The following is a 72,089-nucleotide window of genomic DNA, read 5'->3' on the forward strand; positions in this document are numbered from 1 at the left end:
TGGGGTGCTTTGACAAAAATATATCTATTCTAAAGGTTTCTAGAGAAATAAGTTAGTACCATTGTCAACGTGAACGGCCTGCACTGTAACATATTTGGATTTCAGCTAATTATAAAGTGGTCCAAAACTCCAACAGCCACCCTGCTGTGACCCACGAGTTTTAAGTCTTTTAAGATTCTCCCGTCTTGTTAAAATAACTTATAAAAATTTAATAAAATCTTATTTAAAATACCACCATAGGCTGCAATGGCATTCTAGGGGCTCTTAGACATTTATTCACCTGAATTTTTAAAAAAGCCTTTTCACTGACTCGTTGGTTTGTAAGTTTTGTTGTTCTTCTGTTGTTCCCTTCTTTCAACACATGCATCCTCGATGTTGCTGTTTCAGTGACACTTCCCCAGCTATGTGCCTTTTGTCAGACCTTTAATCCTTTCTTAAAACTCTTGTGGTACATTGTATATTGTTTCCTGACACTGAACCAGAGACTTTCACTTAACTACAACAATGAAAGGCTAAACCTAGCAAGCATTAATAGCTACTGTCCATATGGCTATTACATCAAATTAGTTACAAAATAACCTCAAAACACATTATCAATTCAGTCAAGTATAAATAAGAATGCCTGATAGAATGATGTAAACTCGCATCATTTAAAGACTTAATTCAAAGAACTTCAAACTCAATCTAATACTATCAAAAGTTCAGCCAGTATGACGAAGACTAATAGAAAATTATTGCTGGAGTCCAATTTGGTAAATCATTGTGCTACAATGCAAAAAGTAGGGAAACATCTTGTGCTATAGAAGAAGTACCCTGTTGAATTTGTAGCTTTAGATCAATCACTAGTGATCATTTTGCATCTATTGGTAAGAATCAATGCTTGGTTATACAATAGTGTAAGCCAGAATAGTGAAGGTTACAAGCCAAGTGATACACTTGGCCTACTTTTGGGATGTATTTACGATAGCAAAACACAAAAATTCAACACAAGCAGAGATAGAAACTGGCAGATGGATCCGTTTGGTAGCCTGAATTCAGTCAAACGCTACTCTTCAGCTGTAGTTTAACTGTATACAGCTTCCCGCTTTACCAACACAAACTGTAATTGGCCCTTTATGCAAACTCTGAAGCTGATTTGGACTGTGCATAGTAACTACAACAACGCCAGTATCTGTAAAATGTAAAAGGTATGTGTATTGGTGTACACCATATCGAAAAGTCATGGTTTTACGTTATTCAAAACTGTGAAATAATACTAAGGTCACTTTTGAAAAATGCATTTGCAGTACTTTTTGTTTGCAGGAAAGTTTCACCAAGTCACTCAGATATCTATGCAAAAATAAAGGAACCCTCCAAGGCATGAAAGACAAGTCAATTATCTGCAGTATTTTCTTTTTCATACACCACTCCTTTTTCTAATGCACATCATCCTGGTTATTCAAAGCTAAATTAAAAAGAAACAAACCCAAACGTAGCCTGTCAGAACTTTTCCCAGTAAACTCTACCACTCTGGTGGCAAATATAAAAGTGCAGAACATCTGGACCACGTGGCTGCCCAAACACCGCTAACAATGGTACATCTGTCCAGGCTGCCTTGAGTTCTCTGGAACAGGTTTTAAATTCATTCTACAATATAAACGTAGGCATAACCTATTAATATAAACCATCTTAGAACTTAAATCTTCATGTACAAAAATGACTAAGAATATCTAATAGTAACTAGTGCAGTGCGTCAGTGTTTTTGTTTTTTTTTTTTTTCTTTTTCTTTTTCATTTAGAATAACTAGGTATTATATGAAATTAGTTGTCGTACTCTCTGGTTGGTAAAAGAGATGCTGTGTGAGCTAACAGTAAAGGCAGCCTTTTTCACACCAACCATCTGTTTACTGTTTAAAAGCCTTCAACAGAAAGCAAGCTCTGGGATCATTCCACTCCATTTCAGTTCATTAATAGACAATATCACCCTCCTACATACTGGGTTCCAATTTGAGGACCTGGCCCAAGTTGCTAATGTCTGGCTTCCAGTGAATTCTGGGCCACTCAGAGCAGTAAGCACTTTATTGCAGTCTCTAGTTCCATCATATGGACTGACTAGCTTCCCTTGGAAAAGACAAGGCTAGGATATTAGGTAAAGCACAATGTTTTACAATAAAGTGGAGCTTCACTGGTCAGCGCAGGAAATAAGCACTGGAGCCTGAGACATTTCATTTGGCTGTCCATCATGTGGGAGAGGTGTGGCCCTCTGACTTCTGCAAAAGAAGAAAAAAAAAGCCACCCATCAATACTCGGAGCAGAGGAGGTGCCGTTATCAGATCAAAAAGGACGGGAAGCAGCAGTTGTATGGTTTAGTGCCCTAACTTCCTCAGTGATGCAACAGTAACACAATATCCTGAGGACAACCTACATCACAAGGCAAAGGCAGGAAAAAACAAGACGTGATGGTATTTGACTACACAAAGCAAAATCCACAGCATGAGAGTAAGTTAAGAGTGCACAAATGCTGTGACTCAATTTACAAAGGAGCTGCTGCAGCCCTCTGAAGCAGAGCATAGAGCAGACGTGTGGCAAAAGAAGGAAAATGCAGAGGCACAGATCATGGTAGTGCAAGTCAGCAGACATCTTTTAAACAATATGGAAATATACTCATCAGCAGAGTTGCACTGGGATTCCTCCACATTACTACAGCCTAGCACATCTCTTTCATTACTACAGCAGTGTTAATTTACAAATGATCCCTTGGCACAGGGTATCATAAAAATATACAGGGCCAGAATTATGTGCTGGAAATCAACATCAGTCATGGTACGAAATGGATTTGAGAGAACTCCTTCGTAGCTTGCGTTTTGAAATACATACACCAAGCAGTATCACTGCATGTTATTTATTCTCACAGGTAAGGTCCTATTTTTGTTACAGTATTTGTCATTGGTAGCAATCAAAAACTGGGGCCTGCTTCTTATTTGCACCAGGGCCACTTTACCTCACTCTGGCCCAGCTAAGATCCCCAGCTAAGATCCCCAGCAGAGGTACCTATGTGCTTCACACAACCAGAGTGCAATGAAGTGGCCTTGGCACAAAATGCAGCTCAGACTCACAGTGCTTAACTAGGGCATGCACAAGGCAAATAAAGCTAAGCACAAGACTTCAAATGAAAACCACGCTGCCAGGCTATACCAAGGCTATATGAAACTATTTAATAAATTAAATTCAGACACTGAAGAAACACATCAAGCAAACCTCCAATTATTTTCTTCACATTTCTGGCTATTTGAAAATAAAGTGAGTTACAAAAGGTAACAACAGTTGACAGAGCTGAAAACAGAGAAGTATCTTGCCAGTAAGATTTAGGTTTCAGTTTTGACTTCCATTTGCCAAGTCTGTGAGAGACATGGCTAACTTTCTACAGGAAGAGTCCGCCCCTGTTGTCATTTCACCTCCCTCAGGGTGATTACAAACTGGCATTTCCAACAGTTGCAGGATATTTGCCCATTTGGTGTTTTCAATCCTTATGAAAGGTGCTGCATCACTGGAGCTCAACAGATGGGATTCAAAGAGAAAGACCCAAGCACAAAGCTCTGCAAATTAGCTCAGATTAGCCCACATTAGCTCGCTTTAACAAGGACAAGAGGAGGACAAGAACTCTGAAGAGGCACAAGGAAGAAAAACCACAGCAGAGTAAATCCTGTTGCTTTTGTGCATTTCTGGTCAGTTTTAATGGTAGTCAATGAAACCACAATGGTATGAATGAGAGCAGAACTTAGCACAGCACTTCCAAAAGTCCCAAGTCCCATTTTATAGCTTATGATGACAGACAGACTGACTGCAGTGTGAAATCACTTCTCACCCAAAACAAGGCTGCTTAAGCAAGACAACAGCTTCTGCAGAGAGGAACTGCCAGATCTGTTTCTTGTAGGATTCCTGAGCTTCTAAAGAAGCCTTTGAACATTTGATGTGCAGCCTGAACACAAGGGACTGGGTTCATCAGTGGGGCCCATGAGAGGAACAGTTAACTGAGGCTGTGAATGGTTTCATGAACTGCTGCCTTAAGAAGTTACTTAGGCAGCCAGCAATCTGTCAAATGGCATCTGCAGAGGCTGTGATGGTTTCAAACTGGCCCAGTGCTTCCTCAATGAGTTTCCCCTGCAGGGGAAGATGCGGTTTCATACCCAGTAAGATCCATGAAAGAACAACACTGGACAATTAAGAGCCAAGGAGGACCTACTGTATTTGGTTTACTTCCATCACAGGTCTGACCATGCTGAACTCATAACCCCTAAGTAACCTGCACATTCTCCACCTTACCTGTATGGATGGCCTACTCATTAACTGAAAGGACCAACCCAAACACCTCTGGCTCTCCATCACCCAGAGTTGTTCTACCCCATGCTATTCTGCAGATGCTTTGCCTTTACACAGCACAGCACAAGAGTAACAAGTCAGCCTCCCTTGGCCATGTTCAGCATAAAAAAATTAATCTCAAAATGTATGAAATTCTCTCCACCATCTCAGGTTTTAGGCCACTGCAAAATGCAAATCAGCATACAGTAGCTATTTAAATCTGCCATTATCTGACAAATAGCATCTGATAATTCCCAAACATTAGGATCTCAAGGAGCATATGAAGCAGTTTCTATACAAGAATTGGTAGGTAAGCTTACTGGGAAGGATCATTTTACTAACTGCTAAACAGATTATACTGTCATTTATGTGAAGACTTAACACTACTAAGCAAGTGGGGTGAAGCAGACATTCATAGACGGCTGTGAAAGAGGAAATGCAGGCCAAATTAAAGTCTGCTATTCACATGCTTTCTGAACAAGCTGTCAGCCACATACTGTTTTCTTAAGGCAAGAAGAAGAAAACCATACCTGTGTACATTTTCCATGGCTGCTACTTCTGCCAGAGCAGCTAAGCTAAAAAATGCAGACACCGCTGGCATATCTGACGTAATACTATGATTTTCTTCTGTCTCTGTGTTTCTGGAGCATTCGTTGTTGCAATCTGCATTTGATGATTTCTGAAGAGTACTTTGTGGCAGCTCTTTTGGCTTGTCCTCTGCAAAGAAAGAAAGGAAGTTAAGCATGCAAACGCAGCCCACAAATTCACTGCAGTCTATGGATATGCTGACCAGCTGGTGTTTACTAGCCTCTGTTAAAAGGTTCTGTTAACAGAACCTTTACCTTTAGGACTTCAATTCTGCCACTGCCATCTAATTCATGCTGTAACTTCTTCTGATCCAAGCTACTGGGTCAGGAGCACAGTACTAGGATTTATGAAGCAGTTTACAGATTTTGCATTCAACTGAATTTGATCTTTTAGGTCAGGCAAGTCAGCTTTTTTTATGTTTCAGATACAGGAGTCCTGAAAGACTGTCTTACTAGAGAACTCCAACAAGGACTCTGGCATTAACTGTCATACTTTGAAATTCAGTTTTACAAACTATAACCAGGCACAGTATAATTTCTTTGCTGGACTAGAAACAAACTGTGAAAGGTTACCTTTCACGATTTTCCATTTCTCTCTGTATCAGTTCACAACTCTTAAGAGTGAAATATCCAGGGAGAAAAGACAAATTCAGTCATTCAAACAAAAGAAGTTGGTCATTATAGACTCAAGTGGTTTCCCAACTGGTTGATGCCTGTATTTTAAATAATGACCATTCTAAGCAGGTATGAAAACAAGTGTTTTAAAAACACTGCCCTGATAGGTTGCTTGTATCTCAAACCTTCTCCAACCATTCAGTTGTAATAAAATTTTAAGTCAGATTTCCTTACCCAGTGTCCCTGCTGCTGGTGACACTCGTCCATCTGCTGTTCGGACAAGATGTGTGATCTTAGTTTTTCTTGCTTTCCTTTTCTGGCTGCCAACTAAAGGCTCATGCATCATTGCTGGCTCTGGAGTGTTTAGGGCAGATACAGAAATTTTATTCTTCCAGGCAGACTCACTGGAATTTCTGTCTTCTAATAGTATGGCTGGAAGAGAATAAAAATGCAACTTTAGATGGAGAGTAATTCAGCCACTAGCTATGCTCATTTGCCATTTTGCATCTATCTGCATTAAACCATTCCTCACAGGTACTCAGAGCATAACCCATGGCAATATATGATCTGAACGCCACAGATATTTGCAGGGAAGTAACAGAATCCACCTTAAAGAGATATACTGAAGGTTCAAGTTTCTAATATTTGCAAAGAACACTGTTAGATCAGCAACAGCACTTGAGTGGGAGCAGGGTATTGCTCTGTATAAAACATTCTGCAACAGAAGATGTCAGCAAGTGGCTAAGAGACAAAATGTATTTAAGGAACAACAAAGGTCCTCATGTATGCTTATCTTAGCTCACAGATGGACTGACAACCAGAATTCAGCAATTCCTGACTAAAACCCAGTCTTACCTCTTTAGTCACTCTACGTCAACTCCTTTAAGAAAAGGAAATACTGCCTTTTACAAAATAACAAACCTTGAAAAACACCCCAAAGGCTGCAAATATAAAAGCAGATCTGGATCAGAGATGAAGATAAGCATACTAAAAAAAGGAATTAAGCATGGGATAGAATACCATGACAGAAATACTGCCCACATAAAGTCAGAGAAAGGAATAGTTTAAATCTTTCTCAGCAGCTCCAGTGTTGGTGTTCTGAAGTAGCTTTTTACCCCCAACTGGAACATGATCCAAAATTTTCACTTGACTAAAGAGTTTACTTTACTCTTGTTCACAAAGAAATTGGTCAGACAGCAATTACAAAACATATTTATGAAGCTTGTTATGAAGCTTGCCCCATCTGTGATCACTGTCAGCTAGGGTTAGAAAGAGGCTACAGGCAGCAAATGGAATGACCAAGTAATTTTTTACAGATTCCTATTTAACCTGTTTTGAAATTGGGAACACTTGTGATACTTGCACCCAGTTCCTGTGGTGCATTTTTCCCAGTACACTGGCCATCCTGAACGATTACACATTTTTTTCCTAATGCCTGCACATCATCTTCCCCATTGCATTTTCAACTCATTACTTCTTTACCACCTATAAGGTTATACTCCATCTCTTTGCAACAGTCCTTGATACATTTTCCACAGCTGCTGCTGCATCTACAGTTAGCTTAATCTTCCCTCCAGTTTCTTTTAATCTTTCTCCCCATTTTAAAGACTTAAGACACACTTGTTACTTTTTGGGTGGTTTGACCAGCAAAAATTACACACACATAACTGAGACAGGAGTGCAAACAACTGCTCTTTCAGAAAGGCTAAGAGCTGAACAATTTCAATCACCTGCACTGAGACTGGTGGTGTCACCCAGGAGCACCCAGTCCCACAAACTGTGCCCAACAGCCAAACAGTCTGCATGGCCTTTGCCTTCTTTCATGTTAGTGTGCATTTCTGTTTATTGTTAGTTTCACAGATTGAATGAACTTTCTATTCAAAGATACAGCTAATAAAACCTCTATCTTTTGCTGGTTTCTTTAACTCTTCATTCTGTGAGGATGTGGACTAGATGAAGAGATTAGCACCAACACATTTCATCTTGTTAGCAGTTACCCTTTGCTCTTCTGTTTGAATGGGAAGGCGCTTTTAACGTTTTATTGTCTAAGAATACAATCAGATCAAATATGTATGTGCAAAAACATATGAAACATTCCAGATTTTATTTGTCTATGATCTTAATTCACCTATGTTCTCTTGTACAACGTTTTTGAACTTGTGCATGTTCTTTATTTGGAAAAAAAAGCACACAGCTTCAATTAGCATTTTGAAGTGCTTAGCTCTAGCTGCCAACCTTTCCAGAGCAGAACTTTGCTGTAGAACTGATTTTTTTGTAAAGAGCACTCCAGAGAAAGCACAGGAAAAGATCCACCCTGTAACAGTCCAATTAAGTAGAAGTCCCAATGACTGCAAATGTGACTTTCAAATAACTCAACTGGGCCAACAGTGAGATGTTCAGATAAGCTTCGTGCATCGAGACCAGGATCTTAATTGGAATGTATAATTAAATAGCCAGCTTTCTCTCCAGATTTCTTATTTGGGAATTCATAAGCATTGATTGTATTTTAATGTAATGGTCTGGTTGTAGTCCAACACTATCTGTTAATTCTGATTTGCTCTAATTAGAACTTTGACACTGCTGTCTACTTCTATCTTGATTGAGTTTATAATGCTTTTAATCTTAGTACTACAACTCATTTTGGTTTTTTATTACATTTAATAAAAAAATTAAGACATGATTTCAAACAACGAACAACATATGATTAAAAGAGACTTGATTTGGTATGTGTTTAATTAGATGTGTTGTATGCCAGGTCACTAGAAATTAACTTGATTGATCACTACAGCTGGGGGTTCCCTTTTATGTTTTTCTTTTTCATATTGCATGTGTCAAAAAAATAAAGAGAAAAAAAACCCTTGAAAAGTAAAATAGGCAATAGTGAAAGACATAAGGAGTATATGATGATGGTATGTTTGACTAAGAAACAACAGAAGGTGGCTGTAAAAACTCAGATGTAGTAAGTATATCTCCCCTCCATGTTTTTATATCGTTTTGTATTCCCTCTCCAGGTTCTTTTTTTAATCCCTGAACTGAGACTTGAAAGTTGTCTACTTTCCTTTTCTCCTCTAGCTCTAAAAGAAGCTCTTTATCACTTCAACATAACATTGTTGCCATACAATCCTGAAGAAGGATTGAAGGTGAACAATGAGTATTTTGTGTGGGTGAATGCAGGGTGAATGCTGAAGGGAAGAACATCTTTTTCTCTTCTATAGCAGTCTTAGTGGACATGAGGTCTAGAAACTTCTTTACTGACTTCTTTACAGAGTATTATTAAAGTAGACATTGACCTTGGAAATCACAGACTTCACTCACAAGACCCTCTACACTGACTGCTAGAGGAGAAAGGAGTCCATGTTCCAACAACTCTACAGGTAAACTGTGTTCCTGCACTTCCTTCAAAAGGAAGGGCATCCCACTGCTTCAAGTGACAAAGGTACATCCATAAAGATGCTCCAAATCAGGACCTGATTTTGTTCTGCAGGAAGGATAGAGCTAGCCAGGTTTAATTCTTTGTAGTTTTCTTTAATCAATTTGATGTCCATTCTGCTTCCACACCGTCCTGCATTCAAGAGCTGTCCCACGAGCAGCTCAGCTAATTTTCAGGGGAACATTGTCTAGACATGAAATTATGTTCTGGAGTTACTGTGCAGTCCTGCCAACAGGTAGGTGCATGCTCAGCTCTCCATTACAGTGACATGGGCAGAACTACTGGGCTATTTTTGCAAGCAAAGTTGAGAATATGGCATGAAGGTGTGGGCCTTTAGGCATGCTTACACCATGGTAGCAGAAATGACTCTTGAGAAAAACATCCACAGGTCTGTGCCAGATGGTTTCCTCAGCTAGGTTTGTTGAAGGTTTGCAGTTTATTCTGCAGGCATGCAGAGTACACAGTCTTATGTCCCCCCTATCCTTATGAACAAGAAAAATTAAGTCAACTGAACTGATTGAGCACACCACAGCTTTTCAGACAAGCTTTTCAGACCAAACTCCAACAAAACACAGACTTAAAAGAGCTTCTTTAGTGATGCCTGTTATGAGAGGCAGCTGCAGTTTAACCACACTTAGTGGAGAAAAAATGCTCTGTGGGTCTAAGCATTCTGGTATCAAGGAAGAATGTGGGCTGTAATGATTTAATTGTCTTCATAAAGTTAAACAGTGAAAATCTAGCCAGATAGAGCATGGTTTCAAGTCACCAGTGTCTACAGAACCACTTCACCAAGAAAGTGATGTCAAACAGACTGACCTGGCAGAAATTCCAGCTCTCCTGACAACAGGACACTGCCACAGTATAGCTTTGGGGCCAGGTAGCACATGGATGCAGCAAGGACTGAGGACTAACAAAGCAGTCCTTTGCTTTGAGGAGATACAAAGCAGCAGATGGCCAAACCAGGTGTAGGAGACAGCCGCCTAGGGTGGAAACTCTGCTGCAGGAGCCTGTGCTGATCCAGCCCTCCTCCAGCCAGAATGGTTGCCAAAGGCACAGAGCTACTGTCTCCCTCTAAGCTGCAAACCCCACAAAACAGGGCTCTGATGCGTGTGGGAGAACATGAGCTGGTGCTGAGACCAGCGTATGTGTTCATCCTCTCTTCTCCGCTCCCCATTCGAAGGCCAGTATTACAGATGGCTGCTACACACACTGTGCAAGAGCCTCAGCACAGCTCTCTAAGTGTACCTGCAAAGAGGCAATCACTGGCACTTGTTATTTTAAGTACTGCTTCCCATTGGAAAGCCTTGTTGGTGTGGCAGAAAAGTAAAACTCCCAGAGGGTTGTTAACTTTCCCAAACATGCATGCGTCCAGCTGTGCTTCTGCCAGCCTTCCTAAGGAAGAGATGTCAACAGATCTCTTAACATATTCAGCTGCATTACTGTGTGCTCCCTGTAGCATTTCACTGGTGTTTAACTGGGCTGTACCCTGCTCTATGAACAGCTGCAAACTCTTAACATTGTGACGTGCACTGGTGCTGCCATGTACAATGTGGTCAAAATTCACTCACATTTTCATACCAGAGACACACAGACAACACAATACAGTCACACTACATCTACCTTTACTGCACTTACTTTCCTTCACTCCTAACAGATGCACACAGGCATACACATTTTTCAAGATTTAAAAACATGAAGCCAGCATGACCTCTGCTGACAGCAATCCTTCCAAGTGTTTCCTCTGCAGCTATACAAACTTTCAAGCTCCTTCTTTCGGCAAAATTAACCTCATAAAATCCAAAACCACACATTATGCAGACTTGCGACTCCCCACAAGTATACACTAACCTCAAAAAGGAGTCGAAATTTTCATTTAGTTTGACTCACAAAATGCTGAAATAAATATTATCTGAATTGAAATGAAGATTCTGGGATTCCTATCTTGAATGCTGCTCAGTATGGGACAGCTCAGCCACATGGTTTAGGGACTCCTAGATGGAGGATAAAGATCTGTAGGCAGCACATGAGGGAGAGGCTGTCCAGCACCTGCTGAGGCCATGCCCACACTGCACTTTGCTGATCAACATTTTGCTTTCAGTCACTAAGAGTACACTTTAGAGTAGGAAAGACTCCAAATTTCCTCCCCTCTGTAATTCAGGGGAAAATGCAGTTCCCCATCAATATACAGACATCCACTGCCTTTCCTCTGATGATTCTATGTGGGCTGCGTAAGGTTCCTAAGTTCCTCGTGTCTTTCCTTTAGTCTTGGGAGGAACTCAGCAAGCTGGCTCTGCCCCAGCAAATGCATAGAGACAACTTTAATATTTAGACACTATGACACTATTCACATGCTTAACTTCTAAGGACATGCCTCTGTGCTGTGCTGGAATGAGGCCAGGTTACTCAACACTTGCCAGGGTTGAATCTTTGATCATAGTGCACACTTCACTTTATATCAAAACAGGCTGACTTCTTCTAAACAAATGCAGGGTTTGACATTTTGTTTACCCACATTTTTATTTGAAGATTTTAAAGCAGTTATATTTTTTACTCTTTACTTAATCATCTATTAAACACTTTCTGTTTCTTTTCCCCCAGGAGAATTTGAACACCCATTTGTCTTAATAATTTGTCTACATGGTCTATTAATAATTTAGGAACAAAATCTGAATGATGCTAAATAAAAACTCTGCTAATGTATGATGCCTTTTTACACTAACATAGGAGCAAGATAGTTACTTCTCATAAGCAACTCCCACAACATATTCGTTGTACAAATACAATAAGACAGAGCAAGTAATTTCAAATTATTTGCGCCGCTGAATGCAGAAGAGCAGGCAAAGCCTATGTGGGAAAATAGTGCATGTGCAACACAGGTGACAGAAAAGACAACATCAAGAAAGGAGAGGAAATTACATAGCCAAGTCCTAGGAAAAGATATGAACCATAAAGGTAGCTGGAGAAACTGGAGATGAGAACGACAATTTTATTATCTTAGAGATGAACATGGGTGGGGAAGAAATCAGGCAAAATTAATGGAGTTAAGTAAGCAGAACCAGAAAGGCTTTTCTATACTACAGGAACAATGCAGGAGATAACACCAGTGTGGAACAGCTAAGGAACAGCCTGGGCATGACTTGAATAGTGTGGGCTACATGATGACAAAAGAAAAAGGGCCCAGGGAAGCAGGCTAAGCTATAATCCTATACATACTGTACACTTGAAAATGACCCTCAAGAGTTGTGAGTTCTGAGGGGTGCAGCACTATGATACTGTAATAAGAAAAAGACTTCGGTGAGCTAACAGTAGACAGTGGGCAGACAAGGTCCAGAACATAACTTAAACTGCAGAAGATATTTTCAATATGAAGCAAACAGAAAGCTGGTTTAAGATTTCTATAGAGGCAGGGCTGGAGGTTGGTATTTCTGAGATTTGGTGCAGAAACAAGTTCTTACACCTGACCAGGCTCTTACACCTTGACCAGCTACAGTGTGCACAGTTCCAGACAGCAAGAAATCACAGGAATATGGGATAGGAATATGCACAAATGCTCCGGCAAAATAATACCATCACTGATACAGAAGGATGCAGACAAGAGCAACCTAAGGACCACAGAGCTGTGAGCTGTAGAAGATAAAAGTTTTCAGGGCCAACTTCAGAACTGCCTTTGCTTTGTCAGCTCTGCTGAACAACATCTGGAGCAGGGAAACTGTAATTAAAGAGAGATGCCAAGTAAAAAAAAAGAAAACCAGCATCATACTGGAGTAAGGTAATACCAGCTGGAGCCAGGAGGCAATGGAATCATAGCAGGCAGGAAAAATAAGGAACCAAAGCAATCAAAGACTAGAGAGCTGAGGGGTCTCTACCTAGAAGCATTTTCTCGAGAGTGAATTGAGAAGAAAGGCAGCTGAAAGCCTTAATTAAGCAATGCACCAGTACCTGTGTCCGGAACATTAAGCTTCTTTCTGTGCTTAAATTTGCTGACAATTTTGTGGAATAAATTCTTTTTCTGAGACTCGAATGAACCTACAGACAACATCAATAATACATACTTTTAATTAGAAGCTTGAAAAAGAGTACAACAGTCACAGTATGTACTGTACAACCTCCCCTTCCTATAATACAAGTTGCCATCTGATGGGGAACCACAAAACCTGACCTTCTGCTCAAAGGGACTCTGGAGGCTTTCAGCAAACTGTAGTCCAACCCATCACCTCCCAACAAATGAAGCCCTTAGGAAAGCTTAGCCACAAAATAAAACGGGGTTTTCTTGCTTGTTTAAAGATATGCCCTCTTTTGCAAGTATACTGGGCTTGGCTGGCAAGGTAATAAATAATAAACTTAACAGTGCTGGAAACACACCATCCAGATCTCTCTCACTCTGGCACCCCAGCAAGTAGGCTGAGGGTGTTCGAGAGGTTGGGAGGGGACATAGTTAGGACAGCTGACCCACACGGGCCAAGGGGCATTTCACACCATACTCAGCACAAAACTCTGTGGAAAGTTTTTTTTAAAGTTGTCCATTGCTCAGGTACTGGCTGGGCATCAGTTTGTTAGTAGTGAGTGCTGCCTTTTGCACTATTTGTTTCCTCCCCTCCAACTTATGAAACTATCTTCTTCTTGACCCAGGAAGTATTTTTCCTTGTTTTTGCCCTTCTTATTCTCTTCCACATCCCGCTGTGGGAGTGAGCAGCAGGGTGGGAGCCTACTTAGCAGCCAGGGCAAATCCACCACAGGATGCAAAAGCTATCATTGCCTTTCTGGTGATCACAAATGAGATACACTAAATGAAAAAGTAAAAGCTCCCAGGGGAGAAAGGTGAGGTTATGTCCAGCTCATGGTATTCTTACTTTACCAGCAGAGTCTTTACCAGGAGCAGTCAGAGGACATCTTGTGTGATACTGGACCACAAAGGATGCCACTATCAGAGGTCATCAAGAAGTTAGCCTTTGACTCATTAGGGGAGCAATCAGTGATACAACAGCAACATAGACATAAGAGATGCATAACCTCCACAATGCAAAGCCATTTTTAGGGAGTTTACAGAAAATCAACTCCAAAATCTTATCTCCAATGACACAGTGGACAAGTAAGTCTATAGGCTAGTTCAGAACAGACCAGCCCAAACAGAAATGAGATGCTGTGCATGTGACAAGATGATTTATAGCCTAACAAGTGGGTCTCCTTCCCATCTCTAACTCACCTGGAACAGGATTCTACCCACCACAAATACCTTTTCCTGTAAAGTGGCCTTTTCCACTTCTCATCATCCTTAAAAGGAACCAGACACACACACTGGCTACTGGGACACAAATGCAACCATACAGGAATGTGCAATCAGAGTAAGTCTACATTATATACCTGCAGTTTGCCATCTCATACGCCATATGCAAGGAAAGAAAGAGTGAAAAGTGTGCAGTAATGGAGGAAGTATTTAGTCTTATGAAGTGAAAGCCACTCACAGACACTAGGCTGTCTGATAAACACTAAAAATTACTGAGAGAAAGCTAAAATCCAGCCAGAGGCAGGCATAGAAACTTTTAACATCTTGCACATGTTGGGTTTGTGGCTCATTGCTAATTTTTTAATACAGAAGAAATCAAAACTTTGGAGAAAGATAAATAAATTTCCAAAAATCTACAAATCAAACAACAAATCAAATAAAGCAAGAGATCATCTTAGGCAACATCAGCTTCATTTGAACAGCTTCACTAGAACCTGTATAGAAAATACCAGGAAGTACAACAGAAGAGGCCATATTCACTCAAACTTACTGAAGTGTTGTTTTGCAAATTTTACAACAGCTTCATGAATATCACAGAGGATTAGTCTAGTGCCAGTGCAACAAAAATGTACAACAAGGAATGAAAAAGCTCAGAAAGCTTGAGCAAAAGCCTAAGTGAAAGAACTAAGCTTTTCTTGATACCAAGCTCAAATACTTCATCCACATCAACAGAAACAAGTCTTCCCACCAATTCCACCAGAAGACAGAGGTACAAAACTACATGATTCTTGTGATGTTTTTATTATTACTTTTAAGTTAGCTGATTAATGATTTTTGCAGGTACTTGGAAGAAGCAACATGTTACATATCACCTCTGTCTCAATTTCTACAGCTCAATCTGCACCATACAAACCATTTCAATCATTTTCACTGACAGTCAGCCAGCGTCAGCAACTCTAAGCAAAATATCTGAGATGAAAAACTCAGAAAAAGATGACAAGCACTGCACAAAGGGGGAAACCTGTGTCTCTCATCTCCTCTTCCCCAATGAAGGCACCTTTGTTATCAGCCTGTATCTGCAAAATGCCACTTTCTCATGTGAAAAATGCAAGGATTTTAGTAAGGCCGAAAGAAAAGCTGCCTTTCAGTAAGGCAATTCTCCTATTTCCTTCCCTTTTAGCTGTTACTCCTGTGAGACAGTCCCCAGTAACACTTAAAATACCCTTTGGCCATAAATGCATTGAAAGAGAAGATGGGCTAATAACTAAGTAAGTCAACAGTTCATACTTGGACCTGACACTGTAACTTCTGACTCCATGAGAAACTTCATCCACACTCTCTGCTATAACAGTGTAGGCACAATCACCATGTAGGAGCTGACAGGATGCCTGTCTGGGCTGCACCTGCTTCATGGGGACAACAGGCAAGTATTCCAAGACTTTGAACAAGTAACACTTTTGAACATTCAATCCAGAGAAAATCCATGACTGAAAAAAACTAACCTAAAAGTCTTGCTGTTAGGCAATGGACCCTAGATGTGATTCTTCTATAGAAAGCTGAAAAAAACCTTTTAATGTTAGTTTACTTGACATTCTTATACAGCCACCTACTCATCTTGCTCTGCTGGAAATATTCTACACAGCTATTCCTCTCCCTAGCACTTCAGCAATTGCCACAGGATTTAATCCCTGGCTTGTCCATTGTGCTCACTGAGGACAGCAGGGATTCCACCTGGGAATACTTGCTACAGCCAGTGGCAGCTGCGTGGGGAAGCAGCAGGCAAGAGAATGAACCATAACTGCACTTCCTCCAAATTTCTGGACACAGGTCTCCTTTGCTCTCAAAAAGTTCCCTGTTTTAAAGGATCCAATCAAATAGAGGATGTTTCAACAAGATCCTAACAAAACCAGGACAGTCTGTGCATTTCTGCATCTCTTGGAGGAAGGCGCTGTATTTTTAGGTCATGATCCTTGGAACGTTACAGCATGAAATCTCCAAGCATCTGAATGCTTTGAACAGAGCTAAAAAAACCCCAGAGCTAAGACCAAGAGGAATGCCACAAAGCAGCATCCATTTTAAGCTGATGCTTTATTATTTCTATTCCTAGAGGCCACAGATGAAAAAAAAATGTGGACAATCACTTCCCCAAATATAAGCACTGTGTGCATTCCCCTCTTTGCCTTCCCAAAATGAAAGCTTTAGTGCAGTGCTTGGTGTGTAAGTGAGCATTTCTTCACAGTATAAAGGAGAAATAATGACTCTGCCTGTTGCTCACTTTTGCATACAAGCAGATTAGTGACTCACTGCAGACAGCTGACTTCTGCGTGGTGGGATGTTTTGGCACATATGCCATTGGAAAGAAGGAAAAAAAAAAAAGGAAACAGTCACAGCTCCAGTAAATGTCAGAGCAGGCCATCTGCACAGATTCAGCATAACTGTATTCTTCAGCCATTTTGTGACATTATTACTGAATATGCACATTCTCAGCCCAAAACAGTTGATGTGGATTTTGATAAAGCTTTATGGCTTATTCAGTCCTGCTCCTACTGAAGAAAGACCCTCAATCATTTCCGTGGGAACAGAATTTAGACAGTTTGGAAACTCTTGGGAAAAACTGCCTCTCATTTAAGAAAAGGCTCAAATTTTCCTTCATACACATGGATGTGAAACAGCTTTCATGTTACAGGGTTCTTCAGGTGTTTTTATATGAAAGAAATGGCTGAAGTGTGGACTGGACACGACAAGAACAATAGAATGTCAGTGGGCAGTGCCTACTGATTTTCCACTTTAGAGCAGGAAAACATCCTGACAAACCTGGCTGTGTGGTCAGGTAGCAGATCAAGCCTGTTGTAGGTATAGGATAATGACGTTTGACAGAAAATCAATCCAGCACTGTTTACTCCAAAATAAGTTATTAAAGCATGCAGTTATAGTTGGGGTGGGGTGCAGAGAAACACCCCAAAGGCAACAAACAAAAATATTTCTCTATTTTTATTCACCCAACATCCTGGGGAAGGCTTAGAGTGCAGCACTCCAATACATTTTCTGAATTTTAAATGTTTAGTGGACACTGCAGACTTCAAAAGTTAAGTAGTTATCTGTGCTGAGTAAAAATTAATAGATAGTTTATGATCCTGCACACACTCATTCAAAAAAAAGCAGCACATCATTTCAAGGAGTGTTTACTTAAATATATCCCTACTGATATTTATCTGTTATTTGGAAACACCCAGAGGCCCCAAACACTTGTAGACACTATTTGTGCTGGGCAACTCTTCCAGTTATGTGACAGAGAGACATCCAAGCAAAAGCCACACAGCAGAAACAACTCCACACAACACAGTAATGCAAAGCAGGGTAAGGTCTCCCACATCCCAACACAATCACACTCATTATATTGATCCTTCATGGTTCATGCCCATTGCATAAAAATAAGATGCTACTTTTGTTCAATTGTAATGGTGTAAAAAACTAGGACAATTCAAAAAAACCCATAACCACACCAAACCAAGCTCTATTATTTTGCATGATATGCTGGTTTCATTTACTGCAGTACTTGCAGTATCCTAGCATACAGATCTGCTTGTGCTTCACTTTTGGAGGTCAGGGTTCTCCAAGAGTCTTTTCATTCATCACACTACACCAGACAACAGCACGATGAGGTTCAACAGCCTGTCAGTACATCACAAATTGAACTGAGGATTCAGCTTAATAAATGTTTGACTCAACTGGAACAAACCTCAATAAGCTAGTAAGCTTGCTTGTATACACTTCCAAGTCAGATCATTTCAAATCCACAACTCACATTCTAGTTTTACACATCCTAAGAAAATAAAACACATTTAAAATTGACCTACTGCCATGAAATATTTACTTTTTATCAATCCTTCTTTTTCAGAAGAAAAATGGTTTGTTGGAAAGTTTTTCAACTACTTCTTGAGAGCTGACTGAACCTTGCTCTTCAGGGAGTTGGAATGACTGCTACAAACCCGTCAGCTTGCCCATCCAAAATGTGTGAGTTCAACACTCGCTGGAATTAGGAGCAGGTATCAATCACTGGCTCTGTCTGGATTAGTTTGGGGCTGTGGTTAGATGTTCACGACAGAACAGTGTTACTATCTGATATTCCTGCCCTGGGGCTGCTTGTTGCAACCCCACAGCTCAGTTGGTGGAAAAGTTCATGTGACTGTTTACCATCTGCTCAGTGCAAAGTCAGCTGGCTTAATTTAAAGAGCCCTTATTGTCAGCCAGAGGCAAATGCTCCATGACTGTCTCTGCAGGACTGTGCCAAAGCTACTCATATCAGGCTTGTAACCAGCCTGCAGTTATGTTTTTGACCTTCCCTTGAGATAAGGCCAAATATATTCCAAAGCTCTTTAAGTGATGCTAACAAACATAAAAACTAAACTCTCCTGTATGAGCCCACCCAAAAGCAGAATGCAGTTCTGGGCTACCTGGCAGAATTCTAGCCCACCATTCCCAAACACCACAGGGCCTGCAGAATTTTTAAACATACAGGCACTTGAATAGATAAATACTGTAGCAAGAAATCCAATGAGCTGCCACTACAACTTCAATTGCTAGATCAGTGTAGTTGAGGAGATTTTCTTCTCAACAGATGTTGCTTAATTACCAGTGTGTTATCATACTGTAAAGCAATTGATTCATGCTCATTTAAGAAGTTCTATCAAATACATACCATAAAAAAAAAAGGCAGCTGAAGTCAGAACTAGCTTGGTATTAGCATAGGTCTAATTTTGCAAAGTGGCTGTTCCACATATAATGATAAGAATCAATACAAAATTGCCATGCACTAGAAAAGAACAGCTTACTGTAATATAATTATTGGTGAAGCCTTCAAAAGGCATAGATCTAATCCAGGGTCACCTGGCTAAAAAAGCCAGTATTAGATCTTAAAACCTGTCAGTCAGTGAAACTACCATTGTTGCAGGAAAGGAAATCAACTTCACATTGCAAAATGTGCCTGATGAGGATCCTTTTGAGCATCCTTTTGTCTTGTGGAATTACTGGTATAAAATTCCTTCATTTTGTGATGCCTCTACGCTGTATAGATGCATCAGTATTCCTCCCACAGTATAAAAGTAGTTTTACCCTACCACATTCTCTACCACCTCTGTGTCACAGGTTGTCTGTACAAAAAAAGAAGCAAGTGTGTCTTGAGTTTCTCCCTCCATGAGCCTCAGCAATGGAGCTGGGTATGGAGTTGGTTTTCATGTCCTCTGACTTTTTTTTAATTACATCAGGACATTTTTGCTCAAAACTTATGATGGAATTATAATCTTGATACAAGATTTCCTGATGTTTCATTCAGACACCTCTAGTATCTTATGTTTTAATTTACACACCCTAAAATTACAGTGAAATTAGAACTGGCACAAAACTAAGCTTAGAAAAATGTCAAAATGCAACCTTTCATCATATGGCCTATTTTCTCCTGGGAAAACTTGTCAAATTTACTTACCTCACAAATACTCACGCTTTTGAAAAGCTTTCTTGCTATGAGAAGAACATTTCATACATAAACTCTACCCAGTTGTACTTATCATGAAAATCAGGATCAAGAGTGAAAACAATCAGCCTGACAACTAACCAAATGAGAATCAATTAACAACTTCAGTGCTAGGAAATTCCTCCTTCGACTTCAGACTTTTCACAGGTAACAGTAAAGTAAGGATATAAGAATTCCTGAGCTTGTCACAGCACCGCTGTTATTTAAAAACATCCCACATTTGGAAATTTACCTTTGTTGGATTTTGGTAGTTCACATGAGCCGCTTCCAATCTTTCGCTTTTTCCTCGAAACAGCTGAATTTTTCCTGTCAAAGGTAATAGGACTGTATTGAGGGAGGCTGTTGAATTTCTTTGCAAATTCTTCTTCCAATTTTGCTAAGCTAAATGGGAAACAAAACCATTCAAATTAAATGTAACTCTTTCTGGAGAAAAAAATATATTGTTTAAGAGCATGTGTGTGTATACACATACCCTTCTACATAGAGAGAGGAGAAAAAAAGGTCAGTGCACACACTGTAAACAGCAAAGCAGAATATATTAATACAACTTTGGAATGAGAATGTATATTTCTGCTTCTGCATTAGTAACAGTGCAAACCGATTACCTTAGTAGCATATGTTAAAATTAGAAAAAAAATAATCAGTGTCATACTGGTGACATTTAGCTCCGTTTGCTGTGCAGATTTGTACATGAGATTTGTCTTTTCTCTGAGGGGAATGAACAAAGACAGTAAAACCAATAAATAAAGCAATAAAACTACTTCAAATAGAAGTTCTTACACCAGAACAAAAACAGCATTGCAACCCAGAAGAAGAATGCCAAACTTATCAATCTTCTGTGGATATTCTGAAACATGGGTGGGAATTAATTTGGTATTTATTCTGGGTGATTAGATTTTCTCCTCTTGTATTCTATACTGTGAGATGAAAAGTGCAACTAGCTTATGCTTTCATGAAACCAAACAGGCCTCATACTGCAGTCCAACCGGAATGACTGTCAGCAGATTAACTACAGACTCAAGAAATCCACAGACAAGGTATGATTGCTCCTAATAGCCAGAAGAAAACAAAGCACTCAAAAGAGGATGGCACAGCATTTCCAGCTGTAGACTACACTGGCTTGCATAAGAACTCTGTTCCTGCAAATTTTTGTAGCCAGGCAGAAGCAGAAATTGTGTTTTAGTAAAAGGCAGTGCACACAGGCAGGTTATAAATAGCACTGTCAATGACAGGGGAACAGTGACATTTTCCACTTGTTATTAATTCTCCTTGCTACGAAAAACCTCAACTTGACAGAAGTTGGTATGACTATTGGAAGGGTAGCCCTTACACACTTGGAAATATCAAAAGAAACATGGTACTTCTCTCTGCTTTCTGAAGCAGCACTTCAAATGAATTATGTTCTGAAAGCTTTGGTACGCAGAATGATACCTCATTTTTTCTCTCTAATTATTATGTCTCTCAGTAAGCAATTTTCCATCTTAAAATACAGCCTTGGCTGTTTGCAGACCAGGTGCATGGTGGGGTTTATTTGTTTGTGTATACATGTTTTATTTTGGTTTTAAATCACAAAGGTATCTGACCTCAGTAGTGCTTGGCACTGCTACTTTTTTCTCTTCCATATGGATTTTCCCTGACAACCACAAAACCACCCATTTTCTGCTCTGACAGCTGTCATGCAATGTCATCCTCCAAATCAGCTCCTCTCCCACTGTCTGTTCCCACCACCTGCAGCTCCTGCCCCACAGGCATGTGAGGGGCTGCAGCTCTAATTGGGAAGGCCAAACCTCATTTGACAGGGGATGAGCTGCCATCCTGGCTAGCAAACTGTAACTTGTGTGACATGCAGGCAGTGTGGAAGGCTGCTATCTCTATGTCAGCGATTAATTATTTAAAGACATAAAAATCATCCACACTGTCATGAATTTTAAGAGCCTCTCAGAAGCCTGGTTCGACACGTGTAGCTGAGCTGAGGTGTTCATGCTGCACGCCCTAGTCCTGCCAGGAGATAAAAGCCAGTAGAGTCCTGCTTGGCAAAGGAATGGGCTGTCTGTGGGGAATGCACATCTGACCCAGACCATCAGGAAAATGAGGGAAGCTACTGATGGGGAAGGCAAGAGGACATGGAAAATGATGCAATTCTGAAGGGGTGAGGACCCTTTCACCACCACACATACAAAATGAGGCTGAAATGTGATGTTGAAGGAAGCAGAGGGAGTTAAGTGGAGCAGGTAGAGGTAGAACCAGCCCTTCAAGTAGCCAGAATATCAGGTAATGAAATGAAAAGGGATTCAGGATACCTTCTCCAGCACTTATGTTTCACAAATTCTTAATTCTGTCTTTACAGAGTTCACTAAATACTACTCATTAATGAAGCAACTGAATGAAGATGAGAGAATGGAAAATATGTATTTCCTCCTCCAGCCAGCTACTGAGGGTAAAACAGCATTGAATGAATGATTTACACAATTTTCCTAGCTACTTTGAATAAATAATTTACAACTCCTTTTTATAATGCTATAAGATGTGATCAGTTTTCCCACCATTATGTGTGAAAAGTTTTCAATCTTTCAACTTAAAAATATTTCCAAAACTTACATAAAGTTCTAAAAATACAAAGTGTTCCATTTGTTCTTGACTAATTTTTCTTGCCTATTCCAATAAACAAGACTTGGGGATTCCCATTGATTTAGTATCTTTGCTGAAAGTGAGCTGCAACTAGATGTCACATACACTAGGTGGTAAAAAGGGTACTGCAAACTTGCAAAACCAAACATATTATAATTTTAAGCATAACATACGGAAAATCTCCCCCTTTTAAATTCATTTTCCCATCTTCAAGAACTTGCAAATATGAGTGGCTACCCAGATTTAACTATGGCACCTGCAGCTACGTAAATCTGTAATACTCCTAAAAAAATCATTACTTGTATACTAGAAAAGTAATTCTGTGCACCCTTGCTAAATTTTAATGCATCTATACTCATTAATTGTTTTTAAGATATATTTAATTTCATCATGGTGGACATAAACAGCTTAAATATCTTTTCTCTGAACACGTTTATCATAATTATTTGCCAATATAAGAACATTGTTTATTATTCCTCTGCAACAATCTCTCCAAGTGGGCAAAGAGATCTATTCTTTCTAGTCTAATCTGGTTTATGATTGAACACATACACAGAACTTTAAGTAGTGCTTGCAAAGTGCTCTGAAAACGTAAGTAGCCCTCCTCACCACTTTTTGAGCAGGTGAATACTGTGTGATTTGTTTAGAATTGAGCAAATAACATCATTCAAATTCACTTACGGTGGTGTACACCAGGAAAGATCTCAAAGGAATTACTTTGCTATAAAAATGACAGGTATTTAGAGCATGACAGTCCAACAGGGTTTTTAATTTTAGGAACTGTGATTATTTGTGTGTTAGATGCGGTTCACTTAGCTGCAGTGAGGAGGACTCACTCTTAAATTATTAGGCTGACCTAACTAAAACATCAAACAGTGTTAAGCCACAACTTACCCAAAAACAAACTCTTCCTTTGGCTTAGTCTTTTTCAGTTTTTTGTTCCCACTTGTCCCACTTGGGGAAAAGGCCCAGATTTCTTCATTCCAGCATCCTTCATGATCTGAGGAATTACCTTTTCCTGAGCTTCTTTTTCCTGTGATGAAGGCAGAAAATTGTTTCTCATCTTTAGAAAAATGTTCCAAAATCAAGTAGAGTCAGAAGAAACTTGTACTGCAACTTACGAAGCCTGACCTTGAAGGTAGTTACAAACCATTTTTCATTTTAAACTGGGCAATGATGATACTGGCAACTATTCTGCATCCCTTGTCCAGTCTTTTCCTGGACTACCTCAAAACTCAGGATCTCTTAAGGTATAAAGAAGAAAGATATGAAGAGATACACAGTAATAAGCTTTGAGAAATAACAAATATCTTTTTTTCTTTTCTGACTGTTCTAATTACACATATTAATCTATCAGATGGAAAAATACATTTCCAGACATCATCCCAAATTTGTCCTTCCACATGATAAAGGGTTCTCACTTACTGCCTAAAGCAAAACAACCAAAGCAAAACCAGAACACATCTGCTTCTTGCAGGATTGAGAATTATGCTCATAACCACAAGAGTTGTTTATACAGAAACAAGGTAATTGTTTGGGGTTACATACATCACAAGTCCTGCACGCATCTATCAGCAGGCTGACAAATTAAACAACAAAGCCTTCAGTCAAGGAGTTAAAAATCAGATCATGAGAGACAAAAATAGAGCAGTTAGGAGTTTGTGAAGTACGCAGGAACACAGACTGCAAGACTTGAAAAGACCTGCCCTGGAACATGGAGTCCAGCCACTCCACCTGTCCCTAGCATCTCAGGTGGCGAGACACAACATTCCCACTGCACACTGCTCTAACTCCAGCTTAAAGATGGACTTTTGCTTTTCCTCCCACTCCAGGCAGGCTTTTGCAGTGCATGTAAACAAAACAGTCAAAGCCACCCACCTCTGTCCACATTAGCACGCAGAGATGTGAGCATGCCCTCTGACACCAGAGTTTTATAAAGAGCACCTTTGCAAGATCTCTCAGACTTCCTGGAGCCACAGGTTTCTATCTTTTTAACACAGTCACTGTCCTCAGTTTTGACCTGTTCTGGTAAGCTTTGGGGTACCACCTCCTCTGTTGGGATCAGTGGTTCCACTTTAATATTATCAGAAGCCTCACACGGTACTTCCTTGCTGGTTTCAATACTAAGGAAATCGGGAGGCTTTGATTCTTTGGTGGTCTCCATCAGTTTCTCCTTTGATGTTTTCTTCTCTTTCGATTTCACTTTTTTCTTTGGTGATTTTGTATCCAACATGCCTCCCTTCACATTTGAGCCAGGGCGGTTTTTTTTGCGGGGAGTATCCGCAAGTCTCTCAGCACCCCAGTCCCCCTTGGCCACAGCTTCAATTGTGTACATTACACTTTCAATGTCCGACTCAGAGGACTGCCTCTTTTTACAAGATTTCTTGGGGGTGGATTTTTCATTTGTGTGCCGGTCCAGCTTATTTTTTTTCTTTTTCTTCTTTATCTTTTCCGGCTTTAGCCCAAGGATAGTCATGTCACTCATGAAAAGCTCTGGAGAACGGCACATGTGATCCTTTGTGTTATCCTTTCTCTCAAAAGGACTGTTTTCCATTGCAAGACTTGTAAAATCTCTGCACTTTGCAGTTTCTGATTCCTCAGCTTTTGTTTCATTTGGGTTTTGCATTTTCTCTATCTCCAATTGCTCTACTTTTCCTTTACTGGAGTCTTTTACTGTTGTTTTCTCCAGTTCTACTTCCATGTCCTCCGAAATGTCCCCTTCCTCATCTTCCAGTGCTTCCACTTTTGTTTTCCCAGGTTCTTTCACTTTTACCCCTTCTGAAGCAAGGCACATCTAAAATAAATTTAAAAACAGTGCCATGAAACAAACATCACCTGTTAACATTACTTACTTATACTAACAGGAGCATTAAACAGGGAATCCTTCTTGCATTTTAGTTTAGGAAAGCAAACTGTATTTTTTATTAAATTTACTAATTGTTTTTTTATTTACTTTATATTTTCAGTACTACAGCATAGTACTGAAAAACAGGCTGAAGCCCTGCTGAAATTGATGCAATGGGATGAGGGCTAAGTGCTAGAATAAGGCTGGTGGGTTTTATTGCCCTAATAGAAAAATCCTCCAACTGATCTCAGTGGTGTTTCCTTTAAGGTTCTTTATATAATCTGGAAACCCAGTGGTAGATAGATTTTCAGAATATCTGAAATGCAACAGGACAGAGTTATCTCTGACTACTGCCACAGACAAGCTATTTGAAATCTCACATCCATTCCCCCTTCAACTTTCAAATGTCCCTCATACAATTCCTTTCTCCATTTTCCAAACGGCCTTGAAGGAGGGAGGGAAACAATGTTCACTGAATCTCACTAATTGGGATTATTTTCTTTTACTTGAATGTAAGAAATAATTTGGAAGGTAGTACAAAAGCCTTCCAAATCTTTCTTCTCATGTCACAGACTTATTTTGCAAAAAACTGCAAAGCAGCAGTGGTTGCCATGGTTATCTCCTCCTGGAGATAACACTGATGGAAACCAAAATCCTTACACTACCTGAGGAACACTGATATTCAAAAAAAGATCTGTCAGAAGGTCCTCAAACTGCCATGTTGCTGCAGCACTGACTTGGGAGATCCTCTCTGTTTTGGATCACCTGTAAGTTATGTGGAACACCTCTACAGAAGGTAGTCCTTCACAGCACCAGCCAACTGCCCTAGAGAAGACATGCTTTGTTCTTACTGTCCCCTCTCAAAGCCCCAAGCTGAATTCCTAGTGCAGTTTTGTTTTTAGAACAAATGTCAACCAGTCACCTGGAGCAAAACCGCATGGAAGAGGCTTGCTTTGAATCAGACATCAGAAAGTTCCTGCAGCTCAGCCCACAGGCCATGTGGTCAGTATGGATGTACCTCCCCCAGAACACTGGGTTCTCTTTAAGTCCGTTTTAGAGTTGTCAGATTGGCAAGGCTTTTTTTTTTTTCCTTTGCAAACTAAGTAAGACTCTCATACCAATTTATAACATAACACCAATGACTCGGATGGTTTTGTAACAAGTTTTGAAAATTCTTGCTGCGCAGGGTAGAAACTACTGATCTGGTTCAGGACAAGCCAGGCTGAGCACTGTAAAGCACCAGAGCTTGGGCAACACACAGTATCTATTGGGAAGCAGGTCAGACTAGGCAAACAAGAACTCCACAACTATGTTGACATGGGTTCTTGGTACAAAGGTACTCCCATGACTCTTTTACTACACTGGCAATGTTAAGCCCAGCCTGTGATTTTCAAAAGCTAAAGATCAGTCTTTAATATGGAGCTCACTGGACTAAGAATAGTTTGCCAATTCAGCATACATCCCCATGTCAATTGATTCTTTCCTTTTATATGTTTTCTTCTTCTGCAGTATCCAGTAGTACAGAGTTATAGATGTGGCTACCAAAAAAGTGACTTCTGTCTTGGCAGCATTAAACTTGCAATTAAACAATATTCAAGACTGTGAAAGCTTAAGAAAGTATTTAGAAACAAAATAAAGGCAAAATTTCAATAAAGTGCCATTTGTTTTAACTGCTCCCAAGAAGGAAGATCTGCTGAGAGTATCACAGCAGACCTTCTATAGGAAGTTACTGACCTGTTAGCTCACCTAAAAAAAATGGACATAAAAAACAAAAATTAATAAAAGCAGTGCATGACCATTAACATGAATTTGTAATGGCAATGCCTGAATTTGATAGGAGAGTCATTCAGTCCTCTCTCTCAACTATTTGTGTCCCTCAGCCAAACCCTAAAATCTGAAAGACTAAACCAAGAAATTGAATCAAATTCAATTGTAAAGTCCCTTTGCCACCAGGAACTGGTGGTAGTTCTCAGCTGCGCCATCTCATAGAAACCCCTAAGCTGATGGCTGATCTGGGGAAATCTTGACTTGTGGCATCTGAGCCATGTTAATTTATGGTTTCCACAAGCAGCAGTGCAATTATAACTGTATCACTGTTCTGCCTTGCAGACTTCAGCAATAAATAGCTTTAACTTCTCCACCCCATTGCACCTGGGGCAATTAGACACCAGTGTTTTAGTATTACCTCTGCCAGCTGAAATAAAGCTGATGTTCCACACTGTTTCGTTAAATCAGAAGACCCTGAACGAGATGTACTTGAAGAAATCTATGGAGAGAAAATTCAACACAAAAAAAACATTATTTTATCACTACTAATTCCTTTATATTTATGACACAGTTTTTGAATGGATTGTTTTGCCTCCTTCCCAAAATTAATTCATAAGATTATATACTGAAATAGAAGAGCAGACCTGTGCATGCTGGTCTGAATAAAAGCCCACTCCAACATTGCTCTGGTGGATAATGGCACTGTGCGCCAAATGATACTTGCAGATTTGGGTATTTCTTGTAAGGACTCCCTTTGAGGAACAGGATGAACTGAAACACATGCTCTCTCACACAGGAACAGGCTCCAGCAGTTAAGCAACAATCTGTACCAGCATGCAACCCAACTAACTGGTGATATTTTTAAACACTTAGCAGGACATTGAATTCCTAAGTTTTTAATTATTTAATTTCATTATCACAGGTTAAGGAGTCTATTCCTTTCAGGCTATGGTACTGCTTTTTTGGTATCCTCATATAAAAGGACTCATATAAAAGAGATGCTCTGAACCCAAAGTTAAGTAGGAGCCCTCAAACCTTTGGTAATCTTTAGTACTCCTCAGAGTAAAAGGAGGCTGTCATGCAAGCATGTAGCTGATTATCCTCCAGAATATTTTTCCTGTATCAGGCCTCTTCAGTACTTTAGAGCATTTTGCATCAGTTTTGAGCCAGGTGCAAAGAAATTATCTCTTTCTAAACTAATCTGAAGTATCAGGATTGGCCACTAGCATGAAGAAAATGTTGTATTTTTAAGGACATATCCCATCATCTCTGACCAGGCTCCTTCTTTAGGCTGCATAAGAAAGTGAAGTTATAAGGGACTAGGAAACTGAAGTATTTACACCCTTTTGGCTCTCCCTATGCCCACAGACTCAGTTGTCGTTGCTCTCAATGAGTAAGGGCCGACAAAGTCAATCACAGAACTTGGCTTGTCACTGCCATAAAGGAAATAAACAAAAAATAACACTGTCTCTACATCTGGAAGGTGCAGCTCTTCACAGCACCTCCCAAGCTCTGACCATTAGAGCTCAAACCTCCACATGCTGCTCACAGCCAAGTGCTGTTAGTGCTGTGAAGTGGCCTCCTTGCCTTTATGAGGTGATGCTCCATTCCCATACTGCCTCCCTTCACTCCACACTGAAGGCTAAAAACAGAGCAAAGGACTCAGCAGAGCTGAACAGCAAAAGCCTCCCAGGCTTCAGAATGCAGAGTGGCTGCTCCAACCATTCCTAGAAACTTAGAAATTCTCAGAATTTTTAGGAAATAATTTAAATCCCTCCTACATTTTATTTTAATCACCATCTGTGAAATATTGTGAAATATTAAAAAGGAAGGGATGGGAGAGAGGGAGGAAAAAAGAAGATAAAATTGTTTAATCTACAGAGCAAAGAGATGGAGGAGGAGCAGAGCAGTGTGGTATGCTGAAGAAGACAGGCTCCCATGAACCAGAAACTTGCCATGCCAACAGCATTGAAACAGTAGTCCAGTCCCCTCCAGTGCACAGCATCTGCAGTTTGGAGTTAAAACAGCTTAGCACAGCTGTCTGCCAAATCCACTTGCAAACCTAAAACACTCTGGAAGTGATTATGGTTTATCTGGGACGCTCCAAACCAGATCCTGAACTGCTATCTGAAAACTTAAGCTGAATCTCTCACATATCATTTATCCAACTATGATCCAACATTAGAGATCTCCAAAACTGGGGAAAAAAAATAAGAAAAAAAATCAGTAGCACTGACATCCTACAAGACCTAGAGACATGGAGGATGTGCCTAGCACATCTGCTGTGTTTTTCCCTGTTTGAATCACAGCCTTTAACATCTACTTTGTGTATTAAATTAGGCTTGCAAGAATCCACCTGAGCAATCAGTGAGAGATCACGGAAACCTGTCCAACAAACAACGTCATGCTGCCAGACTTAGCTTCACTTTTTCTGCCACCTGCAGTACAAACTGTGCACTCCTGTGGACAAGCATCTGTCCTTCTACTAAATTAGGGCTTCACAAGCTTCACAGTCACATCACAACTTCTAATGCTGACTTTTAAAAATCAGGCTGTACTTGGCAATAAGCCTTACTCCAGAACAGCACTAGTCAGCTTGCTGCTGTCCTGTTAGAGGCCATATTAAAAACTCCTGATGTTCCTGAGTAAATACTACCAGCCCTTCTGCCGTCCCAGAGCTGCAACAGCCAAATACCCTTATGGATCACTGATCACATTAAGGTGTAATCACCCTTGCACAGGCAGTGCTGGCAATAGAGCACATAGCCACAAATTCTGCTACTGCCAGACACTGCCTGTACAGTAAGGCATATTTTCTTCCACTCATGTAAGTTCCTATAAAGCCACAGTCTTGCAAGACTATCCATAGAACAAGACATTAAATATTTTGATTTCAATGCTTCCAACCTCTGCCTTTTTCCTGAGAGGGACTGACCTCACCAGCAAGAACATAAGGCTGGCTGCAAGTAGATAGGATCCAGAGGACTATTTTCCTTGCAGAAATAGGATGTGAATTTGAAATAAAAAACTAAAGCACCACAAAAAAACCCCAAAAACAAAAAACAAAAACCAACAAACAAACAAAATAAAACAAAACAAATAAAAGCGTACAAGTAATGCGCTAGCATACGCCCTTCCTTGTCTGGAATACAGCACGAATCTTCATCTTTCAGTCATCACAAAGAATAGCATTTGAACATCAAACCTCAGAGATTTTTGAGTAAATCATCCATATCAAAGAGGAGACCTCTTCAAGGTTGTATTTAAAGCTCAGAGAGAATTTCTAGGACTTTGAGAAAACCTGATCCAGTATTCTTGATTGCTGCTGACAGCTGTCAATTTCAGAACTTAATACACTGCATCAACTTCTAACTCTTCATACAGATTCCTGATGACCTCAAAGTCTACTTTTCTTTTCCTGTTCTCAGTCCCCAATTCAGAAATGCACCTTCCAATCATTATAACTTAAGCTTTATTGTTTTAATCCTGATATCCAGCTCCTCATTAAGAAGAATACTGTTATCTTCAGTCTTTGCTCTTCTCCTGAGCATTACTTTTATTACAATTATACAGTTAATTTTCCTAAAAAGAAGCGCAACTCTGTGTTGTCTGTAAGAAAATATACACATTCACAAGCATCTAAAAGACTAGGTCCCTGGGACCACAGCCACTGCCTACTTCTCTTGATGTCATTATTTACTGATCTATGTTTCTGGAAATACCAAATTTCATACTAGAGCAAATGTTAAACAATTCATACTTTTTTTGTGGAGAAGTTATACACGTCCTCCCCTACTGACACTACTGGGTATAACTTTACCTCTGCCAACTGGAAGAGTGCCGACTTCCCACAGTGCTTTACTGGCTCGGGACTTGGCAACTGGGAAGTATTTGATGAGATCTAGGTTACAAATGAACAGAGGAGAAAATATTTCAGTGGCACGCAAGAAAGACAGAAAGGAAGGAAGAAGAAGAAGGGTGGAAAATAAGAGATTAGTTAAATCAGTTACTTTCAGCTCTTTCTGGCAAAAGGCCCTACTTCAGATAGGCAACCCCACCCAAAAAAATACTTCACAGACATGTAGAAAACAGGAGAATACAAGCAAATAGAACTTTCCTTCCTCAGATTATACTCATGGATACTATGTTTGTACTGTTCACAGGTAGTATTTTGTAATGCTGTGTGTTTTACATCTGTTTTACATGTCCAAGTGAACAAATCATATCAGTTGCTTAAAAATATGCACTATTAGTTGCAAAAGTTAAATAAAATTCTCACAGAAGGTCTGGGCAGTATTGCCCATTATTTGGACATAGAAGAGGACCATCTGTCCTCATGGGCAGTTCTTCCTTCACTTTAGTTATGAAAAACTAAATAAGACCTATGTCTGGAGATCAAATCTAGCCTTCCAAAGAGCTGTTGGTGTGCCAGTACTTGTGGTGAGTAAATAACTTATCATTACCACTTTAGGGAATTGCTTTTACATCCAAGTTTTTCAGACCTGCTTTCCAGTGCAGCATTATGAATTCGGAAATACAACAATTATTATTTCTGATATGTGACTTTTTTGGCATAGCATTGCATGGTAGTATTTAACCTGGAAGCCTTTAAAAGCCTTGGGACAAAATCAACAGTATTTCTGTGGTATCTCCCTCACCACAAAAATCACACTTGGGACCATGATTAGGCAGGTAGTGACAGGATGATGATTTTAAGCTGAAAGAGGGCAGGTTTACAGCAGATTTTACCAAAAAATTTTGAACTCAGAGGCTGGTGAGACACTGGAACAGGTGGCCCAGAGAGGCTGGAGTTCGGGGCCAGGACGGATGGGGTTTTGAGAAACCTCATTGAGTAGAAGGTGTACCTTCATGTGGCAGGGGCATTGGAATGAGATGACCTTTAAGGTTCCTTCCAAGTCAAGCAATTCTATGGTTCTATGATATTCCAGATGCAAAAAATGATTGTGATTCTCCTTGAAATTAATTCTTTATTTTCAACTAGATTATTTGAAGAATGTATCTTTCAATTACCTATCAAAGAATTTATTATTACACTCCCCACAGCATCCTCCTCCGCCAATCCAGGACATCCATTTCACTTAAAGCTATTAAAAAATGTAATGACTAATACTCAAATGTGGACTCATAGAAATTTTTAATATTAAACTGAAATATCTCAACATCCTAGTTTTGCTTTGAGACAGTTCGGTGAACCTGGTCAGGGCCCCACTTAAATAAGTGATCTTGTACACTGCACTTAGAGGAAGATGGTCTCATAGAAAGATGGTATCTTCCTATTATAACAAATATTCATTTTAATGATTTTTTTCAGCACAATATGAATGGCAGAAAAAGGACAGAAGAACACCCACACACATTGAATTATAACTTGGGAACATACAGGCGTATCTTGCCTCCTGAAGCAGAAATTGAGGAAAAAGTAAACAAATTCTGACAAGACAATAGCCATTACTAACAAAATGTGAGATCTCTATAGTACTAAGAGAGGAAGCAAACGGTCCATACCAGAAAAATAAATGATCTTACAAGACTTAAGAAAACGAACAGCAAGTGACTCAAGTGTATAATTAGTTCTGATGAAGTTACTGGGCAAACATCAGAAGGAAAAGAATAGCTGATCAATCAGGTCTCAGTGAGATTACAGACCCCATTCCTTTAAAACAGCCCTTTACTTAGGCAGAGGGTTAACTGGAGTATCATTAGGATCAAGTTACTGTCTTTTATTACAGTACAGGTGGGATTTTAGCTACTATATTACATTTGAGTTTTCAAAAGAAGCATGGTACTAATTTTGCATGTTCCTCCTAAAATAGGCATTTCATTTCAACACAAACATTTAATAATTTCAGTATATGGGCAAACAGCAAATACATTTGTTTTTACCTGGGAAGATTACAGCTTTACATATGGGAAAGCTGGAAGAGAAAACACTCACTAGATTTTACACTCCCAATTTCAAAGCATTTTGACCAGAAGTTTTGGATTCAAACTTCCTGTTCCGCACAGAAATAAATCAAGAGCAAATAATCTCAAAGTGACAAAAAGCTGGGACAAAATCATCCTCAGGTATGCTTTTCTTCTTAGATGATAATAATATACTGAACTGAAAAAAAAAAAAACCACCTTGCTACGTGCAACTTTTATTTTTGTTTTAATTAAATCACTTGGGGGGAAAAAAAAATTAGGAAAGCTGCTGAAAGCAAAGAGTTTGTTGGTTGTGGATTCGTTTTCTTTTAAGATGGCTGAACTAGCAATGTTTTTGCTTCCAAACCCCAGAAGCCTTTTCTTTAATAATGAATAAGAGTTTAGGAAAGTAAATCCAAGAGGTACTCATCCTTCCTTTCAAGGAAGCAATCACCACCATCTGTTCACATTTGCCAAACTCAGATTCACTAAGACCAAGAGAGCAAGGGGTCCTATCTGTTCTGCTTCCCTCTCATGGCAAGGAAGGGGACAGTGACCAGCCCCCCGTGAGCAGACAGCCTGCAAACAGCCACGGCCCTCAGGAACACAGCCCACTGCTCAGAAATCACATCCTTGCCATAAAGGATCAAATGAGAAGGACTAAAGTAGGGCCAACTACTTGCAAGGTCAAAGCAGCATGAGAAATCCAAAAGTGTAACTTGACAACAGTTCAAACTTCACAAAGCTCTTATGAAGATGTCACATCATCTTTGAAGACCTCCAAGGCACTTTCCTGGGCACCCACAGGACCAAATGAAGTCTTGCTCCCAGGATTTTCATCACCTGCTGTGGCAAGTCACTGGGCAGGCCTCATTAGCCATATCCTGAGCAGCTTTAATTGACAACTATAGCACTTGGGCTAGACAACCATATGAAAGACCAACTGAGGCTGCAAAGAAAAAAGAATCCCATGCTACTCTACACATAATGAGCCGTTTCTGAGCGACAGGGCACTTGTACTCCTGGGGTAAAGGTGTCTGTTTTAAATGACAAACCTACTCAATGGGATCACTGTCTTCACAAAGAGGCACTCTTACTCACCCTGCTGCAAAGGCGGTGAAGAGAAAGGCAACATATGAGGAACACCCAGCCAGAACCAAAACTGAGCTGGGATGGCTGCCAGAAGTCTCCAGGCACATCAGACCAAAGCACACTTCACATTTCTTCACAGGTCTACTTGGCTACTGGTTAAATAACTACTTTCTCTCCCTCTCTTTCTTCTTTTTTAGCACTGTACATTGCTGACAGCAGCCCACTGCAAATTACTTGCCATAATTTAGCTCACTAAATGCAGTAATGTGTTCATATAGACAAGATGCAATAAGAAGTGGCACAGTAAGGAATAGGACTTTTGCCAAATTTGACAAAGACAGCCTGTGCAAATGAAAGCTCTTATAGCTGAAAGAGCACAAGCAGCTTTAGTAGCAGGGGAGAAAGCTTAAAGAGGTTCTGTAACATGCTCAATACTTTCCCCAGTAGCACCCTAAATTAAATCATCAGGCTACAAGCTTAGAAAAATGCCATTTCTCTACTGCTATAGATAAAAAATTATGTTCATCACTGTTAAAAGTTTTACAGGAAGAATAACCATGGCTAACAGGGTGGGTTTTTAAAATTTTGGGGTTTTTTTGTTTCTCTTTTCCAGATTTCTGTCTCCTATTTCCAGCCACAGGACAAAACCAATCCCTCCAGACTGCACACACATTTAAATATTTTTACAAGAAAAGTGGATTAACCCTGACTCTAAAACTGCCCTCAGTAAATCCTATTTAACTTTCTAAGCACCTCTTTCTAAGCACCTACCTAACATTTGATAATTCATATGTGCACTCCAATGCCTCGAAGGAGCTCACTCAGCACAGTGGAATGCTACTCAATGCACTCACATCTGTATGACAATTTCCAGGTTTGTCATTTCGTTTGCCCAATTAGGAGAGGAAATAATTTTAGGTTCAGTGAAGTTCTGAGTATGGATAAGCCAGGTTTTATGTGACAATTTAAGAACGTTGTACTAAATGCAACACATTCAACTCTGCAGATATCCAGAATTACTGAGATTTCTGCAACTAAGTTAGCAGACTCACAGTATTATTCCAGTATTTTGCAATAAAATTAACAAGAAATGTTCTCCAGTTTGTATCTTTTAACTTGGTTTAAAAGTCTGGCTTCAGCACACAGTTTCATCCTGCTCAATTCTACTAATTTCCTCAAAAGAGCTTTGCAAATTGACTTCTACCTTTCAAAAATGTGGTACATATAAAAACGCCTTCATGATTAGAGATATTAACTTTATTGTATCTTTCACAGGGGTGTTTGTACCAGATATTTTCTGGCACCTGAATCAGTAAATTGATTCATCTTCCTTGGGCCTCCTAAGAAAAACACCAAGGTCCATTCTAGCCAAGCTAAGAACACCTAGTAGACAATTAGCTCAACATTTCACAGAAGGAAGTGTGTATGTAGCCAAACCTCTGTAAACACAAAGAATAACAAACAGATTATCTTTTAATCCCTTTATGCTCCTCTGCAATACACCAGCTCCAATCCCAGCCTTTTCAGGCACACACCACATGAACCCGTGGCTTAACTGATTCTGCAAGCAGTATCAGACTCCCTCAAATGGGCAATAACAGTATGCGTGGAAAGTCGATTCACAGAGTCAAGTTCAACACATGGAAAAAGAAATTTTAGCTAAAAGCAGCATTTCACAAACTTCAAATCTTCAATACTTGGAGGAAGGCAGAAACGCTGCATACTTATGGGAAACTGATAGGTTTGATAAGTCATCACCTAAGGATGCTGTCAAATATCCCTGTAGCCATTGTGAGAAGCTTCCCTTGCAAGGATTCTTCAAATGATTCCTGCCTCTAGGGCAGTCACCATTCTGCCCTGCAGCAGCCTCTTCCATAGGCAGTGCACAGTGTCATTTCAGAGTGTCTTTTAATTGCTGCTGTCCTAGATGTAAATTAAAAGGTCATTTGGATAGCAAGGCTGCAGTGATCCTTTGGTTATGGAAGGCTAGGTAATGTTCACAAGCCTAACATCTCTCAGCTGGTAGAACTGGCTAACACCTCATCCCATCACTGGCTATTCACCCCATGGTTTTATTAACACAATGCTGTCAGGACACATCTCCTGATGGGAATCCCTGATAAGACAGGGTGCTTAGCCATTCAATGACAACTCTTACAGTTCCCTGCCTCCTTCCATCCTCCCCCACCACATTCAGCCATTATACCTCAGCAAACTGGAACAATGCAGACTCCTCCGTTTGTTTTACTGCCCCCAGGACTCCAGGCTGTGATGTGTTGGAAGAGATCTGTCAGGAAAACAATTATGCTTGTATTACCTAACTCTTCAGTTTCAGTATCACACTTCAATATGCAATATTTATACTCTGTCATAAACAGACTCCTGGTACTCCAGAGCATGCACACCCTTAGAACAAACAGTATCTGCTTTCCAGGAAACACATAAACAGGTGATCTGTGAAACAGTAATCCTGAATTATTTTTCAGAAATAAAATCTTTCCTAGATCAACAAAACAGGCTTCATTTGAAGGGCTTTTATTTGCCTGCTGATACGTCAAAGAAGGGTTAGCAACAAATACTTAACACTGTATTGTATTTCACAGTTCAGTGGAAGACCTGACGCTGCAGAATGGTGGTGATGACAGAGCACAGATTGCTACTTAGCACAGAAGGTAAGTGTGGACAGGAACACAATGTGTGCAGGTATTTTGAGATACCAGATCTATCCCACACACTAAGGTAAACTGCATTTCATACTGTTTAACTTGTGTCAATTAATTTTGTTGCAAATGACACCTCTGATTAATTAGACTGTTAAACAGTCTAATTAGACTGTCTAAACAGACTGAAGTCTGTTAGACTTCAGTACAAGTATCAATTGTTTTGCCACTGACACACAGACCTACCACGCACTGGTTAGGTGCAACCTCTCTAAAGGCTGTTTAACATCCTGGAAAAATAAGACGAGCTAATTTGCATTTCTAATTACTGATCATCAGTAAGCTACTTCTAAACCACATGTTTTAGCAGTGCACATGAGCTTGTTTCCTGGCACCCACAAAAATTTTTCTTCAACAGGTGAGGAAAAGCCAGAGAAGCAACAGAGTATGTGGCAGCACACAATTCCTGCCTACTACCACACGGGTCTGGCACTTCCCTCCTTCAGCACTGTAAAATGAACTGAAACAATCAGGTGAGTTAGTATTTGTCTTACTCTTTAAAAGATTCAGCAGTGAAATTCGATATAAGATATTACTCTACCGGAAGAATAAACCCACAGAAGCATCTCAGAAATATGGGAAGATGGATGTTGAATCATTACCACAGAAGTGTCATAAGTGATACTGGAATTAACCAAGTCAAAGAAGGCTCTAAGTATTGCTTTTCTTTGCTGGCACACCAGGCATTTCCTCTTCCTAACAAGAAAAGCCAGCAGGCTGTTTAAGAACCTAATTACAGGTTATCTACTTCACTCTGGCCATTACCTTTAATCAGAAATAAAGGATCAGTGCTCCAATTTATTTCTAATATATTTGAACGATTCAGATCTTAAGTTGGAACTCAAGGGCTTGTGCGCTAATATTAAAATACCCAACTGAAAAGAAGTCCCATTTCCTGTGTGCTATTGCAATGTATCTGCTCCAGAAGTTTTTTGAAGATGATGTTTTAGGAAGGAGTATGAAGGTGCAAAGGCAATGGATAATAAAGACAAACAAGTCAGATTCACAGCTGGTGTGAATACAGGTAATAAAAGGTCCCTACTAGACAGAATTTCTTTCCATATACACTTACTTAAAAACTACCCAGTGCCCTGTAAAATCAGTATCTCTACAACTAAATATTTCTGTGTCATGTATTATAGCTATTTTAAAAGCTGGAAAAATACCAAGAAACAAGTAATACTTGCAGAGGGTTAGAGTTCTTTGCAATCTCTTATGTCAAGTTATTTCTATCAATGAAACCCATTAAGACTTGGATGAAACTGTTTTCTTTCTTTGAATTAAAAAACAACACATACATCATAGAAGCACTTCTAGCAGTAACTCGAGAATGTTGACAAAAATATTGTACACTGCAAAATTAAAGCACACTTGCATAGAGTTGTTTGGTGGTTCCAGAAGAAAATTTTGGCAATTTAAAAACTACAATCATTTTTGATGGAGCTGATGACTAAAGCAGCCACACTAGATGCAACATCCAAATACACATTAAAACCTTAATTAATAAGGCCCTAGTTTAAAGCCAAGTGCAGGAATTACATATTTCCAAATTACATCTTAAACCACAGTTCCATTACTGCACTTAGGTTTTCACCATGGTCCTAAACACACTGTCTTGCACTTCAAATCTGACCAACCTGATAAATGATTCAACAGCATAAACCCAAGAATGAAGGAACAAATAAAAGCATCAATTTTAGTTAAAGACATTTGATTTTTCCTTCAGCTAGACATTGGATGCTTCTTAAAAGGAAGCACTTAGAAAAAAAACCCCTTTTTTAAAGAAATTCACCTCTGCAAACTGAAACAATGATGACTTCTGACAGGCTTCTGCAGAATTAGATGCATCAGACTGGCAAGTACTGGAGGAAACCTGAAACAAGGAGAACGCAGAATAAGACCTCAAAAGTGTTTCTCTCAAGCTAAAAACAACAGTGAGCAAAACAAACCATTTAAGAGAAGGAGGATAAGCTAATGTTTCACAGTGTTGGAAAGATTAAATCGTATTTATAGATTAAAAGATAATTTAGCACCTATTTTAATACATTTGAAAACTGTCTTAGAAGAAAGACTACAAAAATACCAGGGTTTTCTTCTCCTTTTATAATTCTGAACTCATCAGAATAGTTTTATTCAATAAAATACTCAGTGGATTATACTGGACTACACACGTAACTATCTTGTATTGGTGATACTATCAGCACTGCTACATCTGTAATTAGTGCTATAATTTGAGTAAGATTACAGAGAAGGTAAAAAAATATTTTGGAGACACAGTTGATGACAGGAATACCAATTAGAAAAATAATCTCCAATTATAACAGCATGAAAATAAGTAGATAAAGGTAGCACAAGCCTAAAATTTCTCAAATCATGTACCTAAACATATATTTTAGGGGTGCTTTTGGGAAGCAGTGCAAGAAAGTCATTATATTGAAAACAAAATACAAAGAAATGACTGTTCAAAACCAAAAGCCTTATTTGAATTAACACAATCTTAGCCATGGTATTCTTATTAGCTAGAAATATGTTAATCACGCATTATTTTGTAAAGGAATTCTATCAAATATGATATATTCATTAAGTGTCACATTGGAGTGTAAAAGATTTACATGTGTAACTCAGGAAAATGAGGTACTGTTAGTAAAAAATAAGGTATGCAACACGGCTTGTAAGAAACAGAAAAAAAGTAAGAAGGCTTTTTAAGATTTTAGAAGATGTAACAGGACAGAAATTTTTTCCCTACCAACTGTCTTCCCTGTGAAAATTCCAGTTTATTTAGAAGATTCAAAAAATGTGGGGCTTTTTCTTATTCATTACCAAACAAGTAAATCAATAGCTTTTTTTGGTGAAAGCACACGAGATTTAGCTACTGACGGCACCTGTTCTTAGTAAGCACGAAGCCCCATGGCACACGCAGGCCTACAGCACATACAGCTTGCCCTGCTGCTGCTTGTCTGAGATCCTGAAGCACTGTAATAGCAACAGCAGCATTAGCTTTGAGGAATCTGCTACCCACACTCCCCTGGAAACACTAAATCCAAATGTAGCAATCCACAGGTCGAGGGGAAATACACCAACATGAACATTTGCTTACATATACAAACTTGTTTCTTCCCTGCCATAAAACCCAGCAACACTGACTCCCGTGATCTATAATTCCACTGTATTTAATAAACACTGAGCAAGATGTTTTATCAGTGTACAATAGAAGTACAGCAACCCAAAGGCCCACAAAGAATGTATATTTAATGTCTATCTTCTGCCTTTTTAGTAGGTTGTGCTACCTTTTTCACTGATGTAATGCTTATTACTGATTTTTATCACGTTTCTGTACAGTCTGTTTAAGATGTCTGTGCCTCAGCAGTAGTCTGGACTACACCAGGAAAGCACTTTGCTGCTTTTTGAGTGACCCATCTCTGAAGGTCTGAGACTCTACAGAGGTGTGTATATGTAAGGTTGCTGCTGGCACGTCTGAGCACTCATCTGGCTATTTTAGGCCACTGCACTGGTGGGATTCTTAAAGGAATAACCAAATTTTGGACTTGTTTCCCGTATTTTCTGCAGTTCAACCAGCTGCCTTATTCTGCTTAGCTCTGAGTTTGGAGCCATTGAGCCATGGGTCCCAGGAGCACCATGGTGGAGTGGCAGTGCTCTTCCAAGAGGGGCTATTCTGGCTCAGCCCCAACAACACAGGCACTGTCAGACACTCAGGATGAGCTTTCTCCCTGCCTTGGAGGCCATGTACTGGGGGCCGGGCACAGTTTATACAGCTGGTAGTACAAGAATCACTTGCTGTGGGAGGCGTGAAGCCCAGTTTTCTATAGTTTTACGTGTAGAGGACAGATTGCTGGTGCTCAGTAACTCAGTGGAGATTGCGTGGTTGGAACCACTATGCTTTTCCTATCAGTTCCTGGTACTCTTTAAAAACTTAATGCTGTTGCCTTTACTTGGCAGGGCACTAGTTTCAGCTTGTTTCTTCTACTCCGCTGCTCCTCAAGCATTCTTGACCTGTGGGAAGCTTATTATCTCCAGGACTTTTAACCTATGCCAGGTTGAACTTGATCAAAACATAGACATGAGACACAGGAAAATATAATGATTTCATTATATTTGTTTAAATCACTCTGCTGTAAATTGTCAGCTTTTTTTTTTTAATGTATTTTTATTATTTTGCCACTATAATTATAAATGGTATCCTCTTTTTATATATAAAGGAAACGTGGGCTTGTATGAACAGGAACAAACTTGTTAGTGCTGTTACCTGCTTGCTGAAAACACGTTTGAGCCTTGTCCAGACCCCAGGTGAGAGCTTGTAGCCACTGCTGCTAGAGTGCTAGCCAACATGTTTGGGCTTGCTTGGACTTGTACCCCAGCACAGTAGGCATGACATGGCCCCACCAGAAACTGCCTATAAAAAGGGCAGTGACCATGGGTGGGACGGACGTATTGGTGGAGCGCGGACTCCCCGCATCCCCAGTGCTGCTTGCCCATTCCTTGTCAATGAATTAACAAATTGCCTTAATTGACTGACCTACCCGATTGTGGTAAGTAAATTTGTAACAAGAGGGAAAAGATACACAGATAATGCCACTTTGTACAATTCATTTCCTGCTCTAATAAAATGTCCTCAACATCTCACTTCTTCTCATTTTTCTTCCTCCCAGCCTTCCCTCAAGCTGCACTGAGAGATGTTCCACTTCTGTTTCACACTGCACAGATGCTGCATCACATGCAAGACAACGTTTTGTTCTCAAAACGAAGGAAACCACAGACCTTCCTTTCCCTGCAGGTTACCATAATCTGCTCTAAAACGATCTCTAAAGCGAATAAGGGAGGAGGAAATCCCCCAGCACAGCCGCGCTCTGACCGGTGCGAGGCGCTAGCGCTGGTAGACAGGCGGGCTTTGGAGGACGCTCCGGATTTTCGGGATTTCTGGGCAGTAACCTACAGAGAGTCCACTAGGTGCTGCTGTAAGGCAAGGAAAGGGTCTGACGGACGAGTAAGGGAGATGAGCAGGGAGGCGAACGCGCAAGCAAGGAGCGCTGCTCGCCCGGCTTTCAGCCGTGAGGACCAGGCTTTGCCTGGCACAACCCCAGCAGCTGGAGCAGGACCGTCCGGCATCTCTGCTCAGGTATTCAATAAAACATGCTCACACGCCGCTGTTTTGTGTAACTGACGAAAAATGCAAATGAAAAAACTGATCCAAAATGCAGGAGGAAACTCAGTGCATATCCATGTCCTTTGCCGACTACCTGTAAGGTCTTGTAGCTTCTCTTGCCCTATCTGCTTAGTAACTCCAGCTGCTGCCTAGGAATCAATCACCTACCAACACTGAAATTCTCTTAGCAGAAGAGAAATGCTCTAGTCTATTACAAAACTTTGCAAAATGGGGACATACTGACAACATACAGAGATGGCAACTGAAGCCTCAAAACAAATTTGTAAATATCACTGTTGTGCCTCTTCCCATCCTCCTGCTGGGGAGGTCACTTGGTTACTTGACATCTGGGCTTCTGACAACTTGAAGATTAAACAGCTCACTTGAAAAACCCCTATCCATTCATTCAGCATACACTTGACACAGAACATCAGCAGGTGTTGAATACTTTTCACTGGATTAGCAGACCTCTAAGTACAATGTCCTTCATCCTCTCTCAAGCACTGAGCAAAACTGTGCCAGTGCTGCCCTCCCCTACAATAATTGTAAGATTGTAAGAGTATGTAAGACCTATGCTTACAAGGCCACACAAGGCTGCATAATCATACATATGCACAGCAGTCAATATGCATGTTGACAGGTAATCCTGCATCTGGCAGATCCTCAGTTTAAGCACCATATATGTGTACATGTATCTTAAGTGTATACATGCACTTTAATGAAGATTTAGACTATATGTTATAATTTGGAGCATTCTTTAAAATAGGACACTGTTTTTAAAATAGGACACTCCCTTTTTAAAAAACAGAAATGCCAAGGATTTAGATGTACAATGTGTATTTATATATCCATGTGCATATAAAAACAATACATGTATTCTCCATAATAAATCAACTTCTGAATCTCTTTCGCTAACCATACCTCTATAGTCACCTTAGTACACCATATTCTCTCCCATGTGGATACCAACGCTAATACAACACAACTGACTCCTCTCCAGCAAAGAGCAAAGCAGCTTCCCAACTCTACAGTGAATTCTTCAAGCTGCTTTCTGAGTCTATCCATACCGGCTCTGCTAACCTCCCAGATGCTGGTTCAAGTGTGAGACCATAAGCATGGAAATCCAACCATAGATTATCCTGAAGGCATGCAAAAATGACCATCTTACATCTCTTCTGTCTGCACACCTGAGGGTGGGAAGACAGAAGAGTTTTTCAGTTATTCAAGTAGGACAGATTTAGGATCATTACTGCATTTGAGAAACACATGCCTAAGAAATATTTACTCTGTATCTATTCAACACTGAAACAAAAGAAAATAAAAGAAAAATGCAGGGCACACCAAGGCTGCCACCCAAAAGAAACTGAGAAAGTCTCTCAGCACCTGGACACACGCCTGGAGACTTAACTCCTGCTAACAAACAATGAGGAGGATTGAACTTCATTCATTTGGGTCCCTTTAAGAATAGCAATTATTCAAATTGATCTGGAGGGGATATTTTACAAAGGGAACCCTCAAAAAGAATCAGAGATGCGTAGTTTCCTGGAAAAGTGTTCTGTCCCTTAACCATTTGTCAGATAGGGTAGGACAATTACAATATGGTAACTCATTAGTAAGTATGGGCTAAATTATGGCCCATCACAATTCTAACAATTCCCCAACTAGCTTTGTCTGGGCTGTATTTATGACAATTATTTTGCTCTACACCTTTGGGGAAAGCAGATCACACAGCTTGCTTCTTTGATGTGGAGGGCCAGGTTTCAAAAGAAGACTATAGGCCCAGAAGAAAAGAGCCTGGTTTATACATAAAGTGAGTATTTCATCACAAGTTGTACTGCACCCTTCTACCAGGAAGAACAGGATTTATTAAGGCACATGGGAACTGTGTCTTCTGCTCAAAATAAGCAAGTTCTGATTAAGAGAATTTCTATGCACTAAAACAATCACACAACGTGCTTTTTGATTTGACTCTAAATCTACATGTAGATTTTATTCCTACGCTGCAATCTGAAATCGTATTGCTGAGGCTCTTGAAAAATCAAGACACCTCAGCTCCCAAGCTCATAGCTAAGACCTTTTTTAAATAAATGCAGTGTCTGTGACTACAATACACCTTCCCTCATATTTAAATGTACCAGCCTAGTAAAAGCAGCTTCTATGCTCCAAGCTGAGAGATTACAAGTTTTAAAAGTACAGGACAGTATAATTTTAGCAAAAAATAATGTATTTCTTTTCACTTCTCAGTCAACTTGGCTTGAGTGTTTATTCTTCACGTTGGAGCACAGAAGGTCAGTACCCACACAGCACAAAACTTCCATGGCTAAAATTGGTGTGCAAAGGGCATTGAGGAGTCCTGGCAGTACACAAGCAGTACCTCTCAAATGCACTACACATATAGATTAAATTAATTATTACTTTTCCTCAACAAAAGATATCTCTTTCCTAGATCTAGAAATTTATGGCAGTGACTACTTATTATACCCAACAAAGAAGCCACCTTTTGAACAACTTTCAAAGTTAGCTTAAAAAACAAATTATATTAATAACCAATCTAAAGAAAGACCAGAGATCTCTGCACTACTGGAGAGATGCACAAACAATTACTATACTCCTTTGTAAAAACATAAAACACATTTGTGATGGCAACTGAGCCACAAACTTTACGAAATTCTTTTTAGACATAAGGATTTAGTGAATAGGAGCAGACTGTAACCCTTCAATTACCTGCTAGCACTTGCGTGGTTTCAGAATGCATATGGAATGATGCTGACTTTGTAGAATAGTATTAATTTATTTATCTGTTAGTGCCAAGGCCATAGTTGTGTGACACATTGCACAAGCATGTAAATTCCTTGCCAGAAAAGCTTGCAAACCACCTGTTTGTTAACCAGTCACTGTATTTCAACCCTTTTACCTCTGACAGTGTTCTTCATGGGACAGGCTTGACTGGTGTGCTCAAGTAGCAGCAGAGTTAATACTGAACTGTGCTCAAGCTCTGCATTTACAGCTGGAATACAAGACACGCACTTCATTCCCAGCTGAGGTTACCTGACATGTGTCCTCCTTTTCATTCCCCACTGGTCAAATATTCCTCTTACAAGCTCTTTAAACTGAGAGCTTGTGGTAAGGGAGAGAAGAGAGTTCCTTACCTCTTGTGCAGTAAGGGCATGTTCCCCTGCTAGGAGCAGCATACTCAGGCCTCCCATTTGTGTAGGATCTGTTAAAAAAAGTAAAACGAAGTCTTAAGTTGATTCATTTGCTTATTTAAAAAACCTACCACTTGCACCATTAAAGCCCCAGAAGACTACTTGTCACAAACACTCTCAGAAAGCTGCCATAAATGGCAGTTCAAGAGAATCACAAATAACCATTTCTGTACCCTCTGGGAAGGCTTTCAAAGCTGTTTGAAGGATTTAATTGGATTTGTGTGCTTAACACCCCATTGCATGGATTTACAATTCTACTGCCAAAGGTTTTATGTACTATAGAGATGAATATCTTTAAAACAGTAACTGTAATGATCTCATACATAAATATACACAAAGACGCTCTAATCATCACAGGTTTGTAAGTCGTTGGATGCTACTACCAAGGGAGGGTTCCTTCCTTGGCGACTGAACAAATAAAAGGATGGAACAGAACAACACGATCAAGCTCTGAAGCAAAATTTCTATTTTCATTTGTCTTTTAAATTAAAGCTGTATTTAGTGGTGAAAAGTGCCAGCCTGACAGCTCCGAAGCACGAAGCCAGAACAGCACAAGCACTGGCCAGGCAAGCTGCCTGCCTACTTGTTGCCCTGCCAATACAATATATAATTGAGGAATGTAAAATGGAGATATAAATGTTCTTTCTCCAAGTATTTGATACTGACAGCTTTCCCCTCCAGCCTCCCTGCAACTCAGGAGCTCAGAAAATGACAAGAAGTGAAAGCAATAAACTCTGACACTGCATTACTCATGGAGTAGCTTTTCCACTCAGAAGAGTGGTTGCTCTTCATCACTATGAAGACTAATTGTCTGATTTTGGGAGAATGCCTTGGGAGCAATACAGGTGCCTGATTTAACAGCGTCATGTAGAGACAGGGAGACAGACAGTGGGCAAATGTCTCATACAACAGCCACAATGTGACTGGAATTTTTTCATCTTTTCAGCTGACATGGGCCAAATCTGTACCTGCAAACCTCTGAGCAGTTTAGTGCTATAGATGATCATGGCCCAATCCATGGGAATACTCACTGATGATGTTTAATTCAATACCACAGATACTGCCCTGCACACAGAATCTCTCACTGACATTCTCAAGTTAAGTTTTTCCAATAGTCTTTCAGAAGGGCATTAAATAGAAACAGAGGAAAACAATGTAAATAAACCAAGCTCTTCCACTACCTCATGGATAGAACAGTGGCTTATTAATAAACAGCATTAAACTGGCATACTAAATAGCACCTAGCTTCAAACCCAATATTCAACTGGAAATAACTTTTTCCTTCACCACAATAAGCATACAGAATGCACAAGGGGGGGTTTTGGTTTGGTTTTTTAAGTTTGCCTTTTTAAATAAAAAGGGGGGAAAAAAAAAAAATCACACTTCTGCGAAGAGACAGGGCACTACCAGAAGTGTAGGATCTAGTAACAAGAAGAGACGCAGAAAATGTCAAGGGCCAGTAAGTATCTAAGCACAATTCTAAAGTGAAATGATCCTGTCAGCAACAGCACTTTTTGCCATCCAAGCAGCTGATCAGAAACCACTCAGTTCTTCAAACCAGAGGACATCAGAGCAATTATGATTTATTGAAAGATAATTCTTGAGCAGGCAGTTAAATTGGAGGAATGAGAGACTGGAAGAGATCTCCAGGTCCACCATAAACTTATTGAGTCCCATATTAAACAGTAAGGCCTTGGCTGATTGCTTTCTATTTTCTTTAATCCCTTTGGAGGGCGTTTGCAGGACTCAAATCTTCTAAGCATTAAGGGTTTTCTTCCAAGTTTTAGTTTAAATAAACTCAGGGCCAGGTAGTGCATGTTTTTTCTGGTACTTGCATCTCTAAGATTAGCAACTGTTTCCCTAAATGCTATCTCTCTTTTCGGCATTTACAGGACTTGCCCTGCTCTTCTTACACTTGTTTTCCTGGTCTAAACAATTCAAGATCTTCCAGTGTCATCAAGCACCATCTCTCATCATTTCAGCAATTCCTATAGCTCTCCTCTGCAGTCATCCCAGGTGTAGTCCATCTTTCTTATATATGGGTGACAAGCAGTGCAACCACATCAGATGGAGGGTTCCTGAAAACAGTGCCTGACAAACTGCAGTACAGCACTTTCTTATGCTTTCATCACCCTGATGACTCCCAGCTCCTCTTTCATGCTTTATTTTCATTATCTATTGGTCCTTTTCCCTCTCCCCAGTTTTGGCCATCTCAAGAACACCCAGTTTATGACTGTAAAATTCTTGCCCCTCTTCTAAGTATCCTTTTGGTAGTTTTAGCTTTCTGCCTTTCAATTAAGTAGCTTATCGTAAGAAAAGAAAGACAGAAGTGTGATTTAGTGTTTTTCTCCCCAAGTAAGCAAATACTTAAAGTGTTTATTTAAATATAAAAATTAAGAGGAAGGAAAAAAATGACAGATTAATTGGAAATAAAAGTTTAATGGGATGATTAAACAACTTGAACACTTATGCTGCAGCTGTAGCAGAGGGCTGGTGCTTAGATGTCTGCTCACGATAAAAAGAAAAATCCTTCCACTAAGGTTCCCAATTACAAAATGACTTCACCTAGGGGAAGACAAAATGTACATATCCAAACACTGCCATATGCTTATAGTGCCTTCTCAGCACAACAATGTTTCTCTTCTGGCACTAGGAGCTTACCGGTATGAAGAATAATTTTAAGGGATATTTTACAGAATTTATTCTTAAATCAACAGTACTGGGAAAATAGCACATACATTTGACTTGCAGAATGGCAGGCAATTCATGACTTTCTCAACAGCTTTTAATACTGTTGAAACTTAAAACCATCTCTCTGTTGCTTGTCCATCACAGCCATTTCTCAGTCAGAGGAAATGACAAAGTGAGGAAGTACTAAGCAGGAAGAAGCCTAGCAGGAAACACCTTCAACCAACTTTTACCTGGGTGCATAACTGAACTTCTTTATAAAAAAGAGAAATTCTATTTCTATAGGGAAATAGCCTACTCTAGGAGTGTCTTTTTTCCAGCCTTTGCCTCACTAAAAAGCATTCTGGCATGGATGGTTTTCTTCTGAAGCAAAAACATGCAAGTACTGGGAATCTCACACATTTGCATGGCAAAGCTTTTACAAACAGCAGTGTTCTTTGCCGTACACAGGTGAGCCAGATCATGAGAAAAACATGCTCAATTACAGCTTCCAGGATGGATGATCAAGGATACCACTAGAGCATCTGCAGGTCAAAAGCTCAATGCTGCTGCCACACCTCAGCTTCTTGACATTATGGTAGGCCAGCATGACAGACTGAAATGTGGCATGGTTATTCTTGTAAAGCCAACAAAAGGACACAAACAGCCTGCGTAGGACTTAGAAAAACAAAGTAAGATCTTACTCTCTACATATTAGATTTTCCAAAGTAAAATATAATACACAGAAAGTAATTAAGACATGATTAGCAACAACCAAAAAATGAAACAGATTTCCTGGCATGATTCTAGACTTGTATAAACCCTGTCCTGGGGAAATTACCTGCCTTGAAGATATAAGTGCATCAGTGGCATTTCAAAGGTAAAAGTGTTATTGAGGTGGCTCAGCTACATTTCAGTTCATCAGCTAATACATGGCCTGGATTTTAAAGAGATTGTACTGTACAGAAGAGTCAGAGTTGAAGTGAACTATTATGTGAAATCAAGCAGAGAGGAGCACAATAAACATATTTAACATGAACTGGTAGGTAGTTGATAAAGCAGTAATCCATTTGGCATGGCATACTTGTCATGATGTGGATGCAGCTAATATCTCTGTCAGAAGCTGTCTTTATTTTCTAAGCTATTCTTATACCCAAGATATTGCCAGCCTTCACTGGCACAAGGACTGAAGCAAGATCCTTATGAATTACTATGCTCATTGATTCAGCCTGCAGAAAAGAAACAACAAACTATCATAGGCAGCACTAAAGGACTTTCTTCACAAATGAATGGTTCTACAGATAAAACAATGGATAGTTTCTAATTAGTTCTTAATTTCTCTGTCCCCTACTCTGGCGTGCGTTGATTCAAGACCGCTGTACTCAAAAACTCAACATTAGGACAGCCCAGCAGGAGCACTGGAGGATGGATGAGAGCAAGATTAAGGCTTGCTCTTTGTGTTAAGTCAATCAATATTTAAGGAGCATAGAAATTACTCCTCTAAAAGCAAAAGCAGAATGGTCTGCAGAGGTTTGTGATTTTTGGAACTGCTCTCCCATATACCAGAATGATGCAGCATGAAACACTTCTTTTTATCATATTTCACAGTTCCTTAAGATCCAGAAGAAATTTCATTTCAGGAACTTTCATACCAGTATACTAAGGTACACATGCCTCTTTATCCCTTTTCATTATTTTACACTTGTCCCATAAAACCATTTTCCACTCTCGGGATCATAATCTCTCTAAGCAGAAAAGTCCTATCTGCTACACACCTGTCATAAACCAGGTAGGACATTAACAGAATTTCTAATTTTATAAATAATCATGCATCTGAAACTTTAAACAAGCAAAAAAAAATAGGAGAACAAGAGGACACAAAAAACAGGGATTTTTTCTTTTTTTAACTTTGACTGCTCAGTTCTTAAGCTGCCAGTATTTAACATTACTGTCCCTGTATTTCAAGGTCATGATTACAACAGTTCTGCTATTTATGGATATCAGTGAGAGGTTATCTGTCTTTGACCAGTTCAAGCACTCCACCTACCCTTCTTCACATATTTTTTGTTTTTCAAATGCTTAGAAGTTTAGAATTTGCTCCTCCAAGTTATTATGGGCAAAAGAGCACATTTAAGTAAAACTAAATTATGCTTCTCTTGATTTAAATACAAAAGTGTTAGCCCCACTGGTATATTAATCTACAAGAATATTAACATATCCAACTTGAGACACACATAAATTCTTTTTGCAAATAGTAAATGACTAAAAAGAGTAGAGCATTCTATGACAGAGAAACAGAACACACACATATCAGTGCTTTCCTTTTCAACCAGAGAATGGAAGTCTCTAACAGCAGATTGGCTGGAACTGAAAATCAATCAAATCTGGGCCCTACAGGGGGTATGAGTTAGGATGTCTCATATCTGGATTTGGCTCTCAAAAATAAATCATGCACTATGGAAAATTTTAGACAACTGTTACACAGAGGTTTAAACACAGTTTTGGCAACTTAATCTGGGACGCTGCTGTACCGTGTGTACGAAAGGAAACAGGTATCCCAATTCAGTTTCAATACCACATCCCAGACAAAATGAGGATACTACAGCTGAGTACCATGGATGGAAATCTCACCTGCCATCCCAAAGTTAAGTTGTGGTATTTCTTCACTTTTGGTTACTTTCCTTGGGCTCGGTAAGTCTTTTGCAGAGTCTGATGCAATGGCCCATAGCTTTTTCCTGTTCGTTACACTGGATGACTGGGTTTTCACAGGTTTGTTGGTTGTTGGGCACCATTTGTACCCTGGGTTTGCTTTCATAAATGCATCCTTGTACTAGAAAAGAAAACAGAAATTATCAGTCATGACATTATACTTTACACAGGGCAACAGAGCACACTGCATGTGAGAGGAACAGTAACTAATTCTTAAATATCTTGATTTTTTTAACCGTTTAATCACATGCTTAGAATCCAACTGCCAACACAATTTGCTAAGAAGAAATATTTGCTAAGAAGACAAGGAGAGCTGTATCTAAAAAAGTGGATTTTCTCTTTCCTCTCCTTAGGGTCTATTACCCAGAGCAAGCTGAAGTCATGATCCTGCAAACTGCTCCCCAGTGCTTGTATGCTCATGCTCTGAAAAACAAGATACTTGAATTCTCTGCAGGTTTACCTTCCAGTTTGAATAAAATAAAAACACACATTTAGCAATAAATGCAGCATGATGCCTTGCACTCATTCTTCTCCAATAGGTCTGTATTTTAGAATATTTAAATATATGCCTTCCCAAACCAGGCAAAGAAGACAAATTACAACCAGTATAATGTCACATTCAGTATCTGGTGATAGACCATCCCAGCGCTCCTTCCAAAATGTAGCATGCTGTATGGCTTCATAAAACAAACTGTGACCATTTTAAACATTCTTTGGCCTTCAGCACCCAACACACATCGCAGTAGTTTGCTGTGTTTTTGGTAAGAGGCAGCAAAACCAAAGGAAGCCAAACTACACATGGAGGGTGGGGGAAAGGCTCTGGATTGCCATAGTTTGGGGTGGGTGGGAGAAAGGATCAGGATCTATTTTATTCACAAAACAGAACACCAATGTTTTCCAATTTTGCTGCTCACATTAAACCAAGATTTTTGAACGTTAACAGCAACAGAAAACCCACATTTCAGTATTTTACATATGTTGCTATGCAAGGTTGAGAACTGGCAAATCAGAGGAGCATGCCATACATTCCAGCTGCAGATGTTTGCCTAACAACTGATAGGGGTGTACAGCACTTGCTGCTGTGGGAGCCTACCCAGCAAGTACCAGTGCTCACAGCAGGGAGAAGGAACCCAACACCCCTTCACGACTGGGTAGCTCTCAGTGGCAGCAATCAACCAGAAGAGCAGCTTTGTGCTTGGAAGGACATGGCAGGGCAGATGCAGGAAGTTTGTTCTGTGATTACATGTTCCCACCCACACAGCTGTCACCAGCTTCAGTCATGGCACAGAGAAGCACCTATGTTTCAGGCACACGCATGCACAGAAACACAGAGAGGAAAAAAATCCCTTGGACATCAAATACAGAAATAGCACTGAAAGCCTTGTCCTCTGTTAGAGCCACTACAGTGTTTTCCCAGCTCAATAGTCTGCCTTGTGGCAGGGTCACTGCTGCACGTGCACTGCTTTCTTTCATTTCTATCTTCACCTCTGAGCTGGCACTTGCTACCTCCAGACTGTAGCACAGATAAAAACGTTTCGGTTTACAAGAAACATAGCACTGTGTGAACCCTGCTGTGTGAAGTCCTGTATTTATAGAAATGGCTATAAATAATAAAAATCTGCAGGGATCACTGACCCACATACACGCTGTATTTTCTGAATAGGGTGTATGTATTAAATCTGCAAAGTAAGGACTGCGACACTGCTCACCTCATTCCTTTTCCCTTTCTCTCAGTTTGCTTTGGGAGCTCAGTACACCACAAAAATAGCCTGGTGGAGGGAAGGGATAGGAAGGGGAGGGTAAGGGAAGAGGAGGAAAGGAAATACACGATGAAGCAGCTTTGCCTTCCATTGTTAAAGCCACAGCCCACTCACAAATCACGTTTCCAGCCTGCAGAGTGAAAAGCACGGAGTCGCTAGCTATGAGCTACATAAGCTCTTCATATCAGCAATGCTGCTTTGAGTAATTGAATTATTCTATTGAGTAATTTGACAAGCCGACAGGCTGCCCATCAAATGAGAACTAGAACGCATGCCATTTGTGAGACGAGGCTGCAGTAAGCTTCTAATCAGTTTTCAACAAGAGCAATTCAAGTGAGCTGGTCTATTAATGTCTTTTTTTCCCTCTGCAAAACCAAGAAGTGAACATTAACCACAGTTACTGAAGGGAAGGGAGCAAACAGAGGACAACTCACTGGAACTGTTCAGTTTCAACACGTAAGATAAAAAACCAGAACATTTAAAAAGCTAAACAATGGCCAAGAAGTACTTTTTGTAAATGTACACAGGGCTCTGATCCAAATCTTAAAAATCCTTTTGGTATAGACTTTTGTGACTACTAGACCAAGTCCTCAAACAAACAGATTTTGCTTAATAAGAAGCTAACTTAAATGAGCTACACAACAAAAAGGTCAACAGTGTAGTCTACTGCTTTCCTCCCTTTAACCAACTGTACAGTAAAGCAACTTAACAGAGCCAGTCTAAGCAGATGTCTAAAATTGATTAAAAAAAACACCAAAACACAAACAAACCAAACTAAACAAAGAAAACCACAAAAACCTAACCCAAACATAAGTACCCAAACTGGAATGCAAAGACACCACCTTGCCTTCCGCAACAAAAGGCAGGGACTGCCCAGCAGGGTCATGTTCTGAAGTTTCAGGTAAGAAATAGAACAATATGTGTTTGTGGGATTGGTCTGATGCCTTATTTCTGTTTTGTGAAAGCCTGGAAAATGTTGTGTTATGCAGCAGGACCGGTGCCACTTCAGAACTGAGGTTAAAACTCCCCAAGTTGTTTTCATCACTAAATAAAGATTTGCTTCCCCTAGTTGTGGTAGGAACAGGAGCTCACAAGTGGATTCCAGCTACACCTCAGGCTAGCTGTTAGCACGTGCTTAATTTTAAATGTATGCTATTAAATGTCATATGAATCCCAGAGACCAAACATTAAAAAAATTCCCCAGAAAACACAGCACTCCATTTTTCATTTCTGAAGGATGCAGGGTTCACATTACACATGTTACAGTCCATACAGTCAGCCAGTGGACTTGCCAAACTCCAGCAGCAAGCCAGAACATTTCTCCCCTTCTACCCTGAAGCAGCTGCCAAAGCAGAGGCACCACAAGGCCAGCAAGCTCCCAGTCCGGCTGACTGGACCTGAGACACCACTGCATGAGGACAAGCAGGGAGAAGTGCTCAGCTCAGCCACTGCATGGCAGCAGAATCACACAATCAGTGAGCTTGGAAAAGACCTCTGAGATCACCGAGTTCAGCCTAAAGACCAACACACCTTGCCAGCTATACCATGGTACTCAGAGCCATGCCCAGTCTTTCCTTTAACACCTTCAGGGATGGTGACTCCACCACCTTCTGGGGCAGTCCACTCCAATATCAAATCACATTTACCAGGCTGCTCCCTACAGCCTGGATCTTGCTGATACAAAGACATATTTAAAAATGAAGTGCCTTCTAGCAAGGGAATAGGGCTTGAACAATTTCAGCAGATACTTTCTAAGGCAGCTGAACACTCCCAGGAAGTCTCGTAAGAGTTAACAGAAGAACACTACCCTTATTACTTAAGTGAATAAAAATGCTGGTGCATATTTATGAATGGCCAGATTAATTTCCCTCAGTGAAGGAAAATGCTAAAAAGCACAGCAACACTTCTGGTTCCTTTTTGAGTATGTATCAACTACTGGGCTTATATCCTACACAGTGAAACTTTCAAATTTAAGCCGATCTAGGAAGTCTGCAGGATAGAAAGTCTACTCATAAAGGTAACACCAGCAAAAGCAGACACCATGCTCTGCAGCTGCAGCACCAGGTCTCCAAGGCAGTTGGTGCTACAAGAGACCATAACCCACTAGATAGAAAATAAAGGGAGTGTGGGGTACAGACAGGTACATGATATGATTTTCCACAGTGCCTGAATGAACTAGAGACCTGATGAGCCTCTCAGTGGGCTTTGGGAACAGATGTCTTGTCTACTAAGAAACTTCTAATAATTCCAATTGGCAAGAAATTTGGGCGCCTCACTATCTTCCAAAATGCTAGATCTTGCATACAGCTAGACATATGTACATAAATATACAAGTGCCTTGACTTGCATACTGCTGAGGTAATATCACTGCTAGTAGTAAGCAGGTAGGAAACTGAAAGCATAGCATGACTGCATGGCATGTGATCTAGTCTAATGATTTTGGGAGCTACAGCAAGTAGTAAAAAACCATTCTAGAGAACTTAAAAGAATAGAGACTCCAGAAACTTCAGCCACTGCAGGAGGGAGCATTTCTGTAAGGCCTGGCTGTATCTCTGAAAGAGTGGTTTGGATGCTCAGGGATCTTGGATGCAAGACACATTGTGTGTCCTGCCAGGACAGTGGCTAAAGGCTGCACAGTGAAATATGGAAGTCAAAGAACACCGAAAAGCTACATTTAAGCAACAAAGATTACTCACTCTATCTTAAATCTCAGTGAGCTCATATAGGTACTTAAACAGAAGTAATTGGTGCAACAGTATTTTTGTCTTCTTCCAAAGACACTCACCTTCTTGATTTTTAAAAAAATTCTCTTCAGGAAAAGGGAAAGTACCAACAGGTGGCTCTCACTAAAGTTGACAATAACCTCTTTTTGACAGTCTCAGCAGTAAGCCTACCTACAGGTGAACCTGTGCAACCTGCTCTACATGAATCTGCTGGAGCAGTGGGTTGGACAACACGATCTCCAGAGGCCCCTTCCAACCCCAGCCATTCTGTGGTTCTGTGAAAAGCAAGCATTACAATAAAATGATCAATCCACGCACACAGAATAGGCTTGTTGGTAAGGAAGGCCCAAATGTATTCAACAGCACATTACAGCTGTTAATTATGGCTGTAACATACACTGTTTAAAGAATAAAAATTATATGCTCTCTTCTACACATTCTTAGAACTACTTATAATGATGTAAACTGCTTAGATTTATTGTTCTGCTTTGACATCGAATATTCAATTTGTTCTTCACAACAAAAAAAAAAATCACTACAAGAACAATGATTTCTATAACAATATGATTAATAGTTTCAGATCTGTCACTTCATACAGAAGTTCTGCAATTATTTTCCTTAATGAAAAAGTTTCCTTCAGCAAGACAAAAGGCTAAAAAACCAGTCACATTGGATTTGTTTCTTCCAAAAATTTTTTCTTTGTTCTTATCTTTCTTTTCTCTGCATCTGTACTGAATCTTTTCATTGCCCTTTCTCCAGACATTTAGAGAAATATTGCTAATTCATAACGGGAATGCAGAACAAAACTGGAATGGTTGGACAAAGCTGAGACTCAAATGTTTCAATATAGTGCCACAGACGAGGAACTACAGAGGTCCTACAGACCCTGCTTAACAAAAGGACCTGCCATGCTAAACACTTGGATTTTCCTGTGGACCTTTCCATGCTCACATGAGGTACTGAACAGACAGACCTTATATCCTGTTAACAGTAGCAGACACCTTCAGATCCCAGGGCAGGTGTGGATAATAGTTATCCCAATTATTTCACAGCTATCTGCACTTCCCAGTGTGCTAGCATACTCAGCAAAGGAGAGGTATGTTTTTACTTCTCACTGGTGTTCCTGTATTAAGATTGGATTCAAAGCTTACCCACGATCTGCATCATACAAGTAATCACAGGGATCTGTTTTGGGGTCAAATTATCAGCCCAGGTAATTGGCTGTGTCCCTCTCACTCTGGTATCAATAATCACAGCCTTCCTGGCAACAGCTTATCATGAAAGCTATTTCTTAAAAAGGCTCATTTAAATTTTAAGTTGACACAAAGATACTTTGTAATAGGGGGGTAAATCTCCTTTCCTTGCTCCTCCTTCATGGACTCCGATTACACACCGCTCTCTGATTTTGTATTGGAGTCACCAAATCTTACTGTATCAGAAACCGGTTAATGGGCAATGCACTTCAAGAAGCACTAGTAATTTTTTAATTAATTAGCATCACAGGTAAAAAGGGACTACATTTCTCGACTGTGCCTTTGGTTTGGTCCACCTGTATTACAGTAGCTGGGATCACCGATATCGAATGCACAGCTAAACATCACTAGTCAGCTGACACAGAACTGTATGTTATTGTTTACAATGGCCATTATCCTTGGGTTAATGCTTGTACTGCAGAAATTATCAGGCCATACAATTACAAAGTGCACATATTCATATATTTATACCAATGACAACCAGAACCATGTTAGTTTGTGTACAGAGAGACCAATTGCTTTCCATTATGGTCCAAAGGATCAAGTCAATTAAAGCAAGAACAGCAGCCACTCTGTGCACCATAACCCCACGGTGAAGCCGAGGAACGGAGGGAAGAGAAAGATCCCACAGAAAACATTTAATACACAGAGAAAAATAAGACAAATATGTAATGAACTCCCTTTACATCCACAATTCAGACAGAACATACCTCCTTGGCCATGTCAGTGTATTTCTGTTTTTCTTTTGGATCTAGAACAGACCACCAATCTGCCAAGATCTTGGTTGCGCCACGATTATCGAGGCGAGGGTGTTCTTTCCGCACAAGAGAGCGGTGGCGTTTGCAGAACAAGAGAAATGCGTTCATTGGTCGGCGAGCTCGTTGCTCTGACGACTCATCATCTTCAGTCTCATCAGCATCCTGCTCTAAACCATCAGGGCCAAGGAGCGGCACCTGGCAGAACCGAAAGGGAAGGGGTGTAAGCTCAGTTATCCGCGTTCCGTGCAAAGACCGAGACCGTGTGTGCTGCGTGGGAGTGAGGGAGAGGCACGTGGATGCACACAGCTGTCTCCAAAGGCCACCCGTTCCATCCAGACAGCGCAGAGTTCTACATCAAACCTCCACACCTGATGGTCCAAGGTTCATTCAGTGCTCTCTGCAAGACTTAACACTGACTTCCAAGTGGAACAATTTCTAAGCTGAGAACCATTCTCTAGTAACAGTCCTAAAGGGGCTGGCAGGAAGAGATCCATCCTACCTCCCCTTCTGACAATCTAGAGATCATCTCAGTGGAATGAGGCAAGCAGAGCTACCTCGGACCTTGATTGTTCATGTTTGCAACTACAGAGCACACAAGGAGAGCAGATAACTGTTAGTTTGTCAGCTGTTTCCCCATCTCCTGCTGGTCACTGCTCAGCCTGTGGGCAGCACAGCAGTGCAGCCACCACAAAGCTGCCCAGCAGAGGCAGAGGGCAAATCTCAATAAAATACACTGCCAAAATGTGCCTTCTCCACTTACAGGCCAGCATATCATTCCTAGAAGGGACGAGTCACCAAACTTTCTGCATGAGACAGAAAATCACCTCCTACCTAACTGCAACACCGCTATTTTATGCCATGGTGTGAAAGGACCTGTAAGGTCGACAGAAAGCACCGTCAGAGAATCAGGCTCCTGCATGTCCTTGTCAAGGTCTCCCTCTCTTATCAGTGTATGGCTCAAGGGAATCTCCTCAGCACTGACCTTTCCATTCCTGCCTTAGCAAGGCAAGGAAATACAGATATGAATGCCATCCACATGATGGAATCATCACATCTGCATAAACAATTCCCCCTTCTTGCTACAGAGAATGAGTCCAACTGTAAAAGTGTGAGGTGCCACATGGCATGAAAAAAGGGTAAGGTCAGCATCACTGAACAATACCAAAATACCAAGTGTCAGACTAGAGATTGATTACTTCAGCTGTGCACTCAGTACTCTGAAGGAGAAGTTGAACTTCACATGCAAAGACAGTAAAAAAATGTAAACAGCTTTTTCATTATTTTCCCTTTTAATCTTTGTGGTTTTTTATTCTTTAAAAAAGAATAAAAACTTTAGTTTGGTATGCCCTTCAGAGCTACTAGAAGCAGATACCAAGCACAAGCCAACCCCATCTCTAAAATAAGCAATTAAAAAAAAAGGCACATCAAAAACCCACTTTGAGCAATCAAGATTAGGATGTGCAACACAGTATTAAAACAAAGCAGATAAAACTACTGCAGTCTAAAAACATTTGTCCACTATTTTAAACACATGATTGACAATTCACTTTCTTGTGGCACTACCTGCCTTTACAGCCACAGCATCACATTATTTTTTATTCGTGTGTTTCTTCATGAATGACAACAAGGCAACACAAAATAAAAAAACACAGCTAGGGAGAATCCAATCCACCATTAACCATCTATGGTAAAAGTATCCAATTACATCTACCTTATCAATATCTTCCTCTTCTTCTTCCTCTTCTTCCTCTTCAGAGAAGTCAAGGAGTTTCTTAGCAAGCAGGGGATGCCACTGAAGACACTTCCTTTTTGGTCGCTTCCCAGTTCCTTCACCTTCTGTTGAGTGATCCTTACTCCTACTACTGCCTTTCATTACTGTGACCTGTCATGCAAAAATATTGATAAATTCACAACAAACCCTTTGGCATAAACGACCATCAATCCAGTGACAAATATATGAGGCGCCAAAGCAAGACTCTCAAAAATACCTGGCAAGATATTAGAGATTTATTCCAATTATTAACATAAGCATGGATGCACTTTATGCAATCTTAACACTTCCATGTAATGCCTAGAATAACTAGCAATATACAACTTAAGAGCATGAAGTAAGGATGCCAGCTAGTTCAGCTCTCAAATGTGCCCCTGTCTGAAGGATGGCAGAGAAATCCTTCACTAGCCAAGTGAGTGAGGCTCCACAGCTCTCTCACACCTATATCCACTGCAGCCTTTTTGTATTTTGCCACTGCAAATGTTAATGTCAGGACATCACTCTTAATCACAGTGGAACATATCACCAGCCATTCATGTGTTAATTATGCACTTATATACACCAATGTTGATACAGAACCCCATGATACTACGAGCCAGGATTTGTCCAGTGCCATTAAAAGGTGCAATAGGCAAATCTGAGTCCCTAAGAGAACTGAATTTTAATACACACAAATTTGAATCAAACAACCAGAGATAGTTATGCTGCCATCTCCACAGTACTGTACAGGAAACAAAAACCATGTGCTGAGCCAAGTGCATGCAGAAGACAAACCATATTTAGTTGTGTGTGTCTCCTTATCTAAAAAATACCTCAGAACTACCTCTTAGTAAAAATACATGCTTAACACATCCAAGGCATCAGTTTAAAGGTTCATTAAGACGTGCTACCCAACTATGGAACAAATGGATATATACATAAACAAATAAAACCAGTACATCCCATCCAAGTACTGAAGAACAGAGCAAGCAAGTGCTGCTGGCATACAGTCTGCTCCCTTGTAGCCTTCTGTTAGCATAGCATAGTATCAGTGGCAATTCTGACAGGAGCATGGCTAACTTTCCAAGAAAACAACACAAATATCCAAACAAACTGAACTTTAAGAGTGGTTAGCCAGCTACATCTTTATAAAGCAAATAAATGTGATGAAGTGTCACAGGAGTTTCTCACCAGCAGGATAAAGCAGCTGCACTAAGCCCTGGTCCCATGGGCAAAGACAGAAAAAGATGTGCTGCTGACTCTCAGAAGAAGGGCACAGAAAGTCAAACCTCATAACTGCAAGGCCACAGTGCATTTTAGGATGCCGCTTTCTGGAAGATGCCTGGTGCAGCATTAATGTTTCAGCCTACAGTGGCACAAGAGAAAGCTGCCATACTTGCACTTGAGTGTGGTGTAACTTAGACCAGCTGCCTGAGCCACCTCTGGGGCAAATGGCCTGCAAGAATCATCTAGCACAGCTCCAGCCAAGCTCCTGCGTTTAGTGAGCACTATTTCTGGTTTTGGATGACCTCTTCTAGGTGTTTCTTGTTGGTTAATTCACTGGCATTTTGGCAATGTGCCCTTGTTAGCACCAGAAATGTATACAAGCAGCTCCTTCCCCTGCAGACTTCAATGGTGCAAAAAGGCGAAGGACTTTCAGACACTGATTTCTGGAGGAATAACTGAAGCCTGTGAACTGAAGGAGGTACACAAATTTTAAAATAGCATTTTCATGGATGTATATTGAAAGTTGTTAGAACCTCTCCACTTGTCAGCAGTACCTGCCTCCCTACTAATTAACCCTGTAACTTTGCAGTAACTTTGTCCCATTAAGGAACATACTTTGCTATCCACATAATGCCACTTCCACCTGGAAAACATTTAAACTTTGATTTCGTACCACCCACTCCTCCATTCATTTTCTGTAACCAACTCCTGTAGGTTACAGTGAGTTTTATACATGACATAACCATGCACCATTTCAACTAGATTTTAGTCCATGACTTGCAAAGTAGATCCAAATACACAAACCACTTTGGCTTAAAAAAAAAACATTAAAGTGTGGAAAATTAAGATACAATCCAGTATCATGAAATATTCATGTTTGAGATTGTTTTTATCCCACTACGACCTCTGCCATGTACAACACTGCACTGCTCTCCATCTGTGTCTCTTCCTAAAGTGCTGAACCACCATTTGCTTTTGTTTGGGGTATTTTCAGACACAAATCAACAAAGCTTAGCTAAAGCAGGAACTTCAGCTCCTGTGAGCAGCAGAGATTCATTCAGAGATTGCTAAATGATACAGATCTGCCTATTACTGCAGTCAATAAAGCATGTGGCCTATTTCTGAGCAGGATTAATATGCTACAAGTACAATGGGGAGAGCTACTCCAGCACTCACCACTCACTCACATGCATGAGCTAATCATATGGCTTCTGTCTACAATCATCCCTTAGTATGAGTACTACTAGTAGCCTTCTACCTTGTTAGTGTATTCTCACATCAACATTTGAGAAGTGCTCCATGATCCTCCTTTACAAAGCTCAGCTGAAGTCTCAGGGCTATTTCAACAACAGCACTGCCTTTAGAGCAGGCACCTCTCTGCCTGCTGCACTTAAAAGGACGAGCAAGGGAAGACTTCACAGGACTTAGGTGTATTTTACATGTGTTCCCCATCACCTCTGAGGCCCTTCCCATGCTCTACGTGGAGTCTGGCAAGGCAGCACAGAGCCAGCACCTTGCAAATCCCAAAGGGGTTCTCGGTACCTTACACCTTTTCACCACATCTGAGCTGACAAATAATTTTTGTTTTCCATGTATGAAGGCTAGGTATTAAACACTCACCACTAAAATAATCAAAGCTTATCACACATTATTGCAAAAATAAAAATGTACACACAGCTTCAGGAATTCAAGAGATGCTCATTGCTTTGTTTTAATAAACTGTGAACCATTTTACAACACAGAGTAAGTCAGATCCTGGCTGTCATATAAGCACCATTTACCACAGAAAAACACAGTCACTCTCTGCTTCTGCTTCAGAGAGAATATCTGCAATGGTGAACGACAAAAACTCTCCTGATTTTAACCCTACTGACAAAGGGACATCCTAGCCTAGAAGTCCCTCACTTCTTAAGTAGTCAAGCAATGTATACTCTACCCTCCGCGCCTGCTCTTCTTTCCTCTAAAATAGGGAATAATTCATAACATAAACATAAAATTATTTCCTTCCCCTTAAGGGTGGGTCATATCCCATTTTTTATGTACTTTTGTGTTTCCAGTTTCTCTCTCCCCATTTTTATTTATTCAGGTCCCCATAAGTTTTGACCTACATTTCAGAGACATTTTTATGGTGTGCACTTTTTGCTGATGCAGTCAAATATAGGACTGGCATAATGAAAAAATGTTCTAATTCTTTATGACATCACATGTGACTTTTCCTGTTAAAAATGGATGCCAACATACTGTATGTAGTAAACTTGTTTTCCTCTGGAGTCATTTAACTATGACTCCACTTCATGGATATTTGTGTCATAACTGTTGATACATTCATATATATAATTATGAGAGAAACCCATTATAAAATCCAGGCAAATGCAAAATACAGCTAAACATGGACATGGGCATTTTCCTTTTGGCAAGATGTAGCAGAATGCACATATGATTATGATTAAATGACAGTGGAAGCTTTACTAGCATTATTTACCTCTTGAATGGCAAAACATCAATGGAATCCACTTACCTGACTCTTAAGATTCTATTTATTTATCTGATTTTTTTTCCCCTCGATGCATAGTCAATAGCACGTGAGCTGCTTGTTTTACACGAGAGATTGGAAGCTGGCAGATAGAAGCAAGCAAAAATACTACCTGTTTCTCTTTCAGGGATTCCCAAGCACTGGCAAGCATCTCTACCAGCATGCTTTTTAAAGAAAGAGCTGGACTTGGACCCTACATGAACTGAAGCACACATTTAAGCTTGGCAATTGAGAAGTTTCATAGAAAGTCACAGAACAAGCCATGTGCAATCTTTGAGAGAATTGGGCTTAAAAGCAGAGAAGATACACAACACCTGAAGTGCAAAGTTTGTCATACTGGAATTTATGAATCAGAACACACAAAGTAATTTCTGCTACAGGTATCAGTAAAAATAACATGTGTCTTTTAAGGCAGATGTAATGGCTTTTAAAAGTTTGCAAGGGTAAAAATTATTAAAACCAGACAACAAGATGTTACAAGTCTCTTCTCAGCTTAAGGATGACAAAAATGAAGTGACAGACACTAGAGTGAAAACAGGAATATTTCAACAAGATAAGGTATGGACACCTTTCCTTAAAATAAGACACATATGCTTTATAATGTCACTCGAGGATACCTGCAAGGCTGACATTCATGATCCACTGACAGCAAGATATCTTCAGGGTGACATTCTACATCTACTTTTAGTGCATATACAGATCAAACATTACAGAAATATTACATCATACAAAAAATTTAAGAGTTTTCTTGTGTGTGCTGGCTGTCCTTCTGGTCCTAGAAACATTAATCAAAGAATCACAGTCTTCTTGGATGTCTTATAAATATGTATAGCTAGTAGAGCTTCAGAGGAAAAAAAACATTCCTTAAGAGGTGGATGGCAGGGAAGAAGACGTTAAGCTTTTTACTGCCTATGTTTCTATTTCAAATACATAACTGTTTACAAGTCTTCATTTTCTGAGTGTTCATTAACAACAAGCATTTAATTACATTTGTAATTAAATTACATTTGGTAATGTTTTGTTTTTCTGCTATCTTCCTCTGTTATTTATAAAACCTTATACACAGAGGTGGCCAACTTCAGCAGTACTAATTTTGGAACTATCTCATCCCAGTGTTGATCTGCCACTGTGAATGCTGCTTGTGCTAAATAAACTACATCCACAAACATTAAAATCCTTATAAAGACCTTCAAAAGCAGCCAAGTGCTCTAAGGCATATGTTGTAATACACGTTAGAAAGAAGTGCAAGACCTGCAAAAGCAGAACTCCACAGACATGGGTTGTGACTATGGTGCACTCCCTCTTGGAAGATTCTCCATAGAACAACATCTGAGCTTCAGCTACTCTCATTTCCATGAGGACAGCGGAAATGTATTTCAGATTTCCTGTTACCTTAAAAATACTCCCAACATTTCCTGGAGCCCAACTGGGCCCTTGGTTGACTCAGTGAAAGTTACTGGTATAAAGGAGCAAAGGCAGACTTCCAAGTGGATTTTCCACACTTTCTGGTCTGCTTTATACCATCTAAGTTGTCTACTACATGATAAAAACAAATGCTAATAAGAAAAGAGAGAACTGAACTATGACACTAATCGCTTGTTGTTTTGGGGACTACTGAGTCAGTGACTTGAGCTGTTTCAATGAAGAACCAGGAGACTGGGAAATGAGTTCATCTTCTCAGCAGTCTAGTGGGCTGAAGAAGTATTTGAATTTTCGCATGAAAGCAAAAGCAGATTGCTGGCTGTAAAATACACCTACACAAATACAAAAAGTGTTGCTTTTTGTTTTTTTTAATAAGTTTCTTTTAGCTCTGAAATAAATGAACCAGAATATTTCTATAAAGTATGACAAAAACTAGTTGGCACTAATTGCTGAACAGTCAGTGAATATACTCTTTATTGCTTCACAGCAGAAAGCCATTAATGAGCTTTCTAATTTTCAGAGATGTGATGGTTTAATGGGGGACATGCTGAGACTCAATGGGGTCCTGTTTGCCAGCGGAGGTTTGGGAGAGACTGTCACCACATGAAACACTTAGCAACACAGCTACAAGTGTTAGTTAATTTTTAATGACATACTCTTCCATCTTCAGAAATTATTTTAAACTGTTCCTTATTCTCAAAGTCAGGTATCAGTTGCTTGCTTTCTTTGTTCTCTAATATGTAAAATTAAAACCCAAGATCATTAAAAAATGTCAACAGCACTTCCTAAATTTTGGGGGGCTTTTTTACGTATTCCTTTCATACCTGCTGAAGAGGAAGAAAAGCAACATGTAACACAAGTCAATAGTTTAAACTTCAACTCTACTCTTTCTCTTTTCATTCAGACATGCAAAATGAGAAATATTTTCTTTGGCATTTTTTAATGCAGTGCCATCAACCAAGCTTTGTCTAGTATGAAAAACACTTTATGTTGAATGACTGTACTCACTGTAGCACCTTTTGCTTCTGTGAAGTGGCTCACTGGTGCACATGAAGGGAAGGAATTGATAGAAGAGTTTGCCTTGCAGAAAAAGGTCTGGGGCTGCAAGTCACTAACACCTTTACTCAAACAGAAGCATATGGACAGGAGCCTAGAGTCACATAGGTAAAAGCAGTTTTCTGAAGACTCAGGTCTTAACCAGAAGAAGACTTTTTATTGTCTTGAATTTAGGTTACAGAAGGACATTTGCTATTATAGGACTCATTTTAGACTTCAGCAGCTGCAGAGGCTGAAACCCAAAAACCAGAAACCCAGTAAGTCACAGCTACAGCTATATTTACTTTACCAAGCAAGACTCCAGTGACACACTCTGCTGGCCAAAATTTCTGGGTCGTAAAGTGCAGAAGACAAACATTTGTTAGGGTGACATCCACGTTTCTGAACACCAGGGGCTAACCACCCCGCATACCAAAAGAGCACCAGCAGGTCTGCCTATTACCCTGTGCATGTGCTGCAATAATGCGCCTGGATTATTAGCCTAGCAACTTCCTTTGCCTGGAGCTCCTGGAGAACAGGCAAGGGTTTTCTCCCTTCATGCTCTGTGCAGTGGTAATACAAAGGAACCACACACTGGGGAGCAGGGCAAGACCCCCTGCACATGTAGATGATGTCACTCACTCAGGGGAGGGACACAATGGGACACCTGCACTGCCAAACCTGGCTCTGCTCCTAGATGAAGGAGAAGGTAACCCAAAGAGCCTGGAAACTGTGGCAATCCTTTTGCTCCAAAGCAGCATTTCCTTCTGCTTCTACATTTGCTGCCACAACAGGAGAGAGCACCAAGAACCCTGGGAAGGTGAGCAGAATAAATGCCTGAAATTCAAAACAGAGAGTCAGCAGAGCCCAACCTACTTAGCAATACTTCCTCCCACAGAGGGGAGAGAACAAGAACTGCTTCAAAGCCCTCTACTGACTCCAGAGTAATTTATCAGCAGAGCACTTTTCCTCCAGGAACACAGAGTAGACTGTAAAATGCAACCACCTCTCAGACATGGGATGAGTGCTTGTCTGCAGAGCATCAGACCACAGAAACAGCACAATCTAAAAAAACCACTGATTTTCAGAGCTGCGAGAGCACACCATGAAAAAACTGCTTTGTGTTCCTATGTGAGCAGGACTACCTGAGCCTGCATGGGGAGCAGCTTTTCTAGAAAGACAGCTGTCATTTCTGCATTTCCCATTATTTCAATATTGCAAAACAAAAATCTTTGTGATTTTTCAACTGGATCAGCAGGAGTTCTTGCTCTCTAGCTTTTGCAAGTCACTAAATGCTTAATTCTCAGCATAAAGAAATTTAGAGCCAGTAAGCTCACAGAAAAAACTTATTGCATTTCAATGCGTGGACATTCTCATCAGATCATTTCCAGGAGGGCACCTGCAGTTCAGCAACAGCTTCCTCACTGAAGGGCCTATTAGGTAAGAAATCAAAGTCAAACTGGAACTTCATGTGACCAAGAACGATGGCCTGGAGTTCTGCTCACAGCCTTTATAGCATGAGACCCTATTAAAGAAAGAAAGAAAAAAAAAAAAACAACAAAAAAACGTTTAAAAGTCCATGTTCTAGACTTGCCACTCCCAAAGCTCCATTTTTATCTGTGATTAGCAGGCATGCAAATTGCTGTAGGGTGCAGTCATGGCAGAAACACAGCCAAGTGCTCTTGTGCAGCGCAGAGCAGCACAAAGAGGAGACGTTCCTGCAGCAGACATTGCAGGGACAGCACAGATGAATGGTAAAATTGTTCAACTCTCCTTTTCACCTCTTGTTGATTGCGTCCCAGTGTCTTCTGCAAAACCAGGACAGTGCAGCTGTGTCCATCACTACTGTAACCCATTCTAAGGTTTACCATGTGCGTAACAGAGCTTTCATAATAAAATTCACTCATGATTACCACCAGTGTCAGGGGAACCATATACAGCTGTATGAGCAAATGAAAGAACTACTCCCTTAATACATATTTAATAGGCCATAAAATATCCCCGCACAACCCCATATTATACTTTGTCTACTTCTGCTCTCTTCAATTCAAGTGCAATAGGCTAAGGCAGTTGTCTAAACATTCCCTTGTACAGCTACTACCCTCTACTCCTATGGAAGAATAATCAAACTAGAGGCTACAATATGCATCTTCAATATGAAGCCCATAAATCATGGTAATGTAACTCTTATGCAACTCAGAAACAACCATAAAGAGGCTACACAAGAATTTCAAATAAAAGGGGGTGGTGCCATGTTTGCTAACAGAAATACCACAAGACTGACTTGATAATAAATTCCAGGCTACTAAAATACTTCCTTCAGAATCAAATTGTCACAATCACCTTCCATCCTCTTCCCCTACCGAGAGGGGCAAGTGTGCAAAGCCAAAAATGAGGAGTGAACCCCTCATGAGTCTGTTTCTTGTATGAACCCCTCCCTAGCTAACTCTTTAATTTCCAAGCTATTGACTACATCAAAGCAGCAAGTTTGCCAAAATACACTGGATTGAATATTAGGCATAACCCAAGCAGGTAAACAGAATGCCAAGAAAGAGCAGAATTTTGCTTAAACAAATGGCTACAAATCTCGTCTCACAAACAACAAGAAATAGGTTAGACTGGATATAAGGAAAAACTTCCCCACCAAAAGGGTTGTAAGGGATTGGAACAAACTGCTCAGGGATGTGGTTAAGTCACTGTCCCAGGAAGTTTCTTAAAAGACTTGCAGATGTGGCATTTAGGGACATGGCTGAATGGTGGACTTCAATGATCCTCAAGGCTTTTTCCTACCTAAACAATTCTGTGATTCCATTATAAGTGAGTGGATACCAAACTATTTTGCACACATTTATCAGTTTATTTATATTTATCACCTTGCAAAAGGCAGCATTTTAATACTCAGGAAGGAACTTTTAATTTAGATTCCTTAATGCAGTGTTTTAGTCTGATCACAGAAAGAGACACAAAAGCTAAAGGAACTTTAATTCTGGTTTTGGAAATCTCACTGTGTCTCAGAACTATGCGGAGCCACATAAAAACCTTTTGGCTCTATGAACATTTGCAATTATTTCAAAAGCAGATGTATTATCTTAATACGCAATTTTCAAGTGCCATCTAGTGGTTATTTTCTTTTCTATTTAAATTTGGAATTTAAAAATAATCTTTTCCTTTTCCCTATCTTTAGATTTTTAAACAAGTTTTTTATTTCCATCACTTCCTGTTATTTTATGTGACTCTGGACGGTGCAATGGTAAACATATGCTTGAATTAAGCCTAAATTTGAGCATCTGATAAACTGAATTTGGGCCAGAAAACAGCTGATTTCAGAACTAAATAATTGAAAGAACAAGAGGGAAACTCCCCCACCCCAACCTTATCCATCTTAGCCATGGAAACAAGGCACACATTTCAGTTCATTATATAGAGCTTTTTCAGTACAACTTAATCACTTCTTATCATGAGAAAATTCTGACTTGTTAGAAGTCTGTAAATAATTAGGGTATCAAATAAACACACAAGGAAATTGTGGAAGAAAAAAAACATATTCTAAGCATTCCTCACACTGGATGAAGCCAAAAATCCACAGTGCTATATCAAAAGGTTTCTGTTTTACACTCAACCCAACTTGTGACATTACACAGGCCCAAAACTTAACATACTCAGCGAAATCTGGCCACTTAACATACTACTCTCATAATGGGAACAATTACTTCATGTCTTCTGTATTCCATCTCAAATATCCTCTTGTTCTCCAAGTGTAAGGAATTGAGCTCATCAGGTATGCCAGAAAATGGATAAACGTGCACATGCAATAGTGTGCTGAAGACAGCATCAAACCTGCAGTGTGCACCATGCTGGCAACCTGTGTGAAACATGCAGAGCATGTCAAATCCTGAATTAATATGTATGGAAAAACATGTTACATGCTTCCATTCCACCTGGAGATTTATGGAAGACTGTGTCAGGCAGCCAACCAATCAAGGAAAGTATCTGGGCTTCTTCACAATGAACCTCAGAGCCTAAAAGTAAGTTGGTTCTATTTCTGTAATATACATTTGCAGAGCTACAATAACATACAAATAATTTTGTGCCCACCTATGGCTACAGAAGAAGCATTAGAACTCAGAGACTGAGATGGAGCCAAAGTTAAAAACGTACCATTACCAAACATCATCTTCTCTGCTCCCTTCTGCCATCTCTCCCTTCCAGAAAATGAAGAAACTGAAAACTTTCACATTCAGCAATCTTTATGTGCTTGTTCCACAGATAATCACAGAGACATTGCACATGCCCAGCAAGGCACACTTTGGATGCAGCTCCAGGCGGGCGTCCCCGGAGCCGTGGAGCTCAGAGGATGCAGTGGGAACGACAGGAAGCTCGTCCCCCTGGCAGGGCCACGCTGCTGCCCCTGCACCAGTGTGCAGGTTTGGCACTAAAGACAACCCAAGGAAATTATTTTTTCTGTGCCAAACCAGCACAGTTCCACAGCCCTTACTGAACCCTTGGGGAGCAGTGCAGCCTCACCAAGCCAGTGGTGTCATCCCGCCCCAGCACGGACAGCAAAGAACTCGCTGGGCAACCCCACCTGCTTGTGCAACCCAGCACTCCAGTGGACAGCCCTGGGAGAGCTGAGCCCTGGGTTCCTCTCCTTATGCATACAACCCCTTACACACAGCACTGAACCCGTTGGATCCAGGGCTTATCCAACATCCTTCAGTGTAGTAACTCACCTGCAGGTCCTGGAAAACTCATGGCATAGTGCAACTACCCCAGGCAATTGAATAAGCAGCACAAATACGTGGAGGTGCAAGAAATCACAAAGCTGCCCCTGAATACAAGAACAGGGCACGCACACAATGCCTGATAGAGTAAAAAAAATTACACAACACACAGATGAAAATGAAAGTAATAAACAATGTTACTTAAAAAGCCCTCAGAAGGTAGAATGCTAACCTAACTCCATGTATAACCTCAATAAAGCAGCCTCATCTATTTAGCACATTAAACTCCCCTTTAAACACCTACCAAAATAATAAAAATAATTTAAAGTTCCATAGTTCCATTACCCCATTACCTAAATTGTTGTACTCAGCTAATTCAGTTATCCATTAAAAAGGCACGGAAATTTTAACCTATACTGTTTCAAGTTCTTTCTAGGATGAACACATTTTGTGTATTCCCTCAGGTGTGTCCCCTCTAAGCACCCATGAGTTAAAATGATACGAGCCAAGTTAACAAAGCACTTCCCCCAGGATGCCACACAACACCAGGAAGTCTACTGCTACTTTTGCAGAAATATGAGCTAAAATTCTGCATGGAGATTTACAGTACTTCACTTGATGAAAAAAGTGTAAAGATCAAACCCACACAGTTTATAGTTCTTTTTTTAAAGTACTTTTATTTTCATACCCCAATTTTCAAAATTATTTTAATTACTTTAACTGAGAGCTACATATATACCAGTATGAGCTGGTGTGTGTGTGTATATACATATATATATATGTATATAAAGGCCCCATATATTGGCAAACAATGTTTAAGTGTGTAACTGAGTAGGCCCATATTTCATTGATGGCAATTCACTGTAGCATTATGGCCACATTCTCCTGAAACTCTGTGGATGTTGAGGATGAATGATTTCAAATCCCTGGAAGGAAACAAGCTACCAAGAAAATGTGTTCTTTGCCAGGGAGGTAGCTTAATGCTAGAAGACATTTCAGAGTTTTTCCCTAACAATTCCTCTCAGGCTTTGAACTAAACCATCAGAAGTAAGCAGGGATGTAGACAATGCTCCCATTCTCAAGCCATATGCACGTTCATATGCAAAAATGCATCACCACCTCGAGTTCTGCTGAACATAACAGTCTCTTTTAAGGAGAAAGAGACTTGGCTTATTTTTAATTCATAGAAAGACAATCACAGGATTCAGCAATGACCACTTCAAAGGATTTAAAACTACAAGTATGACATGAGCTGCATGTGAAAGATTTAGAAAAACAAGACTTTTGCATTGTTCCTCTTAAAATGCCATAATATAGTTACTAATTTTTATGCATTAACAAACCATTATTTAAAGAAAAGAGCAATATTAAATACTACATTCAGCAGCTGGGGCCTCTAGTCCTGCTCAAGGCAGACCTAGCTTCAAAGATGAACCACGCTGCTCAGTACCCCACCCAGGGATAGAGAATCCACCACCTATTTCACCATTCTCACAATGGAGGGTATTTTTCCTTATGCTCAACCCAAATTTCCCCACCTGAAACTTCTGACAATCACCTCATGCCTGTCCTTTCACTATGCACCTCTAAAAAGAATCTAGGGTCCTCTTCTTCATAATAATCCTACAGAGAGTTGGAATGAACTGGAGCATCCCCTCATCCTTCTCAGGTGAAACACAAGGAGCTCTCACAGCTTTCCTCGTAAGTCATGGGCCCTGACCCAGCCCCTTGAGCAGTCCTGAATCGTGCTCCCTACAGTCCCTCTATATGGGTATTTAGTATCAGGAGCTCAGAGCAGGAAAACCTTTCTCTCAACCTGCTGTCTACATTCCTGCTCACACTGCCCAGCCTACAGTTTGTTTTTGTGGCTACAAGTCCTAGTCAATGTACTGCCCATTAGGATCACCAAGTCTTTCTCTGCAAAGCTGTTTTCTGCCTTTCTTTTTGTTAAACTTCTGGGATTCCTGCTAGCCCATGTCAGCTTTCTCAAGTTTCTCTGAATGGCAGCTCCTGTAATCCAACTACTTCCACCAATTTGGTGTCACCACTGAATTTGCTGAGGGTGTACTCCAATCCGTCATTTTTATCACCAATGAAAATATTCAACACTAACACCAGTATCAGCCCCTAAGGAACACCCCCAATAACTCTTTGCCAGGTCTATACTGGCTGAGCCAATTTTTCCACACACTGCAGTCTATGCAACAATCCATCTATGGGGAATTCTGTTTGGCTCCAGGGATGCTAATAGAAGTGTCAAAAAACTTGGTATCATCAAAGTAAACAAGGTCCTCTGCTCTCCCTTTGCCAACAGTTTTTTCTCTCTATCACTTCTTCACCCTCAGGAAGAATTTGCCCATGGTAGATTCACGTTTGGCTGTTTCCTGTCCTCTTCTTGATCTTCATGTGCCTAGAAAGGACTTCCAGGAGAACCAGCGCTTCAGTCCTCTCAGGGACCAAGCTG

At 40.2% G+C, this 72,089-nt stretch overlaps 1 protein-coding gene across 1 annotated transcript; it reads right to left on the bottom strand.

Annotated features, from left to right (window-relative positions):
• Positions 1 to 915: 915 nt before the first annotated feature.
• BBX (BBX high mobility group box domain containing) lies at positions 916 to 58,819 on the bottom strand. Its single transcript, XM_062512099.1, has 15 exons — positions 58,649 to 58,819; positions 56,890 to 57,132; positions 50,366 to 50,564; positions 45,011 to 45,078; positions 38,493 to 38,573; positions 36,187 to 36,267; positions 30,784 to 30,864; positions 27,382 to 27,462; positions 24,230 to 25,145; positions 23,246 to 23,384; positions 19,956 to 20,104; positions 12,909 to 12,995; positions 5,774 to 5,971; positions 4,868 to 5,054; positions 916 to 2,248 (listed from the first exon to the last, which is right to left on the bottom strand). The coding sequence occupies exons 1-15, from the start codon at positions 58,808 to 58,810 to the stop codon at positions 2,161 to 2,163; spliced, it is 2,760 nt and encodes a 919-aa protein (XP_062368083.1). The 5' UTR covers positions 58,811 to 58,819; the 3' UTR covers positions 916 to 2,160.
• Between the last annotated feature and the right edge of the window lie 13,270 nt (positions 58,820 to 72,089).

Source organism: Cinclus cinclus, chromosome 2 (genome assembly GCF_963662255.1).
Source record: "Cinclus cinclus chromosome 2, bCinCin1.1, whole genome shotgun sequence".
Taxonomy (NCBI): Eukaryota; Metazoa; Chordata; class Aves; order Passeriformes; family Cinclidae; genus Cinclus; species Cinclus cinclus.

What these genes read in the sequence shown, in the direction of transcription:
- BBX (XM_062512099.1), bottom strand. Translation starts at nt 58,810, where the DNA reads ATGAAAGGCAGTAGTAGGAGTAAGGATCACTCAACAGAAGGTGAAGGA. An exon ending in ACACTGACATGGCCAAGGAG is followed by an intron (nt 50,565 to 56,889) that starts GTATGTTCTGTC and finishes TTTCTTTTCTAG; the next exon opens with TACAAGGATGCATTTATGAA. An exon ending in CATTGTTCCAGTTTGCTGAG is followed by an intron (nt 30,865 to 36,186) that starts GTATAATGGCTG and finishes TTTGTAACCTAG; the next exon opens with ATCTCATCAAATACTTCCCA.